The sequence below is a fragment of the Durio zibethinus genome, chromosome 6 (assembly GCF_047325235.1).
Source record: "Durio zibethinus cultivar Kanyao isolate XHJ-2024 chromosome 6, ASM4732523v1, whole genome shotgun sequence".
Lineage (NCBI taxonomy): Eukaryota > Viridiplantae > Streptophyta > Magnoliopsida > Malvales > Malvaceae > Durio > Durio zibethinus.
In genome coordinates, this window is record NC_143167.1 from 20,138,862 (window position 1) to 20,210,950 (window position 72,089).

A 72,089-nucleotide genomic window follows, 5' to 3' on the forward strand; every position below is an offset into this window, starting at 1 on the left:
ATAATCACATAGAAGTAATGGGATTATGATCGACTTCTCACCTTAATGTCATAATATATATTCTAAAAATTAAACCCTAACAAAGATTGAAAAACATAAGCTAAAGACCTCTTATGCGGGAGCATCAAAAAGAGGAATAAACATGTAGTTATTTTTTTTAAGTTTCCTAATAGCTAAGTTATTTCGGTAGTTATGGCAGGCCTGGATGAGCTAAACTATTGTAGTGTTCACATTTTGTTTTATCTGGAGTAGGCTTACGGTACTTATCTTTTAATTGGAATCCTTCTAATAAAGACATCTTAGGAGAAAAAACAGTGTTCAGGACATACCATGCAGCAAATAGCACAGGAAGATGTATACAGTACCACTTAGCTTGGCTCATCCGGTATGGGACGTTGAGAACTAGGAGAGACACCTTAGGTTCAAGGCTTCAAGCCAAAGAGTTCCCCTCTAATACGACGGTGGTAAGCTTTAAGAATGGAAAATAACAAAATGCTATTCCAACAACCAGAGAAACCATATCTGTATACAAATAGCAGACTGCTATTTAGTAATTCCAAAAGACCTGGTTCTTTCGGAATTGCCTTTTGAGATAAACTGCAATTAGCTGCCTGTAGGTCCATTTCTTTTGTCTCTTGAACTCCACAAACGCCTCTGAAGTTGATTGGAAGTCCCCTTTACCCAAAGCCTCAAACACAAGTGGATCAGTTAACACTAGTGGAGAATCATCGGCATTCATATTGTTCAAAACAAAATCCAGATTTCTTCCAAGTCTTCTATTCAAGTATGCATCTACAACACAACCATAAGTCACCAAATCAGGAACAACGCCTTCATGTTTCATGTGTTCAAGGCTGAGATGGAGATCCCAGAACATAGACATTCTTGAGAAGGCCAAAGCTCTTATATTGAACGTAGTCAGATCGGGAAGGAAACCAGAATCCAACATTTTCAGAAAGAGTCTTTGCATGGTTTTCATTTTGAAATTGGCAGCATAGGATAATAGCAAGAGATTCCATAAGAGATTGCCTAAATTTGTCCTCCCAAGACCCACACCATTTAAAAATGCACCTAACTTGTAGAACTTTCCCTCCTTGATGTAGGCTAATGACATTGCTCTGATTCCTTCTTCCTCTATGAGATGTCTAGACCTTTTAAGGCGAGCATAAGCATTCTCCATCTCAGTCAAGGAACCCAAAATGCTACAATGTCTAAGAAAAGCATTTCCAGTGGCAGAATCTATAGGCAAACCCTTTGAAACCATCTCCTTCAATGTATTCTCCATTAAATCAAGCCGCCCATGCTTTCCGAAGCAAGAGATAGCCACTGGGTACACTTGGGGTAACAAGTTAAACCTGTGCAGAATTACCTGATCCAGAATTTTGTTTACTAGGTGAAAATGCCCCATCTTCCCACAAGCATCCATGAATTTTGAAACTACTTGAATAGCAGGCATAAAAGATGTAGTATATAGCATTTCCTCCCATATTGCCAGAGCTTGGGGGAAAAGCCCATTATCTGCATAACAGAGCATGAGAGCAGAAAGGGTACAAGTGTTGGGTATCAAACCTTGGGAATTCATCTCAAGTAAAAGCTGATGAGCAACGTGAGGCATCCTTTTTCTACCTAAGGTTTGAATCAATGGAGCACAATCGACCAAGTTGTCTCTCGCAAGGATACGTCCTACCTTGTTCCACTGACAGATGATCTGCACCAAATAGAAAATAAAATCAGTTGAGATGGGATTAATAATTATTGAAAATGAAGGCAGCATTCGGCATTACCTTGCGGGGTGGAGGAGGATTGTTGTTGGAATTGGGTGAGGAAGGGTTGGATTTGAGAGAGGTAATAGAGAAGACAGGAGGGGTTATCCTGAGCAGCCACTGAGGTCCCATTTCCTCCTAAAGCATAGTCAGAGAGAGAGTGCTTGAAAATCGATCCACACACACGCACATATACATATTTTGTTCGGCAGAAAATTTATTGATCAACTAAAAATATTTATTGGTTAACGAAAAAATGATAACTTTTGAAAAAAAATAAACAATAATTTATTAAATTGCTGAGTATAGTTTTATTTTAGTCGAATTTTGAATTGGATATGATTTTTTAAGTTTAAATTTAATTTATTAAAAAAATAATATTATTGTATTAATAAAAATATATTTAATTTAATTTTACTTAAAATTTTAAAATATTAATAATAAAACTCTTCTAGTATTTTAATTTTAAATGTTTTTGTATTTCTAATGAAGTCGACATAAATTTTTAAACTCATATTTAATTTGAAATGACGTGAATATTATTTTCTTGTTAAAAATATTTTAATTAACTTTAATTAAAATGCTAAAATATTAAAATATTAATATTAAAAGTCTTTTGATAATTTAATTTTAAATATTTCTATTTTGTAGATTATTAGACAGAAATATTTTTACTATTTCAATAAAAAATAATATTATATTATTATTTTTAAAAATAAATATTAATATACTAAATAATATTTATAATTAATATTTTTTAATATTATAATATAATTATTTTAGTAATATGAATATTTTTAACTATTTCTAAATCTTTTTAAATTTAAAATACTATTTTTATCTTTTATTGACAAATGTATTTATATTACAATTTTAATAACAAATACAAATAAATAATATTTTTATTATAATTTAATAATCAATATTTTCAATATAAAATATAAATATTTTAATATTATAAATAAATATTACTATTTTTTAATATTATTATATTGATGGAAATAATATTTTAAGAATAGTAATATTATGTTATTTTAAATATTTTAAAAAATTAATATAACTACTAAAAAATAGTTTTGTTTTTAAGTTTTTAATATTAATATAATATTTTAATATTAAATGTTATTATTAAAATATAACTATTTTTTAATATTAATAATTTTGATAACAAATAATTTCAAAATATATTAAAAATACATAATTTCTAATAAAATTTTAATAGTTATGTTAATATTATTTGAGACTTTACTTCCAAATCGTAAATAGTTATCAAATACACATGTTTGCTAGTTAAGATGATGTTTAAATGAAACATCTTTTAAAATAGTGAAAAGAAACAGAAAAGAATGAGACTTGGTGGTTTATATAAAGGCAAAATATGTGTGAGGTGGTTTGGTGAGGATTAGTGAAACACATACTTATCAGTGTCTAAAAGGAATGACGACCAATTTGTCATATTGGACATCAATAATGCATCAAGGGTCTCATTTTGGGTTTCTTAGCCCTAGTTGCTATAATTTTATTGCCAATTTACTTTTTTCTTAGCTCGTTAGTGCTACAACTTGTTTGGGTAACTCGGTTCCAATATTTAAATGAGCAAAATAAGTTTAAAAATTGTTGGTTTCAAGTCGGCTATTTGTTGATGAAGATCCTTTGCACCAGTGGTTAATCATCATTTGCACCAAAATGGAGAAATGAAAGATTCCAAGGAAATGGCTTTAAGGCATGATATGAAAGCACTTTCCTTTATATTTGTTTGCTTCACCAATATTTGGAATGCAATAGGAGTTGTTTACATAGCTTACGATATATAATGAAGTCATGTTTGTACTCACTTTACTCTAATTAAGTTCAAACCACTAAACATTTTTGAGGAGGAACGGAAATACTTTTGTCTTATGCTATGTTTTTACAGTAAACAAAGTCTAAGAGATTTGTTTCTACTTTGAGTGTGAGAGGGAGAAGAATTCTGATATAACATCAAGTGTTTTTCATCATCTTTTCAACCAACTTTAAATGTTTTCTTCCATCTCTATTTATAGAGAATAGAAACTAAAGGGTAAGTCCCTTAATTTGTATTATTTCAATCAACATATACTTCCTTTAATTAAGAACATATTTTTCTGAATAATTATAAATGTAATTATTTATCTTTTATAAGTGAAAGATTACTTTTGAATGATTATAACTCATTCCAAGAGAAATCTCTTTTGACTATTTAGGAAAATGCAACTTTTTGTACTAGGGCAGTCAGATGCATTATTTATGCATCCAACTGCCTTAGAGTATTTCATTACGGAAACTTTTACTAGGCAAGGTAGTCGACTGCACTATGCCGCACATTCAACTGCCCAAGTTCAATTTCTTAATAGAAGTTTTCTTTCCCTTTTAAAGCCATGGGCAATTGACTTCTTTGTTTGGGTAGTCGACTGCTCCTTGCCAAAACTTAATTCTTAACTTTGTTTTTCCTAGTTTCTTAATCATTGATAAAGTAAGTATACTTAACCAATTTATCTGTCACTATTTTAAAAATATTTCCAACATTCTCCTACCTATTTTCAAAATAGAGTAGGTCATATATTTTCAAAATTTTATACATAAGTGAAGGTATCATATATACCTAATTTAAAACCAACACTTAAGTGATAAGTTATTGAGTTAATCATAATTATATGGTAGAACTATGTCTTTGAACCAATAATTCTATGTAATTAGTCATGTATCTAATCACACATAAAATTTCACACCTCAACAAAAGTCATTTAGCAATGCTTGACACAATTTCGTTATCCATGTGACACAATTTCATTATCCATGTATCTTGTATCTTTTCATGAATGCTTTAGAGGCAAGCTCTTAGCTCCAAGAAGTGACACCACATTACAGAGGTTTAGGTCTTTAGTGGTATTTTTTTTTTTTTAATGTTTAGCGGTGTTTATAAACACCGCTAAAAGATTTATGGCATTTGCAAAAAACACTATTAAAAGTATCGGCTATACACGCGTCAGGAAATATAGCTACGTTTTTTATAAAACGTCACTATTTTAGCGACATTTGTATATGAAAAATGCTGCTAATTTAATAACATTTGTATCCGAAAAATGCCACAAATATGATGAAGTTTATATGATAAGATGGCACTAAATTAGCGGCATTTGTATCAAAAAATACTACTAATTAAGCACCATTTTTATGATAGGAATGCCGCTAATTTAGCGGCATTTTTTTTATAAGAACACCACTATTTTTAGTGGCATTTTATAGTACAAACGCCACTAAATTTAGAATTTAAAGGCATTCTTGAACGTGAACGCTGCAAAATTAAGAAATTTACTTTTTTTAAAAAAATTTCTTTTAATATTTATTATTTTCATTAACAAGAAATGTTAAAAGAAATAAAAATAAACTAAAATTCAGAAACTGAAATTAATAAATACTTAATTCACATTCAAATATGCATGTAATTAACACAAAGTTTAAAATTAGTATAATAACATTCAAATTTTTTTAATACATTAACTAAAAAATTAAAAATGTATGAAATTGATGATTACATAGATTTGGAAGACTGTCATTTGATGAAGGAATTTTTTCACCTTGATCACTAGCGTGCTCAAGAACATACTAAATAATATCATACAAGTTTTAACACTTAATAATAAGCTTTTTTAATATTAAAGATATAAATATTTACTAAATATAATACTTGGGTTGGTGGACCACGAGATTAGTTCTTGAAAATTGTTGTTACACAAAATTCATAAGATGATCAAATCGATCATGCAACTGCTAAAATTTTGCATACTCTTAGTCCATTCTAGCACATTCTTCTTCAATTTTGATACGCTCATGTTCTATTTCTGCTTCAATTTGCTAGAAACATTTTTGCATAGTTTGCAACTCCTCTCTCAATATGAAAATGTCTTGCGAAAACCAACTTGCTAAGAATGTAAATTTTTAAGAGTTACGTCTATAGTAGGTAGATGGTGTTGGACCAATCCAAGGCCTCGGACCCGTTCATGCCTTTCTTTTGCAACAACTTTTATGAAAATTTGATTTTTCAATTCTTGCATGTTAATAGAACCATCATATGCTATTTCAATCTTAACAACCATTTTCTCTTTTGCTTTCTCCTATAAATTAATCATATAAACTATCAAGTTTAATGATTAATTCATAATATGTTAAAAAGAGTAAATATTTACTTTCTATTAAAATAGATGTTACAAATTATCACAATTTCTTGTATTTTGATATTTTGGTAAGATCCGTCTTTTTTTGTATGTGTTAAGCAAAAAAGTTTCACACATTCAATTTTACCACCCATCTCAATCTCTTATACAAAAGCATATGTTATTATTAAATACATATCAACCACAACTTATTTATGCATGTCAAGTCTGTCAATCAAGTTCAAAATTTTGAATAAGTTTAATATCATGTATTTAATCTATATAAATTGTTAAAATAGAAATATAATCGTAAAATTATATTTTGGCCCTTTAATAACACAATAGTCTTAAACAGACGTAAACAATAAAAGCATTTTGGCCTTTCAGATATATAGATCATGGAAACCAAATTCAATCATTTGGACAAGTTTAATACCATGTATTGAAGCCATCCAAACTATTAAAAGCCATCCAAAAGTTTAATTTGTATTTTTACCTTTAAGAGGCAAAAATAGTCCTAAATAGACGTAAACGATAACTTTTTTCACACATATCAACCATAAAAATCAAGTTTAATCATTCAAACAAGTTTAACATCATGTATTAAAGCTATCCAAACTGTTAAAATAGAACAATAACAACAATTTTGTATTTTTACCTATTAACGGCACAAAAAGTCCTAAATAGACGTAAACAATAACTTTTTTATACATATCAACTGTGACAACTAAGTTCAATACTTTAGATAAGTTTAACATCATGTATTGAAACTATCAAAAATATTAAAACAGAACAATAACTGTTAATTTGCATTTCTACCTTTTAACGGCACAAAAAGTTCATTTATTTGAATAAGTTTAAAATCATAAACTTACTATTTCTTTTTGCTTTCTTGCAAATCTTTTTGATCCATTTATGTGGCTATATTTCTGTTGCTTTCTGCTACTAGTCCCAATCTGTTCTCTTTCATGTCATAAAAAATAATTGCGTATAGGTAGAAATATAAATATTACCAACTTAAAGCATAAAACACTTTTATTATTTCATTTTAATATACAAAGTTATAAATTAGTACCTCTCATTTTCTTGAGAACCAAAATCTAACCAATTATTCATATTGCCACCTAATTACATTATGGGGTAGATTTTCTATTGTGGCCTCTACAGTAGTATTTCGATCAAAATACTTATTCTTAAAATTATGCTTATAGTTTTTTCATTTTTTTCCCAATGACTTAAGCACAAATGAAGTTGGTATTTCAAGTACAAATATTGACTGTAATAATACAATAAGAAAAGTTTGAATAAGTAAAACAAATGTAAAATAATTATATTTTTATATGTAATTAATTATACTAATACCTCAATAAAGTTCAATCTTGTTTTGCTTGAGGATAAGTAAAAGCTTAAGTTTGGGGGTTTGATTGCATTTAAATTTTAGCTTTTTCATGCTCAATTTTAGTGTAATTTGACTTATATTTTAGCTTGTTCATTGGCATTTCTTGGCAAAAATATTCCTAGAAGTACAATTCTCTTATGTGTAGGTACAATTAATGAAAATGAGCAAGTTGGTTAATTTGGACACAATATGGAGAATTTTTTGTAGAAATAGCCTTAATTAGTGTCGATAGATTACATTGATAGTTGGGGAGTTTTTTAACTTTCTTTGATTAATTTTTTTTAGTCTTATTTTCATAGATTTTTTTAAGCAAAAATGACTGATAAAAATTCACATTAAGTGTTGGAATTTTTTGAAAAAGGCAAAACACGTTAATGCATGAATGAATTAAAGAAGTATGCAAATGCTAAGCCATTGCAAGCTGGGATTAAGCAACAAGAAAAAAAGATGATGTGGCACATTAAAGAAACTTTATTGGCTATTACATTAACTTGGATAAAGCACATACACATGAAAGAAAGAGGCTTAAATCGACAGAAGAAAAACCAAGCACCAGGACCTAAGCATATACTAGAGTCGACCTAGTAGTGCGCTGTCACTAGCCACAGCCATGTAACAGCACTAGGTGAGCATCTGTAAGAGCATGAAGGTTCAAGATATTTTTAGAACTCAAGGTCCCTCCTTTCCGCCTATAATTAGGGGAAAATTTTGATCTTAGAGAGCACTTAGTCTAGGTTTATATTTATGTTTTTTTCTTTGCTTTTTCTTTTCATGTTCTTAAAATTTTCTAGCTTTCAAACACTTGTTCTTCAAATTTTCTTAGTGAAACTCATTGCCAATTTACATTTTTTTGTATATTTTCTTAAGATCTTTTCAAATCTTGCAATGAAATTTGAAGATTTTATCGGTTTTTAGCTTTAAAAGTTTATCTTCATTTACTTTTCCACTTGTTTGTGAAATTGATTAGGTTGATATTCATTCAGTTCTTACATTGAATCTATAATAATTCTTGTTAGTTTTTGTCCAAAGTTTTTTCTTAGGTTCCTAAGCTACTGATCTTCAACATAAATAAAATTTAGCTTGAATCTTAAAGTAAAGAATTCCATATCACAGCTAGTAGGTATAGTGGAACAAGAGTAGAAGCCAGACATGAATAGTCTTTTTTGGTGTGGAATTACTCTTCTCGTGGAGTTTTGTTTGCTCTTTTATTTTCTTAGATCTATAACTTATTGTTTTACTTGATAACTCTTGATTAATCTTTGTGATTTCACTTAAAGTTAGATGCTGTTTGGATCAAATATTTGAGAATACATTTTGTTTGATGTTCATCAGTGCATTATTGAAAGTTGAAAATGTTACGCTGAATTTCTACATACTTATTTGATTTTGTTTGATTTTTGTGTTGATTCTTTCTATATACTTGTTAACGAAGATGTCTTTAATTCATCTAAAGATCTACTGCAACTCATAATCATATTTTAAATTTTTTTATGGAGCATGTGCAACTTAATCATGCATGATTTGAGAAAGTTTCTATTTAACATTACTTTACTATTTCTTTTAATTTGGATGCATTTTAGATCTGTATTTTACATCATTTACTTGCTCTTATAATTTTCATTTAGATATATATTCATTTGCTTAGCTTAAAATTTCAATTATTGGTATAGTATGTTACACTTTCATTTCTTGTTCACATAATTCACTACATGCATGAATTGTAATTTCTTTTCCGTTTTGACTTTTTTCAATTGTTTTTTCAAGTTTGTTAATGCATTTTACATATTCATTTATACCTTCACTTGTCCATACAAAGTTCATTTAAATTTAGGCTCATATATATACTTTAGAAAATCAAACTGTGATGTGTGTGCTAGTGCAATTCATGCAAATGTAGATTCAATCACTATTAATTGCATTCTTTTTGCACTTTCTTTTACTTTTGCATTTTGATCCTTCATATAAATCTATATTTAGTTTTTCATATAGGATTTATATAGTTTTAATGTTTCATAAGTAGGAAGCAAATTAGTTTTGATATGCAAGCTTTTTTTTCAAAAGTTATTGGTATAAGGCTTCACTAATCAGTGTTGATTTCATGCACACTTTTTGTTTCTTTTAGCTTCTATTTAAGATGCTTGATAATGCATTGGTTCATTTAGATTGTGTCCTAAGACTTTCAAGGTTAGGATATCATTTAGATTGGTTCATTATAATTGTCATTTTCAGTTTATATTAGATATCATTTCTAAATTTCATGGTTTTAGAATTTTTAGGTAAAATTTGTATGTGATTATGTTATTGTGTTGCACACTTGTTTTTTTTTTTTTTTTGTATTTTATTACATGTTTTTAAATTTTTAGAATTAGTTATGTTAGATGTAGTTGCTAATTAGATTAATTGTAGTGAAATTTTAATTAGAAATTTTCTTTCTTAATTTTTATTTGCATTTTATTTTCTTAGTTCAATTTCTTTTATGATTTTGTTTCCTTATTTGATTTTCAGTGTTAATTTTGTAAACACATTTTTTTATAGCTATTGATTGATCGAACCAACTTTAGATAAGGAATGGTGATAAATGGTACTTAGGCTAGGAGTTTTTTTTAACCAATCCTTAAAGAATTAACATCTAGACTTTCATAGTCACTATTATTGCTTGATGACTTGTGTGCTTGTAGGAATTCCCCAATCAAAATTTTTTTATGTATATTATCATTCATTTATATATCATCATTCTAATTCATGAAAAATATAATTCAATCATACATTTCCTCAATTCATTCTAGGAAAAGGAAAAAATAAATGATGAAGAGCAAGAAAGATCAAAGAAAGAAATAAAGGAAAGACATCATAAGGCTCAAATGAGGTGATTATGAAAATAATATGTCAAGGTTGGCTTGAAAGGCTCAAACAATCCTAGGATAACCTATATCATTTTTCTAATCATGTGTCATCTAGGATTTTACCTTGAGTGATGATCAAAACAAATTCTAAAATCATGAAACAAAACTTTAAAGAACAATGTAAAAACAATCTCATGCCCACATAATCACTATTAGATAAAAAAATACAATTCAATGTTTAAGACATCACTCATAAATGAATATTATATTCAAGAATTCGCTAAACCTAGATATAATCTCATAATTCACATACGTTCAATCTTTTCCTAAAGCTATATTCATTATCAATTACTACCTATCATTGACTTCATGCAAAACCACTCAAAAAAAGCATAGTAAAGATTCATGTTACTACATGTTTAGCTCAATTTCAAGGCAAGCTCAAGAAAAACTACAAATTTTTAAAAGAATTTTTGAAAATTTTCTCATATTCCCAAACTTAAACAATACGTTATCTTTAATATGTAAGCATAAAACAATAAAGCACAAAAGAGAAGAACAAGAAAACTCCCCTATCAATCATAAAGGCATGGTGGCCAAATGTTCACTTCTTGCTTTGGCCAAAACTGGTGTATCAATTTGAAGCTTTTATTCAACCTATAAAAATAAGAAAATAACTATACAACAAGACTACATCAATATGTACAAAAACCATAACCTACTGAACAATAGACAAATGAACAAGTATATACATCATAACCGAACGAACACAAAAACAACCATGTACAAAAAATGAAAACCAAGTATGTACAAAAAATAAACATGCAAACACATATACACACAAACTTACACAAAAAAAATAGCATTTTTTAATAAAACTTGAGTTACTTCTCAATAAACGCTTTCTTTGAAGTCAAAAGCTTAGATTATGAGCTCAAGAGAATCAATCTCAAAAATGAATCACTTCTATCACTCCCCCAACCTCTCTTCCATAATAATGCTTCAATATATGCCTATTCACATTAAAAGAAACCTTTTTCACCTTATCTATAATCTCTACAGTGCCATAGGAAAAAACCTATGTCACCATAAATAGACCAATCCATCTCGACTTAAGCTTCCTGGGAAAAAGTTTTAAACGAGAATTAAATAGCAAAGCGTGTGACCAGGCTCAAATGTCTTATCCAAAATTCGCTTGTCATGCCACTTTATTATCTTTTCCTCTCGATTCTCACCCATTCGTCTAATCAAATATCAGTCCATGCTTACTTCTCATTAACGTTTGATTCATAAACCTCCTCGTGGCTCCCATATGACCACTCACACCCCTTGAATTTAAATCAAATTGAATGATTCATACTCTTCTACAACACTCTCTTTCTACATTACTCACTATATGCAGCATTAATATCCCTTTCTTTTTTTTTCACTCAAAAAAAAATATATATATATATATGTTGAATTTTAGACTGCACAATTTAGATTGTTGGATTTTAGACTTAATAAGTTTGACATTTTAGGTTGTGAAATACTTGAGTTAGTGGATTTTGATTTTAATTTATTAATATTTTATTAAAGTTGAATTTTTTATTCTTTTCAATTAAGATTTCAATTCAACTCATGACTTTTGAACTAACTAGATAATATTATATATGAAAAAATAAAAGATTTAATTATTAAATTTTAATATATTAATATTATGAATATTTTAAAACTATTTGCTATATGTTATATTACAAATATAATATGTTCTTATATATAACAATTTAAATAAATTAAACAAAACATGATAATTATGAAATTTACTAATGAACTGGACTTTAATTAGATTGAGATATTATGAGTTGAAATTTAATTGGATTTTTAAAAAAAAATGTTGGTTTGTAATTAGTCTTTTTTATTATAAGTTTTAAGTTTTTATTATTTATAATAAAATTAAATTAAGAATTAAATAATAATAATAATAAATATAAAAAGATATAAAAATAAAAATTAAGTTGCTTTCTTTTTTTATTTTGTTTTAAATACTTTACAAAAAGAAAATTTTTTAATTATAATAAATTGAAAAAATCATAAATTTGATCAAATGATTAACAAAAAAATTTAACATTCATAACATAATATAAAAAAATTAACCAAAAAAATAATTGTAATATATGAAATAAATTTATAATATTTTTGTTTGTTTTATGTTTTATTTTTTATATTAAAATAATTATAAATATATTCAAAATAATGAAAATTTTGACAAAAAATAAGCCTAATGAAGGAAGAGCTAATTTTAATAATAATAATAATAATAATAATAATAATAATAATAGACATAAACTTTAATTGAAGAAATTGCAAAAAAAGTATAATAATAAATACAAAATCAAAGACAACTATAAAATTTCTAAAATTTTATCAAAAATACTTTTATTTGAAAATTAAAGAAAACCCACTTTTAGGTAAATTACCTAAATTTTTTTTTTCAAAAATTTTGTTTTAAAGAAAATTAAAAAGAAAAATCCCGCAAGTGAGTGTGCCAAATTTTAATAAGAAAAAAATAGATGTACTGTAATAGTACTGCAAGGCCGTTAAGAAAAAAAAAAAAAGAAAATTCAAATGGAAATGCAAATGATAATAGTACCAGGTTTTACGGGATATTGAAAGTAATATTTTTTAAAAAAATTTGATATAAATAAATTATTTAATCTTTAAATCAAAAATAAAATGTATCATATAATTTAATTTAAAACAAATAATTTCAAATTATGTATTAAAATTAATTCTAATAAATAATCATCAATAAAATTTAAATTAAAAATTATTTTATCGAAAAAATAAAATCTTAATCAACTCAACCATCATCTTAATTATGTTTTCTTTTATTATTAGGCCATCGTTTTATATTCTGAAATTGACAGGTAAATCGCACAAAGAGAGAAGGGAAGGGAAAAGAGAGAGACAAGTGCAGAGAAGAAGAGCTGATCGAACAAAGAAAGAAAGAAAGCTTTGGTCTCTTTCCTCTCTTCTCTCTCTTCCCTTTCCCTCTTATTTCTAATTCACTCCTCTTTAATCTCTTGGAATTACTGCCCCACAAATCCCTTGAATCCAATCCCAAAATGAAGAATTTTGGTGGAAAAAAGAGACTCACCATCAATCTCAAGCTGTTCAGCTCTCTATCTCACTCTTTTTCCAACCCAAACTCAACAAAATCCTCAAAGAACTTCCATGACGGTGTAGTTCGGCTTGCCATAATAGCTGCTATGACCGATTCCACCCTTACCCACCAAGCTATTTGCTTCGCTCCATCGCCAAGATCCACCCCTATACCCATAGACCTATCTGCTAAAGCAGTACCCAGTTTCGATGGCGGCCTTAATTCGAAGAATTTTTATGAATTATCTGACAACTACACTTGTGTAATTTCTAATTTTGGCCATAATTTGATCAAGAAGCTATTGCGCTTGAAGCAATAATCACAACAATACAGAAGCAATAGACAACAATCAATAATCAAATACGCAGGAAAAATAAAGCACACCAAGATTTACGTGAAAAACCTCCAGTGTAGAGGAAAAAAATCACGAGCCACCAAAAAAATCTTCACTATCAAATAATAGTTATACAAAGTTCTTCTCTAGCTAAAACTAGAGCTAATCAACAACTAGAGAAACAATTGGAGAAATCTCACCAAATAAGTGACTCAACAAATATACCCTGGATTTGTTCCTAGAGAGCTTCAAACCCGATCTTCATCGTACAGAATGTAGAACTCTGAATACTAAACCTCCTGACAAGGTTTCAACTCAATCGGACCATGGATCGACTTCTGTTCAACCAACTCTCCCTTCTCTTTTTTCTCTTTCTGTTTTTCCTGGCTTTTCTTCTTTTTCTGCTTGGTTTTCGACACACACCTAAAACAACCCCACCTCTTTTTTTATTAAGTAGCTAGGGCTCTATTTAAAATAAAAGATCAAAGCCCATGGCCTTTACTTGGTCCAAAACCACTTACATGGGACTGGACCCCATTTTCCTAACAATCTTCCTCTCCAGCCCCATTAGGAGGAGATTCATCACCATAGTAGTTTCATTTGGAACTTACCTTGGCCAGGGAACTCATTCTGGCCAAGTTACTACAAAGCTCAAGCTTTTCCCTGAAAAGTATCTTAGTCAACATATCTACTACATTCTTATCAGTATGAACTTTCTTTAATAACATCTACTGTTCTTCAATCACTGAACGTAACCAATGATATCTAACATCAATGTGCTTTGTTCTAGCATGGTACATGGTATTCTTACTCAAATCTAAAGCACTATGGCTATCACAAAATATCATATACTCTTTCTGATTCAACCCCAATTCAAGAAGAAAACGTTTCATCCAAAGTATTTCTTTACATGCTTCGATTGCTGCAATATACTCAGCCTCTGTAGTTGATAAAGCAACATACTTTTACAACTTAGATTGCCAAGATACAGCTCCTCCTGCAAAAGTGAACAAATACCCTGAAGTAGATTTTCTACCATCAAGATCGCCTGCTATGTCAGCATCAATAAACCCTTCTAGAACTGGTTGTGAAACTCCATAAGTCAAGCACATTTTTGAGGTACCCCTCAAATATCTAAAAATCTATTTCACTGTTTTTCAATGAACCTTCCCTGGATTAGAAAGAAATCTACTCACTACACCAACTGCATGAGCAATATCAGGCTTTGTACAAACCATAAGATACATTAAAAAATTGACTGCAGAAGAATAACGAATACTAGACATAGCTAGTTGCTCTTTTTTAGACACTGGACAAGATTTTTTACTTAGATAAAAATGGTTGACAAGTGAACTGCTAACTGATTTAGCATGTTGCATGTTGAATCTATCAAGCACTCGTTCAACATACTTTTCTTGTGACAACTACAGCTTTCTAGCTCTCCTATCCCGGATAATATCCATACCAAAAATCTACTTTGCTGGACCTAAATCCTTCATATCAAAGGACTTAGACAATTGTTCTTTCAACCTGCAAACCACACTAGCATCTTGTCCTACAATCAACATATCATCAACATATAATAATAAGATAATGACGTTACCATTAGGAAATTGTTTAACATACACACAAGAATCCGCTGCTGTTCTTTTATAGCTATGACTCACCATAAAAGAATCAAACTTCTTGTACCACTGTCACGGAGCTTGTTTCAAGCTATACAAGCTTTTCTTCAATTTGTAAACTAAATGCTCTTTTCTTTTCACTTCAAAACCCTCATGCTGATTCATATAAATGTCTTCCTACAAATCACCATGTAAAAATACAATTTTAACATCAAGTTGCTCAAGTTCAAGATTCAAACTAGCTGTTAATCCCAGTACCACTCGAATAGAACTCATTTTTACAACTGGAGCAAAAATCTCATCAAAATCGATGCCTGGTTTCTGAGAAAAACCTTTTACTACCAATCAAACTTTGCACCTCACTAGTTTGTCACCATCTTTTTTCAACTTGAACACCCATTTATTCTTTAATGGCTCTTCCCTATTGAAAGTTTAACAAGATCATAAGTACCATTCTTTCGCAATGACTCCATCTCTTCTTTCATTACTTTTAACCAGTGCTCTCTATCCGGAGTAGCCTGCACATCTTAAAAGCTTTCTGGCTCCCCTTCACTGGTAACTAAAATAAAATCTGAACTTGGATATCTGGTAGATGATCTGCGCTCTCTAGTAGATCTCTTGGGCTGAGACTCTACATCACTTAATGTCGAAGGTAGCTCCCTCTGCTCAACACTCTCAGGTAGAGAAGATTGCTCCCCATGCTCAAAACTAATAGCATCTGGCTCATCACCAACGTGGCTGGCTCATTCATATCCCCAAGTTCTGTTTCTTGCTCATTTTCACCATCTGTGACTTTTTCCTGTGGAATCCCTGTCGGTGTTGAAACATCACACTTAACAGTAACTCGTGTAGTCTTCTCATTTTTTCAAGGTCTGCTATGGTTTCTTTTTCATGAAAGATCACATCTCTGCTTCTGACTGTCTTTCTCTTTACTGGATCCCATACCCTGTAACCAAATTCTTCATCACCATATCCTACAAACACACATTGTGTGGCTTTACTATCAAGCTTTGATCTCTGCTCTTTCGGTACATGCATGAATGTTTTACACCCAAAAACTTTCAAATGAGAGTATGAAGTATCTTTTTCTGTCTACATTCTTTCTGGAATGTTAAAGCCCAAAAGAACTGATGGTGACCTGTTAAGTAAATAACAAGCTGTATTGACTGCTTCACCCCAGAATGACTTTGGTAATTTTATCATCCTCAACATACATCTGACTTTTTCCACAATGATGCGATTCATTCTTTCAGCTATACCATTATACTGCGGTGTTTCAGATTCTGTCCTCTCATGCCTGATCTCATGCTTTGAGCAATACTCTTCAAAGCCTTTAAATGTGTATTCTCCACCATTATTAATTTGAATACACTTCAAGGGTAACCCTGTCATCCTTTCAACAATGGCATGAAATTTTTGAAAATACTGCAGTACCTGACTTTTGTATTTCAACATATACACCCAAGTCTTATGTGAAGCATCATCAATAAAAGTAACAAAATATCTGCTATCACCTAATGACTCAACCTCAATGGGATCACATATGTCAGAATAAATTAATTCCAATCTATTTTTTTTTCTGAGAACTTTTACGAAAAGAAACTCTATGATGCTTACCAAACAAATAATAATCACATAAATCGAGAGACATACCTTTGGTCAAAGGAATGAGATACTGCTTTGCCAAAACCTGTAACCTTTTTTCATTCATGTGTGCCAGCCTCCTGTGTCACAAGTTTGCTGAAGCATCATTTTCAACGGTATTTACCTGGTTACCGTTCAATTGTATCTATGTCTTATACATTGTGCAGCATAGTTTTCCCCTTGCAACTACCATAGATCCTTTGAGAAGCTTTCACTGTCCATTCTTTTATCGGCTTTCATATCCCTCCTTATCAAGAACATTAATAGCAAGCAAGTTCATTCTTATATCTAAAATATGTCTGACATCTCTCAAAGTCAATATGCAGCCTGTACTAGTTTGTACAATAATATCACCAATCCCAACAATCTGTGACACACTCTTGTTTTCCATCTTGGTACAATCAAAGTCTCCTGCTTTATAAGTTGTAAACAACTCTCTCTTAGGAACACAATGATATGTCGCTCATGTGTCAACTATCCACTCAATGCCGGGATCACTAACATGATTACAATCACCAGGTGTACAAATCAAAATAACTGAATAACTATCTGAATTCACTGCTGCAACATTGCCATCATCTGAACTCTTACCTTTCTCATATTTTCGCTTTTGCTTCAAGATTTTATAGTTTTATTTTATATGACCTGCCTTACCACAATAGAAACACTTCACTTTACCTCTAGACTTGGATCTATGTTTAGACTTACCACGACCTTTTGGGTCCTGACCTCTGTCGATGTTTCTACCCCTGTTCTCTGTAACCAGAGCTTGATTCCCAGGGTTTACATCTTTTCACCTTGCTTCTTCATTAAGCATACTGTCTTTTGCCATCTCCAATGTCACCTTATAATCAGGAGCTGAATTAAGAACAGTCACAACTAGAGTATTCCAGCTGTCTGACAATGAACCTAAAAGAAATAATGCCTTCATTTCATCATCTATTTTAAGCTCCATAGTAGTCATCCGATTAAATATATCTTAAAAATCACTCAAGTGCTCTGTAACATATCGTTCATCCCTGTACTGTAAAGTTGCAAGCTTTTTAACAAGCATAACTTTATTCATACCTATTTTTCTCTCTGCCAATTTTTTCCAAACAATGTGAGCATCTGATTCCTGTGCTACATGATGAAACACGCTGATATCAACCCATTTTCTGATTGTAGCCAGCGTCTTTCTACCTAGCTTCTTCCAGCTTTCATATTTCATATCCGCTGGTTTAGCCGAATCACCCAATACTGACTCATACAAATCTTTGCAGTATAGATGATCCTCCATCATAGCTTCCAAATTGAATAATTCGATGCTGTCAATTTTATCATGAAACTTGTATCACCTTCCATGATCCCAAACAGAATTTACTTCTATCCTAGGTTGCTTCTGTATCAATGTCTCAAATAACCTTCGCTCTGATACCAGTTGTTGTGCCTGAAGCAATAATCACAATAATACAGAAGCAATAGACAACAATCAATAATCAAATACGCAGGAAAAATAAAGCACACTAAGATTTACGTGGAAAACCCTCCAGTGTAAAGGAAAAAAACCACGGGCCACCAGAAAAATCTTCACTATCAAATAATAGTTATACAAAGTTCTTCTCTAGCTAAAACTAGAGCTAATCAACAACTAGAGAAACAATTGGAGAAATCTCACCAAATAAGTGACTCAACAAATACACCCTGGATTTGTTCCTAGAGAGCTTCAAACCCGATCTTCACCGTTCAGAATGTAGAACTCTGAATCATAAACCTCCTGACAAGGTTTCAGCTCAATCGGACCACGGATCGACTTCCGTTCAACCAACTCTCCCTTCTCTTTTTTTTCTCTCTGCTTTTCCTGGCTTTTCTTCTTTTTCTGCTTGATTTTCGACACACACCTAAAACAACCCCACCTTTTTTTTTATTAAGTAGCTAGGGCTCTGTGTAAAATAAAAGATCAAGTCTCATGGCCTTTACTTGGTCTAAAATCACTTACATGGGACTGGACCCCATTTTTCTAACAGAAGCATGCTTACATTGGCGATGACAAGAAGAATTGCAGTGTTTTCACTGCTTCTTCTTTGCCTAGAAAAAATAGTATGGGTCAATTCAGGAGGGAGTTTTCGTCTGATGAATTTTTGACTCGTTGTCATCTTTGCGAGAAGGAGCTTCATGGTTTGGATATTTTCATGTACAGGTATTGTTTTTTTGTTCATACTTTGAATTGACGCTGATTTACAGTGTCCAATTGTAGCTTTTGCAGTTAGTTTTAAAAGTGTATTTCATTTCATTTTTTTTTTCAAGTGTAGTCTATCTGTTGTATGTTCTAGATTCAAGCGTTTGGGTTCCTTTTGTTTTTGTGTTCTATTGCTTGGACTAGGGGAGCATTGTCGGATATGAGAAAAGTTCCAAGTTCTTCTAATAATTGGACAGTTAGAAGTACATACTCATATCCCTAACATACGTGATAAATAGACATAGTACTTCATGGAAAATGAAGAGCCAGAGCGATGATGTAGCTTTTCTGTGTGTTTTTATAAAAGTTCAATCGGGTGGAAAACGTGTACTTGGAGCTGTGTTTGGCTCATGTTTTTCCTAAATTTAGCCGTTTTGATTCCCATTTGCATGAGATGATTTTTTTATAGCGAAATACATAATAATAATAATACAAGTTTGCTTATGCATGCGGTGTTGATTTTCATAGCCTTGAACTTTCAAGATTTCCTTTTCCAAAAGTCCTCACTGATAAATTTATTATTGGGTGGAGCATCATTTTTGCAGAGGGGAAAAAGCGTTTTGCAGCGCAGAGTGCCGTGACAAACAAATTACAAGTGATGATCAACAAGAAATACGTGGGGCTGAAGTCGGGAAAGGGAAACCACTTCGGCTGCTGTGAGTGATTTTCGCTGGGGTTGCCACCCCAAAGGCAATTATTCAATCATTAACTTACCAATACATAAATTAAAAAAAAAAAAAAAAAAAAAAAGGAAAGGAAAAGAGGGTGGTGAAGGATGTTTGAACAAATCTCATACTTGCAGCATGCAGAATTTTGTAGTAGACGAAATCTGACGGAAAATAAAAATAATGAGATGATTTTCTTTTGGCATTGAAGGGAAAGGCTTGCATCTTATATGTTGTAAAATGTTATGTATTACATTAGAGTTTGTTGTTTTAAGAGTAAATTCCAGGCGTTATCACTTACAAATTCAGTAATATGTACGGCAATTGGCTGGTATGTTGACTTTAGTAGAAACACACTTTCGCCCAAAAATAATGAATGTACCATATTCGTAACTAGCTTTGACACCAATTTTCTTAAATTACAACTAAAACTTTAAAACTTTCTTAAGTAACGTATGATAGAAGTCACATGTTTGGAAAGTTTGGCAATTCATATTGCACTTAGTTGTTCCCTGGCATAAATGTTCCAGGCACTATGACAGCAGCCCCAATCATCGATAACAGAATTTATTAAACACACCCATAAAACATGGCACACACTTGCAGCATGCGTTTGCATTGCATTTGAGTAAACAAGTAGTTGGAATCCCAGCTGCTACACTGAACGACAAAAAGGAAGCTTGATGACCGACCACTTTCATCCATCTCTGTGAATCTACTTTACGTTCATGAATCATCACTAGGAACAAACAAAGAAGAAAAACATTTCCAACTAGTCATTTCTAACAGTTTTTTAACTGCAGTAAATATATCAAAGATTCTACATCTTTATGCAAACATTTCCAGTATTGAATGAAAGAAACCTTGGTGATTATCAAGATTTCATACAAAGTCTCATATGCAACGCACTGGCAATATTACAAAGGTTCAAACCTGAATGCAATACATTCAAATGAAAAAGGCAGTTGAAGGAATGACAAGTTGACAGCTACAAGGCTCATACCACAAAACAGAAGACTACTAACCCATCTAAGCGGTTGCACTTGTCAATTCTTTGGCAGGGGATGCTAGTACCATTTGATGTGGCTGCAGGCACAAAAGAAAGAGGTTGAAAGTAGCTTTATTAGTAATTCAAAAATCATAGAATATCTATTGCGATGGTCTCCCCAAGTAATTGAAATGGTGCATAAAAAAGTATTGTGTTTTGTATTATGTATAACCATTAACCAATATGGTTGAATGTTACCAATTGGCTAATTTTCCACCAAATATGTTTTTGAATTTTGCAACTACTTTTACTGAAGCAGAAAGAGATAATGCATTGCAAGTAGCAGAAGTGGAAAAAAGTGGCAAAAGTAAATCTTAGTTATAGCAGTTTCATTAAAATATTATCCTCGTACCTATGTTTTTTAGAAAATAAATCAAAGGCCTTTTTTTTTTTTTTAAGAAAAGGAAAGTTAATATCATGTGCTTTCTGTAAATTATGAAGGATGATGCTATTGTGAAGGTCCAGGACTATCAAGATTCAAGAGGATTGCAGTATACAAATAGATTGTCTAAAGAATAAGAGCCCCATTTTAGTAAGATTGTTGCAATGCAAACTAAGAAATGGGGAATACACCATGACTCTGAAAACAAAACCTTAAGTTTCAGTCAATATCATCTGACATGTTCAGCCTCCTAAGTCCTAACAACTAACTCTTTAGGTATAAAAACTTATTAAAAAGTACAAACTGCATTCTTAAAAAAATGAATCAACTTCTCACCGCTGCTAACTCTTCTTCATGTTTTGGAATGAAAGCAGTGTCAACCTTTCCATTTCTGAAGTCCTGTAAAGTGTTGCATATTTGATAGATTAATTAATTTTAAAACTAATAGCATAATATTCTCCAACTAAACATACACATCTGACATTAACAAGATAGCACCACCAACCTCAATATCAAGGATGAGTTTATGGTATTCAATCGTTGTCGGAACCCCTGAAACAATAAGTATGGACTAGGAGATTATTTGATATATAGAATTTAGCTAGATAACAAAATTAGACCGAACAAAAGAAAATAGAGCAACTCTTTTTGATACAAGCATATTCAATTAATGCATGTAGCACCAATTTAACAAACAGGGGCCACAATGACAATGGTCAATGGTGGTAGCTATTCATTCAAGCAGATGCAGAGAGTCACTTTTTTTCTATTTAAAGGTATCTTCTCCTATAGTCCCAAGCAACCTCATGTACCAGAATGTTTACAAGAATTGACTAAGAAAATATGAAAAAAGCAAATGACACAAAATAGTACAGCACACCAAACAAAATCCAAACAGTAAACTCTTGGTCAACAACTAAATACCTGTAATTACAGTGTCATCAAGAGCCCTTTTCATACGCTCAATTGCTTTTTCCCTTGTTGGAGCCCATACAATAAGCTACAACAGAGTAGATAGAAGAACAATGTCAAAGGTAAAATTTTCATTTCAGAGAAGCAGCCCCATAAGCATGGCAATGTTAAAAGTACTGAGAAAATAACTGCAGCACCTTACAACATGAATCAAAACATGCATGCAGTTCTACATGAAACTTTGCTTTATATTTTACCATGTTAAGTATGGCGTTGGCAAAGTTCAAAAAATAATGCATTTTATTATGTGCACCTTGAAACAAGACAATTTATTGTATTCTTATTACTCTTTCTAGAAACAAAGTTTTAGAATTCTCCTCTTCCAAAATAAACTTTCTTCGACCTTCAAGGGTTCACATCAAACTGCTCATACATACATAATCTTACATGTCATAAACATGAATAGTATAAGAAAGGTATTACACACCTTTCCAAGTAATGAATCATAGCTTGGAGGAACTACATAATCAGAATAAACATGGCTATCCATTCGAACAAATGGGCCTCCAGATGGCAAGTATGATGTTATTCTCCCTGACATTCAGAAAGCAGAGGAGGTATTTACAATATTGAATATTAGACCAAGTCCTTCCATTTACCTCCTATTCTTTTGGTTGTTTGAAACCACACCCAAGAGTAGAAATTGAGGAAAGAATTGAGTATAAACCTCAAAAGTTGAAAAAAAATAAAAAAAACAAAGGTAAAAGAAACAATATAGCCTATAATGTCAATATAACATGAAGCTTACACCTAATAAAGTGGTCAAAAAGATCATATGCAAGCTTGAATGAATCCAGTGCAGAGGAACAAAGGAAAACTTTCAAATACAAGGCAACAATGTAAAGGCTTGGATGGTAGCAAGTACCAAAAATGAAACCATTGCAACAATAATTAGCATGTAAACACAAAACGCATACTATATGCATACCTGGCCCAGGTCTGAATCCTTTAAATGCATCTTCTGCATTGATACGACATTCAATTGAGTGTCCTCTAAGCACAATATCTTCCTGCAAATATAATTTAATGAGCAGTTGAATACATTGTGTTTTATGCTCCAAAACTTTTAGCTGAAACATTTCATTTCAGTACCTGTTTGTAGCAAAGTTTTTCTCCCATAGCTACACGAATTTGTTCTTCAATCAAGTCAACAGAGGAAATCATTTCAGTTACAGGATGCTCCACCTGAGTTTAATTGTTGAAAATACACATTTAGTAGTACTTCTAATTAATCCACTAATAGGTAATTCATGAATCATAGTTCCCAATCTTTATTCAACCTGGATTCTAGTGTTCATTTCCATGAAGTAAAAGGAACCTCTTTCATCCAAAAGAAACTCAACAGTTCCTACACCAATGTAACCAATGGATGCTGCTGCAGCAACTGCTGCGTCACCCATGGCCTTCCGCAGCTCTGGTGTCAATGCTGGAGAAGGTGCCTCTTCTAGAAGTTTTTGATTACGTCTCTGTATAGTAAGTTACATTCAACAACATTTTGAGCCAGTAAGCTAGTTATTCCTTTTATTAACAATTAAGAGGGAGGGGGGGGGGGGGGGGGGGGGGGGGGACAACAGAGAAATTTGTGCTGTCAAAAGTTTGGTTAATATTTAGCACATCTGCATGCGGCAGCAAAGATTTGAGAAATAGCCACCAACCTTGTTGCCTTTGTAAGCATGTTTGCACCTTTTAAAAGAAGAATGCAATATTTGGAGACTATTATAATGAGTAAGATGATTCCATTACCAACAGGAAATGGTGATCAGATCTGTTTGAGAATCAGAGTTGATGAAGCCAAGCAAAATTAAACTTATTTGCTTTCATATTTATAATTTTTGTACTAACAAAAGGATTTTCTCTTTAAAACTTTAGCTATTTTCCTCTAGAGGGGCAAAATTGCAATTTTCCAAGTTATGTACCCAAGGGGTAGCTTGTCAAGTTCAGATTACCTAAGGAGTTTCTAACAGTAAAGTTTCCCGGGTCCAAATTGGTTATTTAGGCTCCATTTAGGTGTTGCTTCAGCTAATTATTTTTACTTTCATAAAGTTGGCATAAAATATAAACAAATACTAAAAGAGAAGACTATATTTGTTAAAAATGAGGAAAGGTTAAAGTGAAACATCAATTTAAACATAGTTGTTTCATAAAATAGTAAAATCATACTTTTTGTTATTCATGAAAGTTAAATGTTTAATTCTTCAAGAATTTTTCTTACTTTCACATCCAAATGCACTTTTTGCTTTGTGCTTAAACCAAGTAGCAAAACTAACAACCAAACAAACCTTCCTTTTTCACGAGTTAAATTTTCCCTTAGGCATCCTAATTCTAATTGATCTAGGACTAATCTAGGACCATCTAAAACAAGCATTCATAAGTGAATCATTGAATTTCATGTGCCCTCCTTACTTTTTGGTAAACTTTGTAGTAGGAATCCTAGGTCTACTAGATTTTTAATCCTTGTCTAGAACCATTATAACTAAAATCTTTAGATTTCAGCATGGTTTGGTCTATTTAGGAGTGAATGCCCAGAATCACCGATCTTCATTCAAACCAAAATTACATTCCCTTCCTTACAACTTTCAACCCTAATTCTGGCCTCAAAGTTCCTATCATTTTCCACCAGCCGAACCCCTCAATTAACCACTAAATCCTAATTCCTAATATTCTTTGCCGCCCATAATGTCTAGCAAACCTTTCTCCTTCAGTTTCACCATTCTATCGAGATAAAATCTCAATTGATTCAAACCCGATTTGATTCCTAACCCTAATTCATACAAGAGCCACAAGTCTTAAGATCCCTAGTTTTCCAACCCTAGTCCACCATACACATAAGTAGGCGAGCCTTTTCAAATATATCCTACATCACAAAGAATTTGGATGAATGGAGAAACTTTAAAAATGAAAATCTAAATGAGTAGCTATGGATGATTTTACCTTTTCATAGAACTTCAGCCTTCAAATTAAGTAGCTCTTTTCTATTTATGGTTATAAGTGATTTCTTTATGAATTGGTTTGATAAAACAAGATGTTGCAAAGTTAGAGAGGACTAAGCATGGTAACAGTACCTGGATGCTGCAGTCACGCTCACCAAAGTGAACAACATTACCATGTTTATCTGCAAGAACCTGCAAAACCATATCACGTAGCATAAGAAAATTGCAACTTGCATGTAGTCTATACTCTTATAAAGGCACTATAGCTAAACCATAGCTCAGTTTGCAATGCATGCCAGCTCAGTTTGCAATGCATGCCACAAGTCTTCCAACAGATGAAGCCATCAATGAAAGCTAGGAAAGATGTAACATTCTCCTAGCACATATAATATTCCAAATTACAAATTACATAATGTAACCAAGAAAACATTCTAGCTATAAAGGATTGATCTAGCTACACTAAAATGCTTTCCAGATTTACATTCTTAAAACTGATTCAAGCCCATGAAGTGGAAGGAACCTATACAAGCACAGACTAATTACCTGGAACTCGATGTGCCTTGGATTTTGAATGTACTTCTCCAAATAAACTCCATCATTTCCAAATGCAGCGGCAGCTTCACTTTTGGCTTGCTGGAAAATGTAGAGATCAAATGAAAACTGAGTACAGATACACTTCACTTAGATAATGCATACTCCAATCTTTTTTGGTAACATAAAAATTTATATTAATCCATGAGATCTAACTAGCATTTAAGAGTATATATAAAAAATAAACTGAGAAATTTCACACCACAGGTTATACAAAATATTGATAGGAAATGATGTGAAATGACAAAAAAAAAAATCTAGTAGATCAAAGAAACATTCCTGAGAAAACAATGGTTCCATCAAGCTAGTAAATGAAATCTAGGAAAAATATGGTACGATTACAAGTCCTGGACAAGGTTGAACGTCCTTCCAATTGATTGACTTCAATTAAGTACTGTAGATTTGAAAAATCAATATTTAATGTTACTAAAGGTTTCTTCATGTGGCTGACATAGCAAGTTCCTTCTACCATAACTGTAACCAACTGCTTCATGCTGCAAAGCAACCAACCTGAGCACCTCTGGGTCAAATTCCCATGGGGCAGTCGGACAGAATTAAATCATAAAGGCAGAAATGGGCAATAATGATCACAAAGATAGAGATATAGACAGAGAGAGTTAAGTTTTTTTTCTCTTTACTTTCTTGTCTTCCCTGTTGATTCTAGGTTTGCTTCCGCCACGGGCTGCATATAATGTCTAACAATTATAACTAATTGTAACTAGGGGATAAGGCCAATAGAAAAAGGTGGCAAAATATTATTCTCAAAACAAAGGCAGACTTTACTGATCCCTTAAGCTTGGGGGTAACACCATGGTCCCACAGCCCCTTTTAGCAGGTGGGCTGAAGTGCCACGGGACTGAGAAGAGTTTCCAAGTTCGACACTCCACCACACCCCAAAAAAGTACAAAATGGATCAAATGGAAACATTCAGTAGAGCATTGAAGCATTTTGCTGGATTGTATAGACAATAGAAGTGTTACTCTTTTTTTGTTCTTTCTTTTCATTTTCTTTTCTTCATTTTTCACTCTGCTTCTCAACAAATTTTATAACTAACCCAAGCACACCATTTAAGTCAAACAAGAATAAGGATCTATTCCATAAGTACATCAGTTCTGTACTGCCCCAGGAGGGGAAAAAGAAAAAAATAAAGAAGAGAACAGTCATGAGCCAAATGGCAATCAACTTATAATTAAATAAATTACACATAACTAAAAACTTCAAAAGGGAGATATTTCATCATCTAAAATAGTTGTAGCACCTGATATTTGAAGTAATACCTGCAGTAACTTCACAAACTCATCAGGCTCATTAGCAAGACGCATTCCACGCCCTCCACCCCCAGCTGTGGCCTTGAATGCATAAAAGAATTAAAAATAAATTACTAAAAGTTTATTGGCTAAGAAGATTTCTATGCAGCTTCACAAATAACAGTACCCTCTTGACATTCAAAATCATATTTCATAACTGCATTTTGACAGCAGTGCCAGCAAAAGAACAAAAGATTTTTGCTGCATCTTTTAACAAAGAAAAACATTTGAACCACTAAAATGTCTGGGAGCAATTAAATGAACACCAAATCATGTTCAAAAAGTGATCAATAAGATGTTAGATTTTGCATTGATTTTAGAGAAGCGACAGCCAGAGCAAAAGCAAGGTTTATGAACTCCATACTTGGATAGGACTCAAAAATCAAATGATTTTGTTTTAATACAAAAAATTATTGCTTCTTCATTACTATTGCTGGCTCTGCTTTACATTAATGTCTATTCTTCCTATGAACAAGGCTATAACAATTTTAGAATTTTAGGTTACTTTCTCAATCAACATGCATGTCTGCTAGATTTGTTTCTTTTTGAATACTTAATCTTTGAATTAAATAAAACCTAAGTTGAGTAGCCAGAAAAGGTACCAAACTCCCATGTTCAACCAGTAAATTATACTGATAACAGAACATATGTTGATTTTTTGTGAGCAGAATAATCACCTTGATCATCACAGGAAAGCCAATCTCATGGGCAAGCTTGATTGCTTCCTGTGTACTCTATAATAAACAGAAAGTTAACCAAGGAACTGCAAACTGACTAAATACTATGTTTGAGGTTGCATACGCAAACAATTGGCCAAATATAATACCTGTAACAATCCATCACTTCCAGGAACAGTAGGAACACCTGCATTCTTCATTGTTTCTCGGGCAGTCGATTTGTCACCCATAACACGGATACTGTCAGGCTGCCAAAGCATAGCCAGAATCATTCCTTTAATTTAGGATTCAGGATGAATCAAAACCAAAAAGTATCCAAGCTGGACAAATGAGCTAAAAGAATAACATCAGTGTCTACTTTAAAACCCATCAAATACCTAAACTTAGCCATTCACAATGCAGATGAAAATCTCTTAATGGATATTTTATTAAAAAAAAAAGAACTAAAAGAAACAAGAAACAGATTCTGGCCACAATAAACAACCCAATGTCAGGTAGTCAGCCTGCCAAACAGATAATTCATTTTGTAGTGATCAATTTCAATTAAAGGCTGAAAGCAAATGACACCAACTTAGAGAAGAGAATAAAATAAATGTACAAAACTAAGTCATAAAATCCTGTCGAACATCAGTTCTCCCTGCAGAAATTCAGATTCTAGATAAAAACACCAGAAGTGAACATTCAGGGTAAAATTTGACACCAGAATGGGCAAACAACAAACAAAGAGATGTATCCTTTCATAAGTTGATTTATGAACTGCATGTAAACATAACTAACTAAAATATGTAGTAATTAAAATATATCTTTAGAGCAAAATTTGCTTTTCTAAGCTCACCATCCATTTGAAACCTGAAAACACTTTTATCTTCAGGTAGCCCTTATTTAGCAGATGGTTAATGACATTATAAGGTATTATTAGAGTACCAAAATTAAGTTCATCGGCCTCATTAGAAAGCACAGGTTATAACTCTGTATATCAATATATTATTATTATCCACCATATGGACAACGTTTTATGCACATTCATTATTTTGAGCACAAAAATGCCATATTAAATACTTTAATTAATTAGAAAAGTAAAAGAAAAAAAACTAAGTTTCCAATAATAAAATTATTCTCACATAAATTGATAGTTGTGTACTTACATTAGGCCCAATAAAGTTGATTCCGTGATCTCGGCACATTTCTACAAACACTGCATTCTCAGCAAGGAAACCATATCCAGGATGAAGCATAGTACAGTTGCGGCTAATTGCAGCAGATAGGACATTGGAAATCAATAAATACCTGAACAAAGACAGTTGAACATACAAATTTGCTGTTATCAATGCTAAAACTGAATAAATACACAAAACCTGAGCACAAAAGTATGGCATTGGTATACATACAATACAGAATGCTGAAACAAAGTTAAAGATTGTAAAAGCAGACTATGAAATAGAGGCATGTGTATCAAAGAAAAAGAACAAAGAGATGCCTTATAAATGCTTGATATATGCCTATGTCCAGTGGGTAAAATCTAATCAGAAGTTACAAACTTGATTCTTCAAGTGAAGACAACAAAAATACACTTCATGCATATTTATAATTGGTCTTATTTGGCCTCATACATATTTTCAAATTCCAATTGAATTCCAAATGAAATTAAGCCCAACTCTTAAAGAAAGCGAAGAAGGTTGTAAAATTTACCAGAATTCCAAAACTTAACCGGATTTGCACTTTTAAGCCAAAATCAACAATTTGTTCTTTCAAGAATACTCCCAAAATTTGGAAATAATTTAAAATTTAAACACTAAATTTCCTATTTGCATGGGAAGAGGATTGCTATTATTATACATAAATAGACCTCAGAAAGTAGCCAAAATGATGAGAATATTCTAGAATTCTATTGAAGTGCTACATTCAAATATTTTTCCAGATAAATCTTGATATGACTTTCAGTACATTTTCATATATTAGTGCTTGTTGAAACTTGTCTAACAGATTTAATAAAATCAGAATTTCATGTTGGTAATTGTTTCATTCCCAGTTCCTTCCCTCTTCTCTTAATCTTCACATTACAGATCCCTAATTCAATGAAACAGAATAAAATTAAATGAGGAGCATCTGACATATGTAGGAAGCAGCAACAAGACAAAATCTCATAGTAAATTTTGTTGGACAAGCTAAGACAATTATGGTAAAAGCTGATCTTAAAAACCTGAGAGGCTCAAGATATGACTACTTACGATTGACTGCTTGGTGCTTCACCTATGCAAACTGATTCATCAGCCAATTTTACATGGAGTGCATCCTTATCTATTGTTGAGTAAACAGCTACACAGGGTATTCCCATCTCATGAGCTGTTCGGATTACCCGAACAGCGATTTCTCCTCTATTTGCCACCAGAATTTTCTCAGCAAGGCATGTAACAGCAAGAGCTCCTCCACGCTTACTAGATTTACATCTAACTTGTGTTGACTGGGTTTTGTGCCTAGGAAAGTTGATCCTGCTTCCCACCATAAAGGTACATTGGGAACTCCTGATACCTCTATTTCTCCCCAAGAATAAACCCTTCAATTGGAAATGAATAATATTAACTATCTATCAGAATAAAAAAGATTGGAGCTTTGGCAGAATTCATTCTAGGAAATTAGAAAAGGTTGGAGCTTAGGCAGGATTGAATCCATGAAAGTAGACCACACAGAAGAAGGACTGGTATCAAGTTATATATGCTTGATGTGACCGATTGAAGCATCCAAGAGAAGGAACAAAGTTCAACGCTCAAAAATAGAAAAGAGAAACTTACAGGAGGTGAGGTGACAGATTTGCACATAGTCATTGAAGCATCCATTGCCATTGCCATTGCAAAAGAAAAAAAGGCCTATAATACAAAGACCCATTTAAGCCATAGTTACAGTGCTACATGTGTAAGCATCAAAAGGCAATTAGATCTAATTCTAATGAAATGCTGAGAAAGAAAGAAAGAAAGTTACCAAACTAAAGTTGGATGTGAACAAGAATCAGTGAGAGAGAAAAAAGAAAGTGAGAATTAGGGGAATAGAGGAGAAAGTAGAGATATATGGAGAAAAATGTCGATGGAACCGAGGGAAGTGTTAGATTGAACGCTCCGCCGAAACGGTTGGAGCCAGCCAGCCACCTGTGCTTGACCTTCTTTCCCTGCGGTTCCTATCTCTGTGGTTCTATCCATTCTTCCAATGCTTTCATTACACGACTGCATCTGTCAAATGCAAATGTGTGGGACCCAAGTATAATTTTGCTCCAACCTAATCACAACTTATTGAAATAAATACTTTCCCTGTAAGAGTAAATTACGTATCGTGGTCCCTATACTAACACTACACTCGTATTTTTTGTTAACTTTTTGTTTTAGAAAATGTAAAATTAATTATTATACTTAAAAAATAAATTTAAGTACGAATAGAATTTTCATGCATTATATCATTTTTTATAAAAATATATTACCCATAAAATAAGTAAATATTTTAAATGTATTATCTAATCTTATTTTATTTAATTTAATATATTATTTTCATACTTTCAGTTTTTTTTTAATTATAACTAACAGTATGAAATAAAATATTTCTAATAAAATATATGTTATTTCACTTATGAAAGTTAACACAAATATCTTTATTTCATTTACTTAAGGAAATTAATTTAATTAATTTATTTTTATTTTTTGTCTTTATATTGTTGTGAGAGTGGAATTTTTTATTTAAACAAAAAATTAAATTTACAAATTTATTAAATCATATTTTTTTCTTTTATTTTTTTATTATCAAATAATTAAAATATTTTTTTAATAAATAAATAAGTAAATAAATAAATATATAATAAAGAATTAAATAAGAAAACAAAATAAAAAAAGGAAAAAAAAAGCATACAAAAAATTTGGAATAAAAGCTCCTCCTCAAACCAACTTGACTTGATTCCCCTTCGTTCTATTCTCTATGTTTTGTTTTGATTTTTACTATCCATTCAATACGTAACCATTTGACATATGAGTATAAAAACAACTAAAGCCTAATCATTTTGCTTCTTCTTTTCTCTCTTTGGCGACATTATTTTCTATTTCTTTTTCAAACGTTTTGAGACCTTAGCCACCAACCACCCTTTCCTCTTATCATTGGCCATTGTAGCCACTAAGAAGGTTCACATTTTCCTCCACTCTCTCCTTTCAATCATAACTAACCAAAAAAAAAAAAAAAGCCCTAAAAAAGAGCACAAAGCTTAGAACATTAGGATTGCAATTTCTTTTCACCACCAATTACTACTTTTAACACTTAAAATAATCTATTTAGCTTCAACAATGCTATCTTTCTCTCTGTTTTTTCAATCCCAAACACTAAAAGAAACTCATGAATTTGTCTCACCAAACCCCAAAGAAAACTCCATGCATTTTTTGCTGAACGATTTTTATTGACATTGTGCGTTACTTATGTGTTTATTGTATAGTAGTTATGATTAAGTTTCAATTATTGATTCTAGGTTTACTGATATCATTTCTGAGTTGCTTGGAGGTTGTCTCATTGATTATTCGTATTTTGCCTATAAGTATTTCTCCTAGATTGATTGTAGTTATTGTGTGACTATTTTGCTTATTGATTTTTTTTGTTTGTGCTCTTTGAGTTTGATTGTTGATTGCAATTGCTAATTGCCTTTGTAATAGGTTTTAGAAATTGTTTTTGTGTTCTATGGATTTGGGTTTTTGTGTTTATTGTTGACTCTAGATTTCTCACTACTAACAGTTGATTATCTCATTGATTATGTTCCTGAATTTCTTTTTACTTATTTGTTGTTGCTCTCCCCTTGTTCATTGTGTATAACTGTTTAAATAGAGGCTTAATGCAAAACTTTTAAGAGTATTGCTATTTGTACCCTGAAAAACTCTCAATACAACCTAAAAAATTAACATTTAAGAAAATTACTTAAATACCTATCAATTAATTATCTTATAATCCTTCACACCCCTTTTTAGTAAGTTACTGGAAATGAATTTTTGGAAACTTCTTCATTGTATCAGAAAATGCATTTTCAAAAACTATTTTAATTATCCAAAAATTCATTTTTGGAAAGTATTGCAATTATTCAAATATACATTTTCAGAAAATATTATAATTACCCGAAAATACATTTTCAGAAGTAATTTTTTACTTCAGTTTCTTTATTACAATCTTTTGATCAATATCTAACATTAGAATATCAGATGTCTTTTGTTACGATATTTGAACAGATCTTTAATGATTTCTTCAATGTATGGGCTATTTAAATTCGAAGTAAAAATTTCTAATCTTTTGGTCATACTATCCATTCAATAATATTTGTAACATTTTTTCAATTTTAACAAATATGCATTTGAAAGAAATTGCTAATTGTGAAGAGGTGTTCATGTAAGTGGCTACTACACCATGTGCGATGAGGCAATCACACTCTATAGCATATTGTGCAATAGTTATTTTGCATAAACACCTCTTCACACTTAATGATACTTCTTAGATGCACGTCTATCAAATTTGTAAAATTATTGCAAACGTTATTGAACTGACAATACTTGGTGGCTAAAAGATTAGAAGTCCCTATTGATAGATTTGCTAATCTACTAATAACATAATAAAGTCAATGTTTCTTACGATACCAAGTTATTGTGTACTGAAAATCCATTTCTGAAAATTTTGAAGGATTTCAAAAATGAATGTCCGAAAACTATTGAGAAATTTCGAAAATACACTTTTGAAAATTCTTAAAAATTTTCAAAAATAAATGTTCAGAAGTTTTTAGGGGATTCCAGAAATGAAATTTTGATACATTGAAAAAGTTTTCGGACATTCGTTTTTGAAAATCTTTAATAATTTTTGAAAACTTATTTCAAGAATGCTTGAATCGCACCCCAAAACTGATAATTATAAATTTTTTGAAACTAAACACAAAATCAAATGAAAAAATGAAAAAAAAAAAAAAAAACAAATAATTTACCTCTAATTCTAAGTTATTTAACATCAAATAGGTGATTGGGGCTTGATTTGGGGCTTAATCCCTAAAGGATTTAAGATTTTTTGTTAAAAAATAGAGATTGTGTGAAGAGATAGGTTTTTGGATATTTTAATAAATTTTTATTTTGGTTTGAGTGTAAAGAGAAGAACTAATATGTGTTAATAGTTGTGAAATGTGAAGAGAAGAAATTGAGGTGCAAATAGCACCACTCAACTTTTAGCTAAACAAAAAATATATCCTCACTTATCACAGTTCTTTTCAAAATTAGCCTTAGAATAATTTTTAATGACAAAGCTAACCTGGTTTTAAATAAAAAAAAAAAGGATAGCTTTAATATATTGTATAGATTAGATTTGATAATTTTACACGTGACACAATAATATGACAAAAAAATAACATAGAAAAAATCGTGTAAGTATAATCATGTTTCACGTTTTAATTATGTTGACATGATTAAAACACAACATTATTCATATCATATTCGTATCAATCAGTAATGATATGCTTAAAATATGATACTATTCATATCATAAAAAAATTTTAAAAATTATTTTAATTTATTTAAAAAATAAATTAATAATCATGTTTATCATATCATTTTAGTGTTTAAATAGATTATAAATATTTAATTTTTAAATAACTTTTTATTTAAATATTAATTTAAATGATATTTTTTGTTTAAATAAATGAATTAATTATATTTGATCGTGTTAATCATATTGAATTGTGTCATATTATCTGAGTAATTAATCTTATCTAATTGTATTATTCGTATATAATCGTATTAATTATTTCATGTTGTGTTAGTTGAATATAAATTAATTTTAAATATATTAATCGTATCGTATTATATATAATATGTATAATAAATGTGTCGTGTTCGTATTTAAATTATATATATTATTCTTGTATTTGTATTATATTTATGTCAAAATTACTTGTGTTATGTTTAAAATCATCTCTAATACAAAATATAACACAATAACACGAATTAACATGTCTAGTGTAGATTGTAGGTTGCATACCCTTCTCCTGCTTCCATGCCATATTTTGCAAATCTTATTTTATTTGCTCTGTTTCTGTTTACTTCCAACGATCAAACTTCCAAAAAAAAAATCTCATCATTTATACATATATATATATATATATGCAACATATGCAAATTGAGTAAGTAATTTAAAATTTTCAAAAAAGAGGTTGATTTAAAAAAAATTAAATGATTTTTCTCATTGTTCTTGGTGGATTTCAGTTCATGGAAACTATAGTGCAATAAATTTTTTTTTTAATACTCAGAGGTGGAGCAAGCAAATTGTGAATCTTAGAGCATTTTTATAATATCACGGTGATTATAAAAAGTATTTTATTCTTCTCATTCTTCCTTTTTCCTTTCCATTTTATTCCTAATTTGCAAAAATATTCTTCCACCTCCATCTTCTCTACCTGACTCTTTTGCCAAAGACACTATCCCCTTCCTTTTCCCCGGATCACATACAGGTATTGCGGCATGGAAGGCTTCAATGATCAGGCTCAACTAGGAACTGTTGACTAACAATCCATTAACAACAGTGGATGATAAATAAAAGAATTTTTAGTCAATTAAAGCCAAAATATCCTGGAATCAAAGAGTGCTTTTGGATTCTACTAAAACCATTTTTTTTTAACGGTGTAGATATAGAATCAACATGAGATGGAGAAAGGTAAGAAGAGAGAGAGAGAAGAAAGAAAGAGTCGGACTTAATTTTTATTTTATTACTACTTTTTTTTTTTTTGCAGATTTAAAAGAAATTTTATGGTATGTAATACGTACAAAAAATAAAATAAAATAAAATAAAATACATAAAGCTACAATTATTTCGAAAATAAGATTACAAAATAAAATGGTATGGTAAGAGACCAAAAAAAAAAATACACCTTCATCATCAGAAAAGTGCTCATTTTCGTTCCAGGAATAGAAGAACAAACTGGAGCATGTTGCCTTCTCAAATTAAAATATATATTTATTCACCAAAGCCAACTGACTAGCTCTGCACATTGAGGGGTCAAACCCTAAAACAAAAATTAATGTGGCACGCACAGCGTGCAGAATAGGACACCACTAGAGAGAGAGAGAGAGAGAAATGTAACAAAATGACTATGAAATAAAATTATTTCTTCTCCAGAGGGATCAAATATAAAATTAAAATCTCTTTTCAGCAAACCTCTTTTCACATATCCCAACAAAAAGAACTTGTGAATGCTTCAGAAGAAAATCTCACCCCCCCCCCCCCCCCCTCTCCCCCAATCACAATACAAGCCTTCCAGATTTATTTGTATTGTTGAGAAACCTCCCATGCAAGCTTATCCATGAATTGGCATTTTTTGTCAAATCCCCAACCAGGATTACTCTGCATTATCAATCAAATTCACATAAGATTGTAAAAATTTCCTAACTAGTAACTAAAATTAGACAAGTACACCTACAGAAAATCTAAGTAGCACGCTAAAAACACTTCTTTTTTACCCATTAACTTTTGAGCATTTTAAAACCAAATTAATATTACAATTTTAAAATGGAACCCATTCCAACATGGGTGGCAAATTTGGAGCTTTAAGTGCATGAAACTATAAGTAATACGAGTTACATATCAACATAGATAAAGAAACTAGTGCTAGAAAAACATGATAACAAATGGTTGAATGGGCTTCAAATAACAGCATCAAAGCTACCAAAGTGTTGGCATAAAGTTATAAAGTCCATCATATTGTAGAAATAATTTTAACTTATCAAGGTTGCAATATCTCAACTAAAAATAATGTCTATTAATCAGGAGTGCTGAAAAGCTCATAGAGAATTATATCGAATTGCTGACATCAGCAATCAATATGCTATTTATCTACACCATAGCACTCGTACACCTTCCATTATCTTCATATCTACATCCTCCCACCTCTAAACAAAGTATAAAATATCAGTTTAAGATATGATGGGGCTATTGAATGGCAGTTGGGAAATCTTCAGACCTCCACAAGGACACCTTCAATTGGTTCATGTATATGAGAGTTACATAACATACTAACAGCCTCCAACCCTCACCGTATAGAGCTCAAAAGGAGAAACAAGAATAATGTTAATGTTGTTCCTGAATCTATAACAAACAGGCTAGTTTATTAGTGAAAGAGTGTTTCAATAGACAACCCCGTTTCCATTTAGCTTGTATTTTGTGGGGTAGTATTATAAATAATTATATTTGAGAACAAATAGTCTTGAGCTATCAAATAATCATAATCTTAACCGCAACAAAATCATGAAATGCCAGGATGCAATGCCAACATATAGATCTGTAATATGACCCAGGTGAAGAAGCCATGGAAATAGAAATTTTGATACTCCAAGTTTTATAATTTCTATTTCAGCCATTTAAGATTTCATATCCAAAATTCTCACTTAAATTTGGAGGAAAAATGATAGTCTACTACTGCTACTCCGATTTACATAAGATTTTTAATCAATTCTGGGTTATTCTAAGGCGCTTCTAGAAATTGGGATTGATTTCCTTGGAGTCTAAGTGATTTCCTTGGAGTCTAAGTTGGTTTGCCTGTTTGTAGAGATGTTCATGGTTGGGCCATCCCTTTCCCGCCCTTTTTAAAAGCTGAGCCCCACCGCCTGCCCATTTATAATAAAATTATCATTTTCATAGTAATATTATAATATTTTAAAAATATATTTTACTATTAAAATTAAATAAAAATATATTAATATAAAATCTAATCATGTCAAGCCTGGCTAGGGCTTAAAACCCATGACCAAGTCCAAGTAGATGGAATCAATTCTCCCTTCTAAAAGTCAGCCCGGCCTACCAATTTATCTATCATTTTATTATTAAAATAATAGAATATTATTTTATGTTAATATTTAATATTTTTAAAAATATTTTAGAATAAAAGTAAAAATATATTATTTATTAATATAATAATCTAATCAGGCCAGACTGCATTCAGGCTAAAAATCCATATCCAATCCCAGCCATAATTGGGTTGCTGTGGCTCTAAGTGGGTAGCCCAGCCGTTGGACAACAGTACCCGTATGAATGTCAACCTAATTCTAGCAGAGTTCCTACTCCAAGTGTTCCTATAAGTACGTATACAACTTTCATATTTTAGGAGGCTTTAAATTTTTTACAATCATGGGTTACTTGGTTTATTGAGGCATGGTTGACTAGTGATTGTGTTACCATCCTCTCTCACTTTTTCATCATTTTTATTTCTCTCTCCTTTTCTCTTATCTATGGCTCAACAATCTAGCTTTAAGCCACTCTTTTCAGACCAGTAACAATATTCTTGAAATTAGTTTCTTTTTTTCTTCAGCATCCAAATAAAACCCCCTTTCCTAAAAATCATGACAATGTTTTGAGGCCAATCCTATCCAATTAAACCCTTAAAATAAAAGAATCAAACAAACATCTTTAGATCCTTAAAATCTTTTCTGCCCAGACTTTTCCTCAACCTCTCTTTCAATTCAATTCCATCCTCTTTAAAAGTGCGCCTGGATGAAGATTTTTGAAATTTTGAAGAAATTTGAAATGAAGACATTTTACAATGCATCATTTCGAAATGCTAGCATTTGTAATTATTTTGTTTGGAAAAATATTTCTTAGAAAGATATTTAGTCTATTAGAATTTGATGAAATAAAAAATAACTATAAAAGAAGAATAATGATAAAAATATGCAATCATTAGATTTGTAAAAATATAGATATTATTAATAATATAAAAAAATAAAATATATATTAAAGTTAAATACAATGTATTTATTTTTTTAGTTTTGTATTTTATGATAGGTTATATGCAATAAAGGGATGGGGGATTTAAAGGAATTTTGAAAAACCACCTATTTAGGTGGAATTTAAAGAGGGGATTTGAGCACTTCAAATTCCCTCTTGAAATTCCACCTAAATTTTGAAATTCTCTCTTATTTTTAACCAAATAAGTAAATTCATTTTTTGAACTTCAGAAAACCTTGATTGAAATAAAATCCTTCCTCCAAATACCCCATCCACACACCCTTAGAGGTCAAATTCTGGTCAAAACAAACCCTAATTAACTTCTATCCAAAACACAAGTTTCTACCAAATCAAAAAAACCTTAAATTCCTTAAATGGCCCAACCCTCAAGCCCCAAAAACCACAAATGGATTTACCTCAAGCCTGTCTTATGTTCCCATCTTATGAAGAGTGTATATATAAACAAAAATGTGAAGGGAAACACCACTGACAGCATTCATGTAAAGCAATGTTTTAAAAACAAGACCGCTAAATGAACTGGTGACAATTGAGGGGAACAAATCCTAGGGTCAACCACATTTTTCGTTTTTTTACTTTTTGCTAGTGTCTAAATATCTTTTCTTTTCATTATTTAAGTGTAGCATTTGTAACTATAAACAATGGAAACAAGACAAAGTAGAATGCAGGTTTAGAGGTTTCAAAAGTTGTAATCTGAATATAAAAAGGGAGGAAAAATATCTAAACTACACCTGAATTGAGGCTAAATTTTAATTGAGACTAATTGAGGAAGTTAAAATCTTCAGTAATAAGTCAAAAGACACCTTTGGTGATGCAACATGGATGCATGTTTTGAATTTTAAGTTTCAATAGCTTGTCAACTTATACTGTTCTATGAAGTGAGAGTTGTAAAAAGGAAATTTTCTTCAACTAGTGAGGCCCATAGATTTGAAACTGGGAAAATTTTGTCTTCTTATCCACTCTTTATGCAGTACATTTGCAGGTTTTTACATGGGTTTCCTGGTTTTCTAGAATTTTGACACATTGTATGGTATCTTCCAAATTGAAGATCAGAGGTTCCCAGTCAAACTGGTGGAAGAGGTTGGTTCATTTAAAGTACAAATAGAGAGAGATAGCTATCTGTAAGGCACAAACTTTGTTTTGGAATGCCTATAAAGAATTAGGGGTGACACATGATCTTGAGTGATTAAGTTTAGGCCAAGTTTAATGTAGTTTGTAGCATTTCAGTAATTTTGTGGCTGGTTCAATTTATTGAGTTTTCTCAGTTTTATTTAAATTGTGTCATCAGTCTAGCAAATTTTAAAATGCATCAATCACCAAGGCACATCATATTGGATTAAAACCTATTATTGTAGTTGTCGAGTCCCCCTAAAACCCTTATACTCTCTTCTTCTAGATAACCCTTAAAAGCCATAATGATGCTAAACTGATCAGTTAGGCCTGTTTGATGCAGTAAAGGTTTTTTCCATTTTGTCCTTTTTTTACCCTAAAAAAAAATTGAAATGCATGTGACAGCATTTGAATCCTTAACATCATACATATGTATTAAGCCTCACTTATCTATCAAGTTAATTGAATATTTTATGTCATCTGCCATACTCTCCAATATAAATTAGTGTACCTTATTTACAGTAACCTGTTAAAATACAAAAAACTTGCATATGAATAAATGCATTTAGAATAATTATATTATAATAAATTGTATAAGCATAATAATGGTCACATTGTTGCACATGAATATGTGGAATCTTAGGAAACCCTAGTCCTGTGAGAGGTATGAAGGCCCTACTTCTAGCCTTGATTGGTTAGGAGACCTTAGGTGAGATGAGATTCCTAAGGTTTAATCTCTACGTATGCAGCCTAAACCTTTTCTGAACAACTTATATAACCCCCAAATAGATGTCATTTTGAATCCCTAATTGTCCTTTAAATCCTTTTCTCTCATTACCCTATTCCCCAACACCAGACAGCCTCAACCAGGCTTGCTCTTCCATTTCCAACCACAAACAGAATCCACATCCTTCCTTTCTCACAAAGAGAGAGAGAGAGAGAGAGAGAGAGAGAGAGAGAGAGAGAGACTTAATCTGGCCATTCCAGTTCTAAACCCCAATAATCACTTTCTAACTTCAATATATTGCTGAATCCAACATACTCCATCAGAATGTGTCGAGAAAGGTGGTCCCAAGCCCTCCACTTTACAACAGATACCAGCAAAGTAAATCCACAAGAGCACTTAGCAACAAACTCATTCATACATGGTTTTAGCAGTTCAAAACTACATGCTAGCCTTCTTTAAACTTCTTACTACAACTTAAATTCAGCATTCTTATATTGTAATAACATAACAGAATGATACTCAGTGCAGAAGTCACTCACAACAAGTAATTTTCAGACATTCTACATTCTCATATACTCAATCCAACCAACTAAACCTGCCACCCAGGACTCGGGAGAAGCCAGGCAGAATGATCCATTTCTAACCTTCTATTTAAGAAAGAAAAAGATGAAAAATAGGAAGGCAAACCAAACTTCCACTTTAGACTTCCTGTCTTCTTATGCATCATTCAAATAGTGCCATTAGGCTTACTTCTATTTTAATAAGAAAATTTTTTGATCATTAAGGAAAGCAAAAGTCAAGCATAAGGGATGTGTTATTACTGTCATTAACCTGCTTGTAGTGCCAGGGATCTCATACCTCCAAAGGAAGACAATTTGTCTCCTTATGTCTCAAATCTATTAAACAAGACCCAAAAGAAAGCAAGGAAGCTAAAGTTAAATAACTGTTATCTCACAAACACCCGATGTCAGCAGAGAACATTTTCCTCAAACACAATTCGTGTATGAAATTAAAAATTAGTTAAGGATGAACAGTAACCTGAAGAGAGAGAACTGCACGGTTTGCAAACTGCTTCACAGAAGCAGGTGCACTTTCGGGAATGGTTTTTGCAACTCTTTCTAACTCCTCTTGTTGTTTCTTTGCAGTTACCCTATCAGGTCCACTGTAGTAATCAACAATTTCTTGCAGTAGAGGTACATTCTCCATCGTTTCTTTGACCGCTTCCTGAAAAATTTTAAGAATGTGGGAAAGATAATATACAACTATTTACAGGGACAAGTCATCATGCAAAAGACTTTCAAGGAAAGAATCCATATCATGTGTCAAAGCATAATAATATCACCATAAAATACTGCTGAATAGGTCCAAAAGAATGACTTCATTGACAAAGAACTGAATTTTATTTCCTTAAAGCGAACTGAACTTGATAATACATAACTGCTGACAAGCACAATGAATATTTTTGCCACCATGCAGTGTGATTCTTTTGAAGTGTAAAAGCCACAGAAAAGAAATATATTAGTTATTTGAGTACTTAACATGTAATACAACAAAGCAGTATGTGTGACGACTGATAAACATATAATACAACAAATTATTCAGAAATTTTTACAAATATGTAATACAACAAAACTTTTGAAGTCAGAAATTTTCACAAAGACCTGCATAACTCCTTACAGTGATCTTCCTGCTTAGAATAAAAGTTCTTTTCTCCATTAATTTAACTTAAGCCTTGCCCAAGCACAAGAGAATTGTTAACAAAATAAGGGCCTAAACTAGACCAATTCAACTATGGGATTAACACAGAGCGGTATGTCCTCCAGAAAATTTTGTTAAAAGTCATACTATATCAGTAAGAAGAGATATTTCTTGTTCTCAGGGTCATTTATATAGAAGAAATGCATCCTATTTCTGACACAGAGGAAAGAAAAACCAAGAACCACATTTCAAAGCATTAGAATATACCTCCCACTCTTCTTGATTTTGAATTCCTTCATATGCCATGAGGAAAGGCTTCACCTTCTCAAGTGCAGCTTGAAGGGACATAGGTGGTTTCTCATCGATATCTGGGTTAGTGCCAAACTCTTCCATCAAATATTCTGGTTCAAACTCTATCTGAAACCCAAAAAAAAAATATATCTCTTGTCAAATAAATGAAATGAATAAATACATAAAAGCTTTGAAATCCAGATTAACACAAAAAACTCAAAGTTTGGGTACAGTCCATGCATAATCTTGTTGCAATGTTCAATTAAGAATATGTTCAAATAAGTTTAATCTAGTTTATTCCTCGTTTACATGTGCATATGTGCATTATCAGTTGTATCTACAACAACAATATAAATCTATTTGTCAGAAAAAGGTTTGCTTTGCACACCTTTGAAAACGTATTATAAGGAAACTTATAGCAACCAAATATATACTTTCTACACAATCCTAAAGCTCCAAGTATGCTGACAATCATTTAATACTTACCAAAAAGAGCCTTTACAAACAGTAATTAACAAGAAAAAGAATCAGATGACTTACTGGACCAAATTGTTATAGCACACAAGAAACAATTTCCAATCTTCTTAGTTCATCAAAGTAAACAACAATAAGCCAAAAACAGCCTATCTAATTCAAGAATTTTCAAGAACAAACAAAAGTACACTCCTTGAATGACTTCAGGAATCTCAAACACTTCGGTATACATTATAATCAGAAGTGAATCATCAGAAATCAGCAGTAATATATTAAATTATGCCAGACTAATTAGAGAATGTAAGCGCTGCAATGTGAACATAATATGAACAAAGTACTTTACTAACCAAATGAACAATCCCCATGAATTATATGCATATAAGCCAGATTACATATGATACAAATCCTAAAAAAAACTACTAATCATGCTAATGGGATGTTAGCGAAGAAATCAATTAATATTCAAACCTAAAATCAAAGGAAGCTTAAAATTTTACTCAATACATTTCAACAAGAGAGAGATAAACTTTACTATATATATATATATATATATAAAAAGTCATCAGGCCAGTTTCTGTTTTAGCTGATAGTATAAAAGAAAAGTAGCAAACAATTGAATTTATAATTCTTATGATTTCCAACAATTTAAAATAATAATAATAATAATCGTGGAACAAACTTTTAAAAGTTGAGCCACTCACCATACAGTTGGTGTGCAAAGCGTCCAAGTAAGCATCGTCAATAGGAGAAGGCAAGATTCTATCGCTCATCTCCTCGTACCCTTCAACCAACTTATTCATATTGTCATCTCCAATAGTTTTAGCCAATTTCTCCCCATCCGCACCGTCCCCGAGATAAAGTCCGCCTCCATACTCTTCATCGGAGTCCTCTACCGTCCTTGTGTCTTCTCTCTGCCTTCTTCCTCTTCCTCTTCCCCTACCCATCCCTCTACCTCTACCTCTACCTCTACCCATTCCCATATCCATACCCGCCCTTCCTCCTCTCCCTGCCATCCCACTTTCTTCACTTTCACTTCTCCTTGAAAGTATGCCCATTGCTTTCTTCACCGCTTGTTCCTGGCTCAGCGGGGGCTGCTGCGTCACCCGGATATGCCTATTTTCTTCCTTCATCTGCGAGGCAGGCTCTGGTTGCTTCACGGGCTTACCACGCCCAGCACCTGATAGAACTGAGACTGAGGGTGTGTTAGATGGGACAATGGGCTCACTCAACTGAATCGACTCAGTGGCTGGCTTGGCGGAGGAATCAGTTTCATTTTCATCTTTTTTCTTGATGAATATCGGCTGCTTTGGTTGCCCTGGAGGCGGAGATTTCGGTGGCACCGACTCATTGGTGACTCGGCCTCGACCAGACCCAGTTTGGGAAACAAAAGAGGAAAAAGAGGGGAGAATGGGTTCGGAGGATAAGGGTGTTCCTCTTCCACGGCCGCGGCCTAATCCGACGGCAGGTGATTCAGTCGAGTCGCGCTTTGAGTTCTCTGAGTCCAATTTTCCCAAGGCCGAAGTGAAATCGATGAAAGAACCAGAAGGAGGGGCGCCCCCACGGCCACGGCCACGGCCGCTGCCAGAGCTGGAGGAAGAGGAGAAAGGGGATGAGGAGGAGCATTGGAGGAGAAAAGAGGTGCGTTTGGCAATAGACGTAACGTAGTGATAGTTAGGGTTAGACAGGTTTCTGCCAATGGTTCCTCTCATTTGGGTCGGTAAGATGAAGATTACTACGTATTCTCAAACTTTCACCGAAGCAGAATTAAATCAATGTGTTTCAGGGTTTTGCAGACCAAATCTTCTCTCTATTACTACCAAGGGTTTTACATGTTGGAATTTCTTCTCCAACCACACGCCGTCGTTTCTCTTAAAAACTCTTCTGAGATTTTTTTTAAATTTCAGAAAAAGAACAGATTTTTTCTCTCATTTATTTTTATTTAATTGTATTTTTAAATTATATAAATAATATTATTTATCTTAAAATTAGAGTAATTTTATATATTATTTTTTTATTTAATCTTCAAAATCCAACGAAAATATCATTTTTATGATAAAAAATATTATTTTTTAAAATTCAACAAAAATCAATATTTTTCAAAATAAAAAATTAAAAAAAAAAAAACCCTTCAAACTCCAAGTAAACTTCTTGTAAAGTTAAAACCAACGGATTTCCATCAACTTTTAAGAATTTGTGTTATATTTTCTCGTACCGAAATATATACATAAAATATTTATGTAATAAAATTATTACAAAGATATGAAATCATATAAACAATATATTTAAACAAATATTTGATAAAATAAATTTAATCAATCACAAAAATTTTGTAGAATATTAAACCTTTTATAACTTAACAATTAATGGTCTTGACAAAGACGATGGATCGAGGTCTTGGCCCTTAAAATTTTTTACACCTCTTTACTCTTTTAGGATATGTATATATATTTATATTAAATATATTTAAATTTTCTTCTAAATTAAAATTATAAATTTTTTTTATGGTTTCATTATTTAATTTATATATATTACAATTTAAGAGATGGTCAAATCATTTTACTATTTGTTTGTTTATTAAACTCAAATATCATTACTTGTAAATTTTTAAAATTAAAAGGCTTGCTATAAGTTTTAAATCACAATCATAAAAATTTAATATAAATTAAAATTAAAATTTTTGACTTTTCCTATATCAAATGAGTTTTTCTTTTTTATTTTATTGGTACAAGAGAGGCCAAATCTAGGAAATTTAGAAAATGAAAAATTACAAGTTTTAAGAATTAAACTTTAATTTCCTTTTAGCTTACTTCAACTTTTCCTCTCCATATCATTTTCCACTTTTATTTTTACTTTAAATTTAAATCTTATGTTGTTGTAATTGTTTTCCAATAAAAAAATTATATTGGAATTACTTTACAAAAAGATAAAAAAAAAAAAAAACACTGTAACTTTAAATCTCAGAATTTCATCATCATTTTTTCAGAGTATATTTAGTTTTCTTATTTTGATAAAATGTTTAATGATTGATTTATTCGTATCTCTTTTTTATTTTAATTTTAAATTACCAAAAAATAAAAAAAGTTCCCATAATTCATTGATAAATTGTGTAATTAATAATTCTACCATTAATTGTAAATTTTGTTATTATTAAAAATATAATGTTGTCACAATAATATTTTTGTTTTATAATTTTATAAACTTTTCATGATTTTATTCGTATATTATTTGCATTAATAAGTATGATAAAATATTTTTTTGAAAATATAAAATAAAGCATATTACATACTATTAATTGGCCCTCCAAAATTAAATGTCAAGATCCGTCACTGATTCTTGATATTATCAATGAATATCTTTACCAAGAAATTTGAAATAAGTATGTTATCTTCATCAATCAAGTCAAAATACACTAAAAACTTACTTAAAACATTTAGTATAGAATAATCAAAACCAAATGAACACATCAACAAAACTTAATAAAGATAGAGGTGAATATTTTGACGCTATGATATATAAGGTTATCATATATGAGTTTAATGGTATATAAGGTTTTCATTTACGAGTTTAATGGGATTTAATGCTTGAAAGTTTTGTTAAGATAATTCTTTGAACATACCTATAAGTCGAATACTTTGATATTTTTTAAATTTTAAATAGTTTTAACACATAAATTATGAGCTTATATTTTAAATTTTAAATAATTTTAACTCATAGAGTATGAACTCATATATATGTTCATTTATTAAGTTAAACACCTTTAAAATAGATTCTATTGTCATGTGTCTAAATGCTTATATATGTATGGATTAAGTATATTGCTATATTTTGAATTATTTGAAACTTTTGGACAATAATACTTTTATGACTTTTGATAAAGCTTGGTGGTTAGAATCTTATAGATTATTGATACTAATGACATTAAATGATATATGAACAATGATTCTTGTTGAATATTTCTTTGGATTAATATGTTTGTGGAAATTTGTTTTTTTGATAATTATTAACTAAGATATTTATTAGAACCTTCCATTGAGATATATTTGCTTCTTGAAAGTTAGACACCTATACTAATAGATTGTGCTTATCATGCAAAAGTGTAGCTATGCTTGAAATATAATTTGCAGATTCTTGATATAAATTGTGTCTTTCATGCACAAATTATTTGTGTCTTAAATTGATTATTCATTCTCTTATAAAAAGGGGAGAAGTCTAAGAATATTATATTTGCTTGAATTTAACTAGTTTCTATATAAGAAGCTAACATTTTGATATAACATTGGGTATAAGCTTGAATACACACACACACACACATACGCATATATGTATATATGCTTAAGTGTCTATTTTTTTTTTAATATTGTCAAATGCTGTGATGAAATACTTTCTTGAAAATCCTACATTCAAAGTACATTTTAACTAAGACATGATTGTTTGACATGAATTATAAGACTTATCTACTTACAATTTTATATTTCTTTGCTCATAAAAATCATGTTATTATGGCTTTATGACATCGTGCTAAAACAATTAAATTGGATATTTATTCTTTTATACTTTAATACATATATTTAAACTTCATTATATTAATTGCACTTAAATGCACAAATTTATTATGACTCTTGATTGAATAAAATTGTCTCTTCTGTGCTCGAAATTATATTGTTAAATTATCTTATATCTTGAATTTGATTCTTTTTCTCATGACAAACAGGGTTGATATATTTTGATGAACAAGTTTTCTTTGACAAATGAATATGTCATGTGGTTAAAATAATCTATTTTTCCTACATGTGCTTAAATGTATATACATTGTGTTTGCAAATTTTATTATCTTAAACATTTGCGCATAAATGACTTAACTTATAAATGATTCTATTATTGCTATATGTGTTTCAATAATTATATATTGTGTTGGCATATTATGCTATGAATTTTGGAAATATATTTTTAAACTACCTTTGTTTAAAGGAGAGTTTTTCAAAACTATTTTCAAAATTTTTGACTCACTTCTTGAACAAATTTAGGAAGAGTTTTTATAAAAGGTAAATTTTATTTTAAAGTTTTGTCATATCAAAAGGAAAAAATTGTTATCCTTAAATTGATCAACATTTTAAAATAACTAAAACTTTAAGAATGGTTTTCAAACCTAAATTTGTTTTAGACTTTTTGTGTATTTTGAAATTGAAATTCTCTACGTCACTTGAAATGCAAGTTCAATTAATATTAAAAATATTTTTCTTAAGACTTAACATAATCTTAATGTTATTGCTTTAAAGAAAAGAGAACAATTGTGCTTTACTTAGAGTTTTCGTTGTCTCATAATCCAATTCACTTCTTCTTGGATTGCATATCTATTTTTGAGCTATCACATTTGTTTTTCCTAAAGGATTGACCCAATCCTTAAAAGGATCAATTTTTCAAAACATACAAAATACTTTCTTTGTCTTTAAAGCTTGAAAGGATCGATCCCTAGGTCACTAACAGATATATTTTTTAAATGGTTGTTTTAAATAATCGATCCTATAAGTAAAAGAATAGATCCATGTGTTGTAGGCAGCAGATTAAAAGAAAAAAATTTAACGATTCCAACAACTCTTTTTATCCCTTTCATTCACAATCACTATAATTGATCCTTCACTATAAAAAAAGCCTTTAAAAACCATTCAAAAAAGGAGATTTCATTTTGTGAAAGAGATTTGATTCAAAAGAAAGATCATCACATCATAGGTTCAAGAGCTGTCAAGTGTTCAAAAACTTATATTTCTTATTTTTTGTATTCATTTGTATCCATCTTTATCATATTATCTCTTTTGTACCTAAATTAGCAAACATCTAGCCTTAAAAATGTAGTAATTTATATATTCATGTCATGAAAAATATTTGCAATTTGTGTGTTCATATCATGTTTTACATGAAAATTGTTTGTCACAATTCATGTTGATACGAAAACACAATATATATATTTTTTATTTTGTTAAACCCATATATGATTTTTGTTAAAATTAAAATCATTCATTTTCATGTTTTTTTTAAACATTTTTATGTTGTGTTGTCTTACCATATTTTAGATTGCCAAGTTTAAGAATGAATCCCTTGAAGGATTTTTGTGGGATTGGTTAGATGTTATTATTAACTAGGGCAATTCTAGGTTCCTCGGCGTAGAAGAGAGTAACAACTTTTCATCTCTTATCATTTTGACCTTTTCGTAGACAGGGATGATCATGATACTACTTTGTTGGCATGTAGCAAGGTCAACCAAATAATAATTGAATGAAATAGAAACATTAATAACATGAAATTAAATTTTATATTGGACATGTCCAATGGTGCAAAAGATAGAAATGGCTCATAAGATTAGTTGTATTATGTTGTTGTAAGCTCAAACTATTCATTAGATTAGAGAGAGGTATTTGACTTTAATTGATAGTTTTTCAATGGTTCTCAAGAAGCTTACATTCAAGATAGAGCCATTATCAACCAAGGCCAAAATAATGAATTTGTTACAACACTAGATCATGATGCAGAGTGCAAGAACATGGTTTGCTCCTTCGATAGGTAAGTCTTTATAAGTAGACATAATTCCATCATACCCAATGGTGGTGGTCAATACGACTAGTACTTTAGCATGAATGATGGTGGCAAAGATTTTCTTTTTACTTAGGGTATCCAAAATAGCCTTTTGGTGTCCGAATGCTGATAATAATAAACCTTAAGTGCATATATTAGCCCTATGTTTTCTTAATTGGCTAAAATGGCCATATGTTTTTTTTTCTTTCATTTTTTTTTCTTAAGCATTCCAAAACCTTTTAAACTCTCTACTAGGGTAATTTACCTCTAAATGGATTAGCTTAAAATGGTGACCACTGCGAGTTAAGTGCATTACCATTAGGCATATCTAGAGTCAAAATCACAATTATTTTCCCATAAAACAGTGATTTCTAGGACAAGGTTTGGCTAGATAAATGGGTTAATTGGCTAAAGGCTATAAGTGTTTATTCATGATGTTGGCTTAGAGGCTTAAATCATTTGGATTAGTAATTATGGTAAATATATTTGGTGAATGTGTGGTTTTGTATTTGGAAAATGGGTTATTGGTGGTGTTTGGTTTAGCATTATTTACATCAACAGGTTTTGGATGGCCCTTTTTAGACAAATGTAGTCATCGATATTATAACCATATCTTTAATGATAGATGCAATATTTGGAACAGTTAATATGTGTGGCTAGAGGATCAAATTGAGGTTTAGGTTATAAATGTAAGAGTTTAACAAATTTTTAAAGTTTGGTGAAAGCTTTGGAAAAAAATATAGCCAAGTAGGTGCATCAACAAGTGGGATTATTTTTGAGAAGGCTAAGTTGTTGATTTTGGAGACATTGTTTAAGCTAGTGAGAACATTACCCCCCAGTTCTTTTAAAGAAGGTTTTCTTCTCAAGATTTTTTTTGTTTATGCATCTTTTACATTCATACTGGAGTTAGAAAGTTTTTCAAAAATGGTTAAGGGCATGTGAATAACTGGTTATAGTATATAGGTAAAAGATTGTTCACTAAAATTTGAACTTGTTCTTTCTTAATGGGTCTATTGTTCATTAAGATTGTTTTTCCTTTTCATTAGGTTAGGAACTTGTGAAGGTTTCATCATATTTTTCTTTGTTAATTTAAAAATATCTAATGGTTCACCAAGCTAGATGTTATAGGCATATTAGTGAAAAAAAACTTTGGCCATCTCTTCCAAATCTCTAATTATGGTTTCAGGTTGACTATGGAACCAATTAAAAATGACTAAAAAATGGTCATTAGAAAAGTTATGGTTAGCTATTACTTGGTCAAGCCCCTAAGTTGTAGAAGGATTATGAATTGTTTAAGGTGTACTTTAAGGCTTTTTATTCCATCAAACTTGTTAACGAGAAGCATTTTAAAGTTTGAAGGAAGACAACATTCAAGGTTTAAAGACAACTAGTCAACATGTAAGAGGTAGTTAGTTGAGAAGGACCAGTTTTTCATCATGGTTCAAAACTTTTATATTTCTAACATGGCTTGGCTATCTTCTTTTTATGGGGGAGTATTTGGGGTCAAAGTGTATTTAGGTTCTTTTTAGTGTTTAGAGGGTGGATAGCTCATTTTTTTTGCCTCATCATTAAGGTTTTTTTTTCCTTCATGTTTTTGGAAATGCTAACCAATTCGATATTCATTCAGTTTACCTTATCTTTAGACTGTTTTAATTTATTAGTAATAAACGTCACCAAGTCCATAAGGGTATTTTGTTAACTCTATATGTGTTTCAAACTCTTTTTAATGCTTCCAGTTTTGAAATTGAGGCTAACATAGCTAGCATCAAAGATTAAAGTACCTAACCAAACAAGTTTACCAAATTTGTATGGTACTCAATAAGGGTGAGAAAAAAAATAAAAAAATAATTTGAAACCATAGTGATTGTTTTGGATTAGTTTTTTTCTTATTCGATTCAATTTAAGTTTGGATATTAAATGTTTTTATTAGGTTCGATTCAGATTTAGGACTAGAAAGTAAAAAAAATAAAAAATATCCAAATCAAAATCGAATTATATATTTTTATATATATTTTTAATTCTAATAAAATAAAATAATTATTTTATTTCTAAATATATATTAAAAATTATATTAAAATAATATCAAAAATAAAAAAATTAATTTTTAAAATTCAACGAATTGAACCGAATAGATAAAATTTGGTTTAGATTTGTTTTAAAAGAAGTTCAATTTATATTCGATTTAGATTTTGAAAATATATAATACTATACGTTAACTAAAATAGTTGAACTATTATCATGTCTAGTACTTAAGGTTTTAAGGATCATATTGTGGAGTTTGCAAGGCAAACTAAAGTCTAATATCTTGAGGTGTTTAAATTTTAATATCCCAACTTATTTAAATATATATATATCAAAACTTCATGATACTATCAATACAACATGTTATTAAAGACATGCATGAATCATAAAGATCAATCTTAGAGACAGTTTATATGGTTTGTCTATATGCAAGAGAGTCCAAATTCATTCTTATTTCTCCATGTGTTTGAACAACCAATCATAGCCTAGCAATTTAACCTTTATCACTATAGTGAGTCATCGGGTAGAGCCGATGTGTCATTCAAACCTATTATAAGCTGAGTCTCATTATGGGTGGGATAAAACTCTAAAAGAAACTAGCTAGTCTAGTTAGCCTAAGTGCCTATGGAATCTTATCTTGGGTTAGGTTCATATGGTACATGGAGATATGATTTAAAATATTCACTAACTAAAAGAAGGATCACAATAAGGGGAGTTACCATTGTGAGCGGTGTAGGTTTTATCTTTAGCAATTATCTTAGTGTTAAGATCCATGGTTTGATTAGGAGTCACTAATCGATTTATTTATATTCCAAGAATCAATGCAAGTTTTAAGATCACAACCTTATTTTTACTAAAGAAACTTGGTTCAAAGATAATAAACATAATATTAAAGGAATTAAAGCTTCAAATCTCATCTGAAATAATCCAACTTCTATTTTTCCACTTTAGAGCAAACCTCATGTACCTTACAAATTAAAAAGCCTATCTTATAATTTATCATAATAACATACACTTTTATTAACAATATGCATGTCTCGCATTTTTATGCATGCATCTAAAAAAATACATTTGAGCTGGTAGCCTTAGGTAGTATATCAACCATCAAATGAATCAAAACATAATATTATCAAATAATTGCATTAGCTAAAATAGTTCATGTTATTATATTAAAAATAGAAAAAGAGTAACTAGAGAAGTATGTGAATGCAATCTGGTATAAGTGGCATCTTTAAATGATCATTTATAACATGCCTCTAAGGCATATTCAACACAATTCATTTTTATACCTAGATTATATGACAATATTATGCATGGCATATTACATATAGGTTTACATTTGAGAAATATCATTGGCTTTAAAAATAAGTAAAATCTCAATTATGACTAAATAACATACCATTATACATTTTTAAGACTACAAAATGCATGATTATGGATAATAGATGCCTTATTCTCATTATATAGATAATAAGAGAGTTAAGATGCCTAAGAGTTTATAAGAATTATACCTTGGCAGATCACTTAATTTAAGATTTTGGATGAAGATCTAGGATGATGGATTACACTAATAGTGTGAAAGATGCAAAGTGACTAGGTGAACAATGATGAACAACTTAGCTAACAACAATTAGTGATCGAATGTTTAGGAGAATAATAGTAATATCATAACCTCAAACCAATTGGCTAGATAACATGTTGATTGGTTAAAATGGATAGATTGAGAGTGGATGCATGATTAGTGAGTGACAAAATAAATGAGTGACCAATAGCAAGTAAGATTGGCTACATATTGATCTACTAAACAAGGCATTGATCGATTAGGATAGATAGCATGGGATTGGATGATTAGGTAAAAGGGCAAACATAGTTTAAGGCTTTCAATTGATTTCAATAACGTAGTTCAAAATGATTAAAGTTGGATGAAAGGAGATCGAGATGTTTAGTTTGAAGGAGAAAAGTGAAGTGACAAGATTATAGGTTAGTTTGACAAATAGTCTAGATTGGCGATGACAAATATTGATCAGTTGATGGCGATGGCTTGGTTTTATGGTTTATAATGAGTAGTCAGACGGAAACTAGGGATAAGGTAAAGGCTTGAACAGAAGTAGAAGGGTGTTTAAAACATTTAGGTCAGTTGAAAGAGGTTTTAATGGCTAGAATGAAAGAAATAAAAGCTTTTGAGAGGCAATTTGAAAGTTAGTGAGTGAAGGCTCTTAGTTGATTGAAATTAAAACCAATAGAGGACTGGGGATGACTAAAAAATGAGTCCAGGGGTTAGACTTAATCCCAACTGATGATACTTAAAGATTAATTATCTTGGGATTTATCAAGGAGATAATCCTATCTCCTATGAATTATCTCCTGACTTAATCCACATGTTACCAATCGATTGATATAAGGATATTGCCAATAGGTTGGGTCCCTCATTCTTATTGACTAGAGCTTTTAATCTATTTGGATTCATTTTAGATTAGAATTAGACTCTTTCCTTACCGATTGGTGGACACATTCTAAGATTGCTCTTAGCTCAAAGTTAAGCCCAATTTCTAATCTTATCCCAAGTTCACTATGATAAATTTGGTAATTTGTGACGATTTTTATAAGTGATGCATTATATTTCATCACATAAAGTATGTAAAAGGTGATGAAAAATATACTTCATCACACTTTTATATTGTTTTGATATTTTATAAGATAATATATAAAATTGTCACATGATAACATCACCAAAATCTTGCCACCAAATTTTACCGCTAAATTTATTTGGTGGAAAATTTTTTTGTGACATTTTTATTTTAGGCGACGTTATAATTTTGTCACCAATTTAAAATTTTATTTGTGACAAATTTTTTCTGATAAATTTTAGATGACGTTATTAATTTTTGCTACAAATTGAATACTTTAGTTAACTATTAATGACATTACAATTTCATCACATCAATATATAGTGTTATATGATAACATAAATGTTACAAACTTTTACCCCCAAATTCAATTGGTGGGAAAATTTTTGTGATGTTTTTTATTTAAATGACATTATAATTTTGTCACCAATTTAAAATTTTATCTGTGATGAATTTTTTTGATAGATTTTAGGTGACGTTATTAATTTTTGTCATAAATTGAACATTTTAGTTAACTATTAATGACATTGCAATTTTGTCACATCAATGTATGGTGTTATATGATGATAACATAAATCTCACAAACTTTTACCGCCAAATTCATTTAGTGAGAAATTTTTTATGATGTTTTTTATTTTAGCTAATATTATAATTTTGTCACCAATTTAAAATTTTATCTGTAATGAATTTTATAGATTTTAGGTTATCTTATTAATTTTTGTTATAAATTGAACATTTTAGTTAACTATTAATTACATAATAATTCCGTCATGTTAATATATGGCGTTATATGATGATAACATAAATGTCACAAACTTTTAACACCAACTTCGTTTGGTGTGAAATTTTTTTGTGACGATTTTTATTTTAAGTGATGTTATAATTTTATCACCAATTTAAAAAATTATTTGTGATAAATTTTTTCTGATAGATTTTAGATGACATTATTAATTTTTATCACAAATGAAATACTTTAATTAACTATTAATGACATTGTAATTTCGTTATGTCAATATATGGTGTTATATGACAATAACAAAAATGTCACAAATTTTTACTGCCAAATTCATTTGGTGGGAAATTTTTTGGTTATTTTAGACAACGTTATAATTTTGTCACCAATTTGAAATTTTATCTATGACAAATTTTTTTCATAAATTTTAGGTGATATTATTAATTTTTGTCACAAATTGAACACTTTAGTCAATTATTAATGATATTGCAATTTTTTTACGTTAATGTATGGTGTTATATAACGATAACATAAATGTTACAAACTTTTAAATGATGTTATGATGTTATTTATCTGTCACTAATAAGTTTAAATTAATATATAATTTATAATTGATGATTTTACTTAGATTATATATATCTATTTATGAATATAATTTTAATTTTTAATTTTTATTGAGCACAATTTATTTATTTATTCGTATATAAAAATTTTCTAATTAAAGAAAATGGATTAGATATTACATATAATAAAAATTTTAAAATACACAATTTGTTTAGAATTTTAAAATAAATTTTAAGAATTTAAAAATTTCTAATTTAAAATTTTTGTTAAAATAATTTTTTTAAGTATATAATGAATCTTAAATAGAAAAAATTTTAACCACACTTGACCATACTAGTAACTTTTAAGTAAAAAATGAATTTTAAATAATTATTAATATCTATACAAAAAAAGTTTAATTGAAGTTTTCCTAAATACACGAGAAGAAAAATCATAATAATTGATACAAACCCATAATTGTTAGCTCCTTAAAAGCTTAAAAAGGCCCAATGCCATTTTGGTACTTTCCTATCCCATTGCAAAGTTCTTAAAAGTACTGAGATGATGCTGATGGCAAGTAAAAAATAACTCCACATTTTAAGTTATGGAATGCTTCTTAAATCTTATTACCTATTCCCTATAGGCTAGAGTAGAGTCCAACATAACAATTTAAAAATATACAATCATATTTCACTATTTAATAATTAATGAATAGTATTAATTGTTTTGGTATATTGGTACTGTATTGCCAGTTTATTCTTTAGATTTTATCAATATTCAAATATCTAATTGAAAATTTTATAATTTTGATTTTTTATAATTAAAATTAAAATTTTAATAATTTATTAACAAATAACATACTGTTAGCTAAAAAATTATGTTTTTCATATATAACCCTTAAATATTATTTATTTTAATATAATCGATTGTTAGAAACTATTGAAAAAGAAAAAAGAAAAAGTTTGGGTTTGAGTTAAGTATTTATATTCATATAAGAAAATTTTCTAATTAAAGAAAATGGATTAAATATTATGCATAATAAAAATTTTAAAATACATATTTTGTTTAGAATTTTAAAATAAATTTTAAAAATTAAAAAATTTTTATTTTCAAAATTTTGTTAAAAGAAATTTTTTAAAATGAAAAATGAATCTCAAGTAGAAAACAATTTTAACTACACTTGACCATTTTAGTAACTTTTAAGTAAAAAATGAATTTTAAATAGTTATTAATATCCATAAAAAAATAAATTTACTTAAAGTTTCCCTAAACTACATCGTTTAGTCTAACATATTTTTTATTAGGTTTTTCATGCTCAATCCAAAACCCATACTAAAATTGTCTGATCACATCCTACTCTCTTCTGGTTTTTTGTTGAATCCATTAATTGAGTAGAAGCCACTCTCTAGTGTTCCAAATTGATTAGAAGCAATTTAGTTGGCATTGGTTGATTAGAATCCAAGTTTGTATATCAAAATCACTCTTAAAAAAATATTTGTTTGGTTTTAGGATTTAATTAGGAAAATATTTGTTAAGCTTATTCTTTAAATTCTTCACAAAAACATAAAGTAACTAGTCAAGTCCTCAATCTTCTCCGATATAATTCCTTTCATTGATCCCTTCAAAGGTACTATTTTTTTTCAAGCTTTTTTCATTATTCAATAGTTAGACTGTGAAGTAGTAATAAATTGTTTGAAATCACAAAGAAACCATGATTTGTTGGTTGTTTGAAATCACAAGGAAACCTAGACTTCCTTTGGCTTTTCTATGTTTGTGAGTGCAAGTGCGATCCCTTTTATTGTCTAGGAATTAATTGCAAGCTAGATTTAGTGTCTCTTTGGATATCTCTCGTTTGTCTATCCATCCTAGATTTAGAGCCTCTTTGCATTTTTCAAGTATTCTATCTCTAAATTTGCCAAAAAATATTGGGATTATCTTTGGAAATAAATGCAAGTCATTTGTTATTTTATTACCTATGTTTAATGTAGTTTTACAATTATTCTTAAATTGTTAGTTTTAGTTTTCGTGGGTGAAGTAGAGAAAAAGCATGCCATCCATGGAAAAATATGTACTGGATGATACTGTTAGCTTGTTGGACTATAACTTCCCTTATTCTTTTTAATGTTATATTTTATACCTTAGACATCTAATAGATATTGAATGCATTATGTCGATTGCTTTAAGGTAGTTATACTTTGGTGATGCATTTTTGTTTTTCTTGTTTTTCTTTTTAGATTTATTGTGTAAGCATTCATCATTGGTCAATTGAATCAAGCATTAGATATGATTTATCATGATCATATTGGATTATAAGTTATCAAAGCTTCGTGATGATGCTTAATGGTAAAGATACACTAACATGATGATTTCAACATTATGATTTACACTGTTTACCATGGCATGCATTAATTTTACAAAGATAAGTTCTCAAGTAATAAATTTTGCAATGGCCGAGTTTTGGTGCAAAAGTTGGTTCAAGCTTACACATGCATCTGCAAGAAGTGTTGAAGGTTCGAAATTCAAAGATTAGGTTAACCTTTCTTGTAAACACTATTAAAATTCAGAATTTTTAGTACAATTGTCCACAGGCACTTTATTTTATCTTTTTTTTTTAAGGAATGGATGAATCATTGACCTAAATTTAGGTTAATTTCCTGTTCACCCATCCCCACTCGTGTTTTCTATCTTTTTTTTTTTTAATCAATCTCCAATCTATGTTGATAAAAAAGTTGTCTCTTATATTGAGAGGTTAAAATTAAAGTAAATGACTTTTTATCTAGCCATTTTAATCAAGAATTTTTAATTAATTTTTAAGTAATTATATATATATATCTTTTTTTTAATGTTATATTTTCTTTAAAAAATATTTTGTATTATATGATTTTTCAAACAAAAGATGTTATTTGTTGATTGATTTGTTCCATGTTAATTTTATTATTCAAGGTATGTCTTAGTAGAAAGTGTTGCTGTTTAATCAGTTTTCAAAATATTTCCTAAAAAATCTAGTTTATTTTAATGTTTGGAATTTGGATTTATTCATAAGATTAGATTCATGTCATAAATATTTTTTCTTGATAGCCTCCTCTTGGCTGTCCTTATCTAGTTTTAGACTTCATTCATTCATTCATTTACTGCATTACCTTTGTCTTCTAGCCTTGTTCATTGTTTCAACTTTGTACATGGTCAATTCCATGCAATATGTTTCATAGTTTTTTTTTTTATCATTTTATTGGGGTTTTCCTAATTATGGCATAAATTCTTAATATCTATTTATCTTTTACTTCTTATTTATTAATTTTTTTTCAAACATAGCTTTAGCTTCCTTTTTAAAAAGGACATCATGTCAAAATTATCATTTGTTTTACATTTTTAGTATTGTCATTTTTATTTTGTCTTAAACTGCACTTCTCAAAATAGGAGACTAGGTCATGCGCTTACCCAATTGGATTCGAATCCAATCATTTCACTTTTCAATTTTCATCTTAACTTATATGTTTTCTGGGTTCTTCGTCAAAATTTTTTCTCATTTGTATAAGGCTTAGATTTTATGGTTGTAAAGAAATGCCAATCTCTTTTAAGTATAAAACTGTATAACTTTTAGTCAATTAAATAAGGTTTCAATGCTAAGAAAGCTTTGACTTTGCATTGATTCATTATAAGGTAAACAATAAAAAATAAAATGTTGTAATTGATAGTTTAAGGGAGCTAGTCATAAGATTTTTACATAATAGCATTTCTCTGTAAAGTTACCTTAGATATCTTTTGCTCAGTAAAATAAGCAACCAACTAGCCAGCAAGGTAGTACGCATCAATTATCAGTTCTAGTAACATGTGAAAATCTATTATTGAGAAAAAAATAGTAGACAGACATTATTATGTAAAGAATATCAAGACAATCCCCTAGTATAGGCTTTCATGGGAATTTTTCTTATATTTCAAGGATAAACACACAAGTCTTACTATCAAATTATCAAGTCCATATTTAGTTTATGAAATTGTGTCTTACACATGTAGCTGTCATTAATTAAATATAGATAACATTATTCAGTAATATCTAACTCATGCAAATGGTGAATTCATTAGGCTCGCAGCTTGTAGGTGCAATTTCAACTTTGTGTTTTTAGTAGATATAGTGCTACTATTTCATAACTAAATTTATGTAAGTACAAAGTGAAGTTTAACAATGCCAAGTTGTAGTATATATGATAAAGAAAATAAAAACAAAAAGAAAGATGCTTTAGGTTAGGTTTATAACTTGTGAAGCTACATTGTTTCATGATAGTATTATGGATTGTATTAGTTTTTGAAAAATAAAAGCTTCAATTCACCATGCTATTTAATGTGTTGCTTTTATAGATGTAGCATCTATCCCCTTTAAAAAGATATGAGGTCCAACTCGAGTGATGGGATTAGAAAACCTCATTTAAGGGATAAACAAGCTTGTAATAGATATACTAACAACTAAGGTAGATCTATTTGTGAAGTTCAATCGGTTAAATTATCTTATGAAATTAGAGTCATTACTCGACAATTCATCCTAATCCCAATAATATGGAAAGCTATGAAGGATACAGAAAAGTTACATTCCTTTAAAAGATTTAATGTAGGTGCAAAATATTATTACAAAATTTATTATTTGTTGGTTTTGAATTTATATTCTTTGAATATATCAATTAATTTGTTTTTTGTTTTAGACAAAGTTTTAAATTAAATTAGATGATGACTATGTTAAGACGTTCGTCTTGTCAATTTTATTGAAATTATTAAGAAATCAACGATACAAACTCCATTTGCACTTTAAAAGTTTCTAAATGTTGAAGTGACACACCAAAATAACCCACCAAAGTATAACTTAACTCAAAAAAATTGGGAAGAGCTTTGTAATTTGTTTAGTGATTTTAAATACTAGGTTATTTTGTTATTCAAATTTATGTTTACTTGACATATGATAATCTGTTGGGTTTATTTGGATAAGTGATTAATTTGTTTTCTATTATATTTTTAATTATGTTTAACTATTTGTGGAAATTATATAACAATTATTCGTTCTACTTAAATATTAAACATCAACATATTTATATTATTTCATTCTTTTTGAAATGAAAAGGAGGTGTGAGACAAATACAAGAGTTAGAAAAAATGTCAAGTTAACTCATTACGAATAATCAAGGCCTTTTGTGGCTAGTCGCTATTTCATGGTAAATTTTTAAATTATAAAAATTATTAAATATTATTGTTTTCTATTTGAATACTTTTCTGGTCACAAACACTTTTATTGTGCTCTATTGAGTCCATGGTTGAGGTTTGACTATTTGGTGTCTTATGTTTACAATTATATAAAACCTCTATAGTTGTCAAGAATTTTTTGACAAGGCCTTTTCATTAATATAGTGTAAAGTCTAATTTAAAATTTTGATATCATAAAATGGATTAGTTTATTTTTTATATTTATTTTGATCTTATTGTGTGTATTGTGGTTTGTTTTGATATTGCTATTAATTATTTATTGCAGCTTTAAGTGATAAACTCATGATTAACACAATCATCTTCAACCTAAGATTTGGATTGAGAGCTTGAAAACAAGATTTCAATGACTATCTAATTCATAGTTTTGATACTTTTAGTTTTTTAAACAATATTATTTCTATATGATTTTAAGGTAGACTTTAGAAAATGTATTACATTTAAAAACCAATTCAAATATTTGATGGATTTATAAGAACACTAAATAGGATTATACTACAAAATTGACTGTGATGATTTTATTTAATATATATAGGTTTTAATGATGTTAATTGTGTCATTAATACTGTGATGATTTACCTTTCATCACTAATATATCATATTTTATCATTTATTTTGTGTCGATTATAACATTTAATGACCTTTTTTTTCATATATAGCTGATGAAATCTAATGTCACAAAAAAATGTGGCATTTGATTTTATTGTCTCATTTGGCATTATCTTAAAATCATTTGTGATGCTAATTGTAAGATCAATATTGTGATGATTTATCTTTCATCACTAATATATCTAATTTTATCATTTATTTTGTGATGATTATAGCTTTTAATGACCCCTTTTTTCATAAATAGTTGATGAAAACCAACGTTACAAAAAAAAAAAAAAAACCATAAGGTGACATTTGATTTTATTATCACATTTGATATTATCTTATAATTATTGGTGATAATAATTATGTTACCAATACTGTAATGATTTACCTTTCATCTCTATTATATCAAAATTTTCATTTATTTTATGACAATTATAGCTTTTACTGACATTTTTTTTTCATAAATAATTGACGAAAACTAATGTCACAAAAAAAATCATAAAATAACGTTTGATTTTATTGTCACGTTTGACATTATTTTGCAAACATTGGTGATGATAAATATGTCAAATACTATGAAGATTTACGTTTTGTCACTAAAATATCAAATTTTATCATTTATTTTGTGAAATTATAGCCTTTAATGATTTTTTTCTATAAATAGCTGATGAATACTATCATAAAAAGAAGCATAAGGTAACGTTTGATTTTATTGTCACGGTAAATTCACAATATGTGATGATATATTGGTATTATCACATTAGACTTTTAAGGATAGTGTAAATGTGACAAACGTCATGATGTTTAATTTTTTTGTTATGAAATACATATGGTAACGAAAAATAAATATTTAGTGATATTATTTAATGTGCCACTAATGGCAAAATTTGTTGTAGTGGTTGGTCCAAAATCAAAATTTGTTGGATCATGACTAGCTTATTGATCAATTAAGGAGGCTACTGATTGGCTAAATTATCATTTTCTAACCTATTTCTTTTATTTGAAGAAATAATTAATTGGTTAATTAATTTGAGTGCAAAATTTGATGCTTACAATTAGTGTAGGCTAAACATCACAAGTTCCTTATTTCCATTAGTTGGTTAAAGATCCTTAGCAAGGTTTTGAGATTTTTTTTCCTATCTCACTTTCTAATTGAAGCTTTTCATGGATAAATTGATTATTTCTTTATGGCATTGTTTTCCAAAAATCATCCCACTTGGTATGCGAATTCTATTTATTGGTTTTTTAGGTTAGTTCTATAATGATCTAATTACTCATGCAATCAAAGGATTTTTACTTTTGATACCTCAAGTAAGAGTGAAAATATGTGTTACAAAGAAGGAACCTTGGATAATTTGTAAGTTAAACTGTGCCTAAGTACATAAAAGGTAAAGATAGTAGTATAAATATATAAAATAAAAATATTGAAAGGTACAACAAAAGTGTTTGAAAAATTAAGATGAGTGTAATTTCATTTTGATTGTTGTTTTTGGAACTTGTTTTATATATTCAAAACTCATATTTATACTTACATGAATGAAGAAGGAAACAAAAATTTAAGATGAGTGTAATTGTGTTTTAATTGTAGTTTTGGAACTTAGTTGACATATTCAAAATCTATATTTATATTTACATGAATGAAGGAGGAAACAAAAATTGTAGGAAGTTTTTAAGCCTAGCAACTCACTAACTTATTTACTTTCACATGCTTGATCATGCATGATAATTATTCTTCATGCTTATTTCCCCTTCATGTAATTGCTAATTAAATATTGTTGTCAATCTAATTACTGCTTTTTATATAGCCTACAAGTGTACAAATCGCATCAAGTGCTAAAGTGAGTAAGTAAAATATCGTTTTAACAAGGATTATGTATTAAGTGTTGAGACCAAGCACCAAAGGAAGTTTTTTCTAACTTTATATTTAGACAATAAAAAATGTTGACTGATTGAAAGTAAAAGTAAAACAATTGTGAATGTAGGCTAAAAGCTAAACTATCCAACCGTCACTTGATAGTTTTAGGAATTTGTTGAATATAAAAGGAAAACAAAATAAAATAGAAAGCTTAAATGTTGGCCGAATCTAAAAGAGAGCAATAAAATTGAGATTTGAATGCTTTTGCGAGAAAATAAAGAAAGAAAGATTTGAATAAGAACAAACTTGCATGGAAACAAATTTAGAAAATAAAATCTATGGCTATACTGTCACCCTAATCAAGAGTAAAAAAAATTATAAAAGATTTAGAACAGAATTAAACTAGTTTGTCATCCTAGCCAATTTACTAACGAAGCCAAAAAGAATTTAAGAAACTAAAGAAAAAAAGAGAAAAAATCGTGTGGAGTGGGATGTGAAATGATTTAAGCTACAAAAAAACCTCCCTATTTATAGAGCTAGGATTGACTAGGATAGAGATTAGGATTACAAGTTTACTTCTATCCAAACTCTAATTGATAAAGCTTTATCTTGATCTAGAAGTATGGCTAAACAATGAGTCTTCAATAGGGAGTGCATTGGTCAAATGGTGCTTCTTGATTGGTATTTCATGTATATGTGGCATGCTATCTCATTATCTTACAATTTTGATGAGAGTTTCAACTAAACTTGAATTCCAAGAGCAATTTTCTTGAAATGGTTGCATTAGATTCAAGCTCTCTTGAGATAAATCTTTCTTAAATAAAAACTCTAGGCTTATTTTTTGTAAAATTGTCCTTATTTTTAAACTCTTACAAGATAAATAAAAGAATCCTTTTACAATTAAATCTTTTATTGGTTGAATGCTCGAAGGAGTTCTTATGCAAGCAAAATTCTCTTTAGCTGAATGGATATAAAAGTTCTAATACAAGTAAGATTAAGCTAAACTTCTTTATTGCATGGCTGAATGTTCTTTGGATTTATGCTTCCATGGATTTGCATGGATTTCATGTTCCAAAGGTCTTAAACCCTAAAAACCAAGAATTCAACATTAAAAGCACTAAATTCAACTAAATTTTCAAAAATTTTGAGCAAAAAATAACTTGTAAAGCATTATATATTTTACTACTATCACCCATCCACACTTAGCTTTTTACTTGTCTTTAAACAAAACTCTTAAATTAATAATACCAACAATCAAAACAAATGCACACAAAGTCAAGATCTCACAAATCATCAATCATGCAATATAACATAATGTAAAGATATTTATAAACATAGTTAACAAAAAAATCATTCAAAAGCAAGCTTTCAATATCATATAACTTTTATGCATATGAAGTTAATTCATCTCTAATCCATACATACAATCTAAGCTAAAAGATAGAATACACTTCATATGTTTACTTTTCTCATTCCCTTTCCACTAATGTTAGACTGACATACTTAACTTAATATCAAAAGGTCTTTCAGGCTTGTAATATAAGGCCTAAGTCAAGGTAGGAAAAAGAAAATTTTAAGCTCATAAACCTTTGCTTACTTTTTTGATTTCTTGTACTTTTAATTGAATTTGAAAACTTTGAACTTCTTCAAGACTTTAAGGCATCTTTTTATTTCGACTTTATTTTTTTTTCATTGCCATTTTTAGGATTTATTCTTGCTTTTTCCTTGCTTTTTTTTTTCTTTTTCAATTCTTTGCACCTCATTTCTTTCCAAATATGAAAATTGTTCTTATTAATTGTCCAAACATATGCATAAGTAATATGGGTTGGGTAACAAGAAAAGAGATAATTTCAAGAAAAAGCTTGGGTTTGTTATTGTGACTAAATAATTAACAAAGAAAAGGATAAATAAAGGCTAAAAAATTAATGTATTAGGGATGCATTGTTCAAGGTGGGCTTGAAAAAGCTCAAACTATAAAAAAAAAATACATAGATTATTTTGTGAATAAAAAATAGTCTAGAATTTTACCTTGAGGGTTAAGTAAGTAAATTATAAAGTTATATCCATACTTCAAATTTCTCTGCAACTTAATATATTACATAACTTTTCACAAAAATCAATGTATATCATAGATCAAGACTAAATACACAAATGATAACACCAAAATATATAGAGTTTTTACATGTTAAAATGGTGCTAAAATTTAAATTTTTGGATGATTTTAGTGCCTTTCATGTCATTTTCATGGTTTTAGGTTTTTTAAGCTCAAGACTTTATTTCCATACAAGCCATGCATGCAAGCATGCAAGGTAGGTGTTTGGCCTAATTACGGAAGCTCAATGCCACCCACCTTAATCCATACACATGCAATTCAATTCTTAGTTGAACACCACCACATTTGATCAAGATAGAATTTAAAGCCAAACATGCCTTATTTGCTTAGTCATGAAAAAAATAAGTTGTACAAAAACTTTATCATATCAGGCCATACAAGGGAAAAAAAAAGTTGCAAGACTATGGACTCTTTAAGCTCAATCCATTCGACCAAAGCAATTATAAATGAGCCATCATGTATTTATCCATAATGAGGATTGGTGCATTCGGCCAAGATGAGTTTGAAGCTAACCATGAAGATTGTTGCTTAGTCTTAAAAAAATTCATTGGTAGTAGGATTTTATCCATTTAAAATTCAAGACTTGGTTTTCAAATCCATTTGCTTTTGAAACTCCAAGCCTTAGCTAAATCCAATAGAGGAAATTTTCCAAAATTTGATCAAGATACAAGTAAAGGTCAAGATTGAACCACCAAAAGATCATTCGACCAATAACACTTAAGCATGGAAAGCCTCATTTGGCTATGAAGCTTTAAATATCAAGATCAAGCTCATCCAATTATATTTGAATTCAAATCCAACACTTATGAAGCCTATCCCCCTTGACCGAACCCTCCACTTTAAATAGGCAGGCCATTCATTCATTTACATCATCCCTCACTTTTTCATTTTTCTCTCTTTTTTTAGTTCTTTTAGTTTTTTAGTTTTTAGGTAAGTTATTGACTTAAGTGACAGATTTGCCAATAACTAAAAAACTTTTAGTTTCTTTAAATCTTTTAATTTAAAAAGCATTTCAAGATTTTTCTTTACTTGTTTTCAAGTTTACAAATCTTGTTTTTCTTTTTTTAAAAAAAAATTTGGCAACCATTGTTTTTATTTTCAAGATCCAAGTTTTCTTTTATTTCTTTGCAAGACTCGGCCTACACTCATTTTTTTTTATTTTTAAATTCTTTTTATGGAATCTTTGTTTCAAGATTTCTCCAAGCTCTCGGTTTATACAAGCTTTTTTACTTTGCAATCTTTTAACATTTGTTTTATTAGATCTAATTTTTGGTATTAATTTTTTATTTTTTCAGTGACAATTGGTGAAGTTAAAAATCTTGCCTACACATCACCTTTAATATTTACTTGATCTATGTAACCCCAAACCCTAAATTTTCATTTATTTAGGTATAAGCCATTAGGGTTTCACCTTTGGTACTTGTGAGCAACCCAACATTCTATTTTATAATTTCTGAGGAGACGATATTGGAATATCCTACTTTATTACTTGATCTATGTACTTACAGGCTTTATACCAAAAGTAGCAATCAATAAAGCATAAGAATTATACTCAACAGTAAAGTATACTAAAAAAATCATCTTATGCTTCACTATATTCATACTTGTCTCATATCATACTCAAGTAAATATTGATTAACTTACGAAAAATCAACTAAGTTAGCATCATAAAGACTATAGTATGCTAATTTGGTTTGAAAACAAAGCATATAGGAAAAGTTTCAAAAATAGTTTTGTTTCCCCCACACTTGAATTTCACCATAGTTTGAATGAAATATTTAAAATACTAAGGAAAAAGAATACTTATTTATCTTTATCTTCCTTGAGGTTGAAACTTATACTTTAGGCTTCTTTGGATCTCTTCATTCCTACAAACATAAACTAGCACAAAAATAAACAAAATATCAAAGTATACATATCCTAAAAGCAAAAAAACTATAAAATTAACTAAGAACTAAAAAATATAAAACTTGGGTTTTTTTCTCAAGTAGTGCTAGTTTTGGTTAAGCTTGATCATACCTTTTTCAAAAAAGAGTTACATGATTACTCTCTACTTGACACTAACATCCACTTGTTTAGTAGTCTTTCTACTTACCCCATTATCAACATTAGGCTCTAATAGGTAGTGGTGTTTAATGAATATGGTTAAATTTTCTACCTCTGACAATGTTTTAAACAATACAACACTAATTTGATTGACGTGGGTGGGTATTAGTTTCAATACCAGTGAAAGAAGTATAACCATGAAAACTATAAGATTAGTCTAAATCTAAAGTTTCCTCCATGGTTAGTATAATCAAAGTGGTATAATTGATAAAGTGTCTTTCTTTTCCTTAGGCTTAACATTGATATCTTTGAAGGTTCAAGCAAGTTTTCAACCAAACAACCTTTAACAATAGGCTTCTCTTCTTTATTCAATTTCACATCATATATTTGATATTCATTAATTGAAAAATTGGAAAGAGTGGACTATAGGGCTCAGGCTTAACTTTAGTGGGACTAATATTATGTATTTCATAAGGTTCAAGTCATAAAATTAATTCATCATTTTCAAAATCTACCATCTTAACAAATGTTGGCTTATTAATCACAACAAGCTCCTTATTATCTTGCTTTTCTTTAAGATTTTTCTCAATTTCACACTCTTTATGATTTTTCCTCTTAGACTTTTTCTTCTATAGGTCTTTTAACAAAACTGGGTAAGTTCACCACCATAGATTCATCCATTAAGTCTTCATCTTCGTCATCAGCAACATACACCACTCATCTTTTCCTTTGATCATCCTTTACTGTGTATTTCACTTCTCTCAACCAACTTGGATCTACATGTTCGTTAAGGTTTTTCAAATGGGCAACTTGGGTTTTGAGGAAGTTGGCTTGATTTTAGATGAATTCTACTAAAGTTTCATCAAATGAAGGTTTTGTTTTTTGAGGAGAAAATGGTGGTTCATATAAAAGAAAAGAATATTCATAAGGTAGGTAGGGGTTTATATAGATAATGGCTCTTAACTGCTTGCCCATGCATAACTATGAAAATCTTCTTAATCTTAAGTGTAAGTGTTTGGGTAAGAATGGGATTGTTGAGCGTATCTATCACTATAGTATTCCCTTAATAACCCTAACAATCGTAAAATGTGCATCTTAAGTGGAGGTGTTTGGATAAAAATTGAATTGTTGGGCATACCTATCACTTTATTATTCCCTCTATAACTCTGACAATTACAAAATGTGCTCTAAACTAATTGAACATGTCTAAGATTACGATTTCTTTCAAGAGCATCTACCTTTTCAGCTAAAAAGGTTAATTGTAAGGCTATGGCAATAAGGGGGTCTTCATCATACTTTTCATTAGTGCTCCATAATCTAGGATATTGGAATGGTGGTTAAATATAGGAATACTCAAAAAATGACTCGTTATAGTCCCTAAAGGTTCTGGCCTCACTACAATAAAAATTAAACATAAAGAAAGAAAAAGAAATAACATATTAGAACAGGAAAAAAAGTCTAAATTATAAAGTAGAAAAAATTGGTATTGATATTGGTTTCTTAGCATCGATATAATCCTCAACAACTATGCCAAAAACTTGATTGTTACTTTTTATATATCCTACAAGTGCACAGTCGTATCAAGAAATAAAGTGAGTAAGTAGAGTATCATTCTCACAATATTATATATTTGATGTTGAGACTAAATACCAAAGGAAGTTCTTTCAAATTTTATATTTAGATCAAAGGTTGATTGATTGAAAGTAAAAGTAAAATAATTGTAAATGTGAATGTATAGGTCAAAAGCCAAACTATTCAACTGTCACTTAGTAGTTTTATGAATTGGTCAAATATAAAAGAAAACAAAATAAAATAGAAAGCTTAAACATTGGACGAATGTAAAAGAGAGTAATAAAACCAAGATTTGAATACTTGTAAAGAAAAGAATGTCGTGTGAGAAAACAGAGAAAAAAAGATTTGAAAAAGAATAAACTTGTATTAGAAATAGATTTGGAAAATAAATCTATAACTATTCTATCACCTTAACCAAAAGCTAAAGAAATTAAAAAATATTTAAAAAAAGAATTGGACTAGTTTGTCACCTTAACAAATTTACAAATGAAACTAAAATGAATTTAAGAAACTAAAGTAAAGAGATAAGAAGAATGGTGTGGAATGAAATGTGAGATGATTTAAGTTACAAGAGAACCTCCCTATTTATAAAGTTAGGATAGGCTAGGATGTAGATTGGGATTACAAGTTTACTTTTATCCAAACTCTAAGTGATAAAGCTTTATCTTGATCTTATAGAAGTATGCCCCAAAAAAGAGTCTTCAATATTGAGTGCATTGGCCAAATGGTGCTTCTTGATTATCTTTTGTGTACATATGGCATGCTATTTCATCATCTTGCATTCTTGATGGAAATTTCGACTAGACTTGGATTCTAAAGTTAATCTTCTCAAAATGGTTGCATTAGGTTCAAACTCTTTAGATATAAATCCTTCTTGAATAGAAACTCTAGCCTTATTTATTGTAAAAGCGTCTTTCTTAGTTTTAAACTCTTGCAAGATAAGCAAAAGAATCCTTTTATAATTAAATCTCTTATTGGCTAACTACTTGTAGGAGTTCTTGTGCAAGTAAAATTCTCTTTTGTTGAATGGATATAGAAGTTCTAATACAAGTGGGATTTGGCTAAACTTTCTTATTACATGGTCGAATGTTCCTTAGATTTGTATATGCATGGATTTACATGGATTCAACGTTCCAAAGGTCTTAAACCCTAAAAATATATAATTCAACATTAAAAGTACCAAAATCAACCAAATTTTCAAAAATTTTGAGTTAAAAAAAACTTGTAAAACACTATATATTTTACTGCTATCATAATCGTTACTATATTTTTGCCTTCAAGGTGAATTAGTCTATACTTAAATACTGATAACTACTCTTGATAAAGGTTGGAATATCTCTATTATTGAATTTTCTCCACCACTGAGTCTTACTCAACAATTCCTCTGAGTGTTAAAAGTTCTATCACGTTGAATTCTCTTTAATTCATTAATTTTAGCCTTACCCTTACCATTGTGTTAAATATCCTCCTGCCACAAAATATGCAAAGTTAGTAACTCAATCATGTTGAATCTCTTTGATTCCTTAATTTTAGACTTACCTTTACCATTGTGTTAAATATCTTTTTAGCATAAAATGTGCAATTGGCCCACTTATGCTAGACTTTCTCTAGCAAAGTTAGTTGCCATAGAATTCAATTTAGATTGGACTTTCTATGCTTTTTTTGGGTTAAGTTCATGTATTTATGGATTTTTTCACACATAATTATCAGCCAAAGGTCTATTTGGATGAATGATAGAATGGCTCTAGTAAGATTGAAAATAGCGATGAAGATAAGATTATTTACTATAATGATAAGATTGGTTATTTAGTTGTAAAATTAAAATAAGTAGTGAGATATGCAATTACAAGTAAACATAATGGTGACAACGAGGAAAAATTGTCCCCAAACCCTTAGCCAAGTGGTTAAAAGCGCTTGAGGGGACATCAAGGGCTTGGTCTTGAATCAGGTCTCTCCTCTTCTTCTTAATTGTACTAGGGCTTTGCCCTCCTGATGTAACACAAAAAAAAGATAGTGAGGTAAATTGTAGCAAGAAAAGAAAGTAACCATTAAAAACCTTAGATTAAAACTTGTAAGTAATAGAATATATAATATATATTTGATATTTATGGAATTAAGATGTAATACCTAAATAAGCTCGCAAACTTTATTTTAAAATGCAAATAAACCTTCAACTTTTTATTGCATTAAATTAAGATTATGAAATTTTATTTTATTGTAATTAGAATCTCGACGGAATAAAATATTTAATTTTTTATTTAAAATTTTTTGATTGAATGATTTAATTTATAAAAGAATGTTTACTGAGATTTTTTTTTGGAGATTTTATGATCTAATAAAATAGGACAATGATTTAGTAATGATTTGAATTACGTAAAAAAAGGTCAACTAATTATTTGTGATACATTCGGATATAAGCATTTGGTATCTTATGGGATGGATACATATGAATCTTGGAGTTTAAGCTTTCAAAATAAACCTTATCCCATTCTAGTTTATAGAATAATTAGGGGGTTTTAATGTTTAATGTTTATGCGCACTATTATCATTCACTCGATATCCATTTCCTTCCCTTTGAGTCAATAATATGTGGGGCACATAAATTTTGTTGCTCAAGGTAGAAGATTAAATAAAGCGTCGAATTTTTAGTCTAAATTAAGTAGGAAGCAATGCGACATTGCCCACCTACCACCAACTAAAACAATCTTGGCTCCTACCTTGATTCGTAAAGAGCCCATGGATTCTCTACAAACCATTGGGCAGCCACCAACCCTCCTACCCACTTGTCTGCTACTCTATCTACATATATAAAATTCAATATATTCTTCAGTATCCCAACCCTTTCCATCCAATCATCCCTCTCTTCCCATCTTCAAACATGGCTCTGCCCCGTCTTCCTTTTAACAAACCAATTCTGATCACAGCTCTCATCCTACTTATTCTTGCACTCACCACAAACTTGTACACGAATTTCTCCCCAGCCCTTCTCTCACTCACCCTTGTGCCACTTGCTCTCTATTTCATTCTTTTCAAGTCTTCCACTGCCCTCCCTCCAGGCCCTCTCTCTGTTCCAATATTTGGAAATTGGCTCCAAGTTGGGAATGACCTCAACCACCGCCTTCTAGCTTCCATGGCACAAACTTATGGCCCTGTATTCCTCCTTACACTTGGCTCTAAAAATCTGGCAGTGGTATCAGATCCTGAGCTAGCAACCCAGGTGCTACACACACAGGGCGTGGAATTCGGTTCGAGGCCGCGCAACGTTGTTTTCGACATTTTCACTGGCAATGGACAGGACATGGTGTTCACAGTTTACGGGGATCATTGGCGCAAAATGCGCAGAATTATGACGTTGCCTTTTTTCACTAACAAAGTTGTGCACCAT

At 30.2% G+C, this 72,089-nt stretch overlaps 5 protein-coding genes across 11 annotated transcripts in view; 2 read left to right on the plus strand and 3 right to left on the minus strand.

Annotated features, from left to right (window-relative positions):
- The window catches only part of LOC111285998 (Pentatricopeptide repeat (PPR) superfamily protein), a 2,675-nt gene extending 632 nt beyond the window's left edge, over nucleotides 1-2,043 (minus strand). For 2 of the 5 annotated variants that reach the window (XM_089762240.1, XM_022875748.2), the window contains exons 1-2: nucleotides 1,785-2,030; nucleotides 330-1,708 (exon numbers count right to left, since the gene is read on the minus strand). In XM_089762240.1, coding sequence (XP_089618366.1) covers nucleotides 548-1,708; nucleotides 1,785-1,895 — 1,272 coding nt within the window. In that variant the 5' untranslated portion in view covers nucleotides 1,896-2,030 and the 3' untranslated portion in view covers nucleotides 330-547. Of the gene's footprint in view, nucleotides 1-329; nucleotides 1,709-1,784 lie in introns of all 5 variants that reach the window. The other 3 variants (XM_089762242.1, XM_089762241.1, XM_022875749.2) reach the window with 3 other exon arrangements.
- An 11,170-nt stretch (nucleotides 2,044-13,213) lies between these two features.
- On the plus strand, nucleotides 13,214-19,869 carry LOC149518483 (FCS-Like Zinc finger 13-like). Its single transcript, XM_089762244.1, has 3 exons — nucleotides 13,214-13,584; nucleotides 18,932-19,104; nucleotides 19,689-19,869. Exons 1-3 carry the CDS (start codon nucleotides 13,285-13,287, stop codon nucleotides 19,801-19,803), a joined length of 588 nt encoding a protein of 195 aa, XP_089618370.1. The 5' UTR covers nucleotides 13,214-13,284; the 3' UTR covers nucleotides 19,804-19,869.
- Nucleotides 19,870-20,217: 348 nt separating this feature from the next.
- Nucleotides 20,218-30,749, minus strand: LOC111284845 (biotin carboxylase 2, chloroplastic). Of its 2 annotated transcripts, none has more exons than XM_022873868.2 (18): nucleotides 30,692-30,749; nucleotides 30,505-30,579; nucleotides 29,944-30,269; nucleotides 28,861-29,002; nucleotides 27,865-27,963; nucleotides 27,716-27,772; nucleotides 27,009-27,080; nucleotides 25,684-25,773; nucleotides 25,273-25,332; nucleotides 23,491-23,676; nucleotides 23,303-23,395; nucleotides 23,139-23,220; nucleotides 22,638-22,744; nucleotides 22,163-22,238; nucleotides 21,744-21,790; nucleotides 21,575-21,637; nucleotides 20,834-20,894; nucleotides 20,218-20,547 (listed from the first exon to the last, which is right to left on the minus strand). In XM_022873868.2, exons 2-17 carry the CDS (start codon nucleotides 30,559-30,561, stop codon nucleotides 20,838-20,840), a joined length of 1,614 nt encoding a protein of 537 aa, XP_022729603.2. In that variant the 5' UTR covers nucleotides 30,562-30,579; nucleotides 30,692-30,749; the 3' UTR covers nucleotides 20,218-20,547; nucleotides 20,834-20,837. The 2 variants fall into 2 exon arrangements, with proteins under 2 accessions (XP_022729603.2, XP_022729605.2); XM_022873870.2 differs by having other exon boundaries at nucleotides 20,812-20,894.
- A 4,774-nt stretch (nucleotides 30,750-35,523) lies between these two features.
- LOC111285193 (hydroxyproline-rich glycoprotein family protein) lies at nucleotides 35,524-44,631 on the minus strand. Of its 2 annotated transcripts, none has more exons than XM_022874497.2 (4): nucleotides 43,490-44,629; nucleotides 42,291-42,440; nucleotides 41,364-41,549; nucleotides 35,524-36,094 (listed from the first exon to the last, which is right to left on the minus strand). In XM_022874497.2, exons 1-4 carry the CDS (start codon nucleotides 44,495-44,497, stop codon nucleotides 36,014-36,016), a joined length of 1,425 nt encoding a protein of 474 aa, XP_022730232.2. In that variant the 5' UTR covers nucleotides 44,498-44,629; the 3' UTR covers nucleotides 35,524-36,013. The 2 variants fall into 2 exon arrangements, with proteins under 2 accessions (XP_022730232.2, XP_022730233.2); XM_022874498.2 differs by lacking the exon at nucleotides 35,524-36,094 and adding an exon at nucleotides 37,059-37,353 and having other exon boundaries at nucleotides 43,490-44,631.
- A 26,903-nt stretch (nucleotides 44,632-71,534) lies between these two features.
- LOC111285451 (cytochrome P450 CYP73A100-like) overlaps nucleotides 71,535-72,089 on the plus strand; it is a 1,987-nt gene continuing 1,432 nt past the window's right edge. Inside the window, exon 1 of the mRNA XM_022874922.2 lies at nucleotides 71,535-72,089. This exon is cut by the window's right edge and continues 350 nt beyond it. Within this exon, the coding sequence (XP_022730657.2) occupies nucleotides 71,583-72,089 (507 nt within the window). The 5' untranslated portion in view covers nucleotides 71,535-71,582.

Excerpts from the sequence above, each read along its gene's own strand:
- LOC149518483 (XM_089762244.1), top strand. The coding sequence starts at position 13,285 with ATGAAGAATTTTGGTGGAAAAAAGAGACTCACCATCAATCTCAAGCTG. Across the intron at positions 13,585-18,931 it reads TATCTGACAACTACACTTGT|AAGCATGCTTACATTGGCGA; the intron begins GTAATTTCTAAT and ends TTTTTCTAACAG. Across the intron at positions 19,105-19,688 it reads TTGGATATTTTCATGTACAG|AGGGGAAAAAGCGTTTTGCA; the intron begins GTATTGTTTTTT and ends TCATTTTTGCAG.
- LOC111284845 (XM_022873868.2), bottom strand. The coding sequence starts at position 30,561 with ATGGCAATGGCAATGGATGCTTCAATGACTATGTGCAAATCTGTCACC. Across the intron at positions 27,081-27,715 it reads GCTTTCCTGTGATGATCAAG|GCCACAGCTGGGGGTGGAGG; the intron begins GTGATTATTCTG and ends TATGCATTCAAG. Across the intron at positions 23,677-25,272 it reads AGCGTGACTGCAGCATCCAG|AGACGTAATCAAAAACTTCT; the intron begins GTACTGTTACCA and ends CTTACTATACAG.
- LOC111285193 (XM_022874497.2), bottom strand. The coding sequence starts at position 44,497 with ATGAGAGGAACCATTGGCAGAAACCTGTCTAACCCTAACTATCACTAC. Across the intron at positions 41,550-42,290 it reads AAAATCAAGAAGAGTGGGAG|GAAGCGGTCAAAGAAACGAT; the intron begins GTATATTCTAAT and ends AAAATTTTTCAG. Across the intron at positions 36,095-41,363 it reads GTGCAGTTCTCTCTCTTCAG|AGTAATCCTGGTTGGGGATT; the intron begins GTTACTGTTCAT and ends TTGATAATGCAG.